Source organism: Maylandia zebra, linkage group LG6 (assembly GCF_041146795.1).
Source record: "Maylandia zebra isolate NMK-2024a linkage group LG6, Mzebra_GT3a, whole genome shotgun sequence".
Classification (NCBI taxonomy): Eukaryota; Metazoa; Chordata; class Actinopteri; order Cichliformes; family Cichlidae; genus Maylandia; species Maylandia zebra.
In genome coordinates this window covers 36,392,068-36,453,188 of record NC_135172.1, presented here as the reverse complement: position 1 = coordinate 36,453,188, position 61,121 = coordinate 36,392,068, and the positions used below count along the sequence as shown (strand labels likewise).

At 39.5% G+C, this 61,121-nt stretch overlaps 2 protein-coding genes across 3 annotated transcripts; one reads left to right on the top strand and one right to left on the bottom strand.

The window, feature by feature from the left end:
* Nucleotides 1–5,826: 5,826 nt before the first annotated feature.
* Nucleotides 5,827–15,249, bottom strand: sec23b (SEC23 homolog B, coat complex II component). The gene is made up of 19 exons (XM_004538937.2): nt 15,081–15,249; nt 13,297–13,524; nt 12,841–12,898; nt 12,577–12,663; nt 11,828–12,064; nt 11,599–11,681; nt 11,344–11,488; nt 9,867–10,025; nt 9,667–9,782; nt 9,436–9,559; nt 9,219–9,299; nt 9,037–9,126; nt 8,672–8,778; nt 8,173–8,326; nt 7,925–8,002; nt 7,630–7,791; nt 7,402–7,488; nt 7,060–7,281; nt 5,827–6,439 (listed from the first exon to the last, which is right to left on the bottom strand). Exons 2-19 carry the CDS (start codon nt 13,515–13,517, stop codon nt 6,350–6,352), a joined length of 2,301 nt encoding a protein of 766 aa, XP_004538994.1. The 5' UTR covers nt 13,518–13,524; nt 15,081–15,249; the 3' UTR covers nt 5,827–6,349.
* A 1,008-nt stretch (nt 15,250–16,257) lies between these two features.
* ccdc85al (coiled-coil domain containing 85A, like) lies at nt 16,258–39,445 on the top strand. Of its 2 annotated transcripts, none has more exons than XM_076885168.1 (4): nt 16,258–17,052; nt 18,339–19,437; nt 34,681–34,782; nt 34,886–35,730. In XM_076885168.1, exons 1-3 carry the CDS (start codon nt 16,807–16,809, stop codon nt 34,752–34,754), a joined length of 1,419 nt encoding a protein of 472 aa, XP_076741283.1. In that variant the 5' UTR covers nt 16,258–16,806; the 3' UTR covers nt 34,755–34,782; nt 34,886–35,730. The 2 variants fall into 2 exon arrangements, with proteins under 2 accessions (XP_076741283.1, XP_004538996.1); XM_004538939.3 differs by lacking the exons at nt 34,681–34,782; nt 34,886–35,730 and adding exons at nt 35,739–35,796; nt 38,332–39,445 and having other exon boundaries at nt 16,364–17,052.
* Nucleotides 39,446–61,121: the final 21,676 nt, after the last annotated feature.

Below are 61,121 nucleotides of genomic sequence, written 5' to 3'. Positions count from 1 at the left end.
GTAACACAACCAATTATTAGTTTTTTGGGGCAATTACTTTTTCCACATAGGTTTGGATAACTTTTCTCTCTTAATAGATGAAATCATCATTTAAAAATGGCATTTTGTATTCATTTGGGTTGTTTTTTTTCTGCACTACAGTTCTTCAATCTGAAACATATTGTTGCATATGTGAAAAATGTGCAACAAACTAAGAGCTCAGGAGTCAAATCATTTTTAAGGCCCTGCACTTGTCTACAGTATGGTAAACTGCTTATGACATCTCTGTGATGGTCATAGGCCGTCTCTTAAGCTCGTGACAAGAAGTTAATCCACGCTTTTAAGTTAACCAGTCTTTTCCTGTAATGTGGGAAATCCAATCACACATCCAACCAAGACTTTGAGCACAATAATTCAGTTCGTAAATGTGTCAGAGAGTTTTGCTATGCACACGTCATCCACCAACGGAAATTAAGACTGATTCAGTATTCATATCAACGTAGTATAAAGCTAAGCAAAATAGATGTTCTCTAGTTTTCTTGTACTTAAAGTCCAGCTTTTTTTTTTTAAAGTATACTCTTGGTTAGGAACTATAACTTTGGAACAGCCAGGGCTTTCAGTTTTTGGATGGTAGCTGAAGTTGTCAAAGCATGTAAAACAAAGCAGTGTTTTTTTTACTTGTGCACATTGGGAATGGCATTTCTCATTCTTTGTTAGCACTGGCAAATGTTTAGGGCATTAAGGCAAATGGCTAAGCACAATTGTTCAAGCACTTCAACTAATTACAAATTGTGATCAAAGTAGATACTATTTCAGATAGTTTTACTCTCCAAAATATATATTTTTTATTTGATTTGATTTTTTTTTTTATCTTGGGAGGCACTGCATGGACAGTAATCCATCTACAAGTCAAAATCTGCTTATGCCACAAGTGTAAATATGACTATTGTAAAACAAACCCCCTCACAGAAGAGAAAGAAAAGTAGCAAGGCAGTGTAGCAAGGAGGAGACCACAGAGTAGATCCAGAGTAGATCCAGAGAATGGATGTAGTGTACTCTCACTTTAGCCAAATTATCTGTGGCCAAACAGGAGTGACAGGATGTACAGTGGTTCATAGCAGTACTTCTGTGGTATAATACTGCACTTAGCAGACCTATGTAAGTATCTCATTGGTATGCAAAAACTGAAGACTTTCATCTTTAATCCAAGGGATTTAACAAAAGTATTGCACTGACTGTTTAGGAATAATGAACATTTTTATACTCATTTTTAGAGGCTCAAAGGAAATTAGACAGATGACTGACAAAAATACTAGTTCCCTCATTACTTTATGACAGATTAGACATATAAAAGATCTGGAGTTAATTCCAAGTGTTGTACTTGTAGTTGCATTGTTTAATCCAGCTATTCCCTGGAACTCTCAAGATGAAATCCAAAAGAATGTCAGTGAGAATGAAGGAGGACATCATTACCCTGAAAAGTCAAAATCAGATAGATAGCAAAATATTTAGGGGTGCCCAAATCAATTATCTGGTACATTCTTAAAAAGAATGAATGCAGTGGTCAGCTCAGCAACACTAAAAAGCCTGGAAAAGCAGGAATGGGAGCCAAAAAGGATGATCACAATACTCTTTTCTTTGGTTACCGCTTCAAAATATCCTGCAAATTAAACGTCTGTGACCAAACAGGAGTGAGAGGATGTCACAAGGAGGTAGGTATATTATTTTCAGAGTCTACAATCAAGAGACATACATGAATGGAAATGCAGAGATTTCATAATAAGTTGCAGACCAGTGATTACACTGAAGATCAGGAAGATTATATTTAGCCAGAAAACATCTAAAAGAGCATGTGCAGTACTGCAAAGAAAAAAATCTCTGGACAGATGAAACCAAGATTAACTTGAACTAGAATGATGAGAAGAGGAAAGTGTATAAAAGGAGAGAAACAGCTTATAATCCAAAGAATACCAAATTATCTATCAAACATGGTGGCAATGTTATGGAAGGGCCAATGGAACCGGGTCATTAGTGTTTACTGATAATGTGATTGCTGATAGAAGTAGCAGGATTAATTCTGCAGTGTCCATACTATCTGCTCAGAAGGGATTACAGTCCTAATGACTTAAAGAATACTGTTAAAGCAAACCAGGAGTTTCTTGAGGCATGGCCATACAGCAGCGGTCCCCGAGCCACGGTCGTGAGTCGTTTGGTACCAGGCCGCGAGAGTTGAGGCTCGGGTGTGAAATTTATGCTTTTCAGGAGTTTTATCATTTTTTTTAAGCGTTTTTATCGTTAACTCGGTTTCCCTGGGTCTTTTCCTGTGTGTTATGAATAATTCTTCTTAGGTACCGGTACTGGTTTTATTTTGTTGTATTTAAAGGCCGGTCCGTGAAAATATTGTCGGACATAAACTGTTCCGTGGCGCAAAAAAGGTTGGGGACCGCTGCCATATGGCATACTTTCAATCACTGAAGACAAAACTGAGTTGAGGAAGAGTCACAAACAATCAACACCTGAAGGCAGTAAAGGCCTGGCAGAGTATCTTAAGGGAAGGAAATACAGCATTTGCTCATGTCCATGGGTTCTTGGCTTTGACCTTGTGTCCACAGTTGTCGCCATACTCTTCACAGTCATAGTCAGGATGCTGTAAGAGATACTAAATGCAAAAAATCATCTTGCAGCTGAGGTAGTTCACACATTGTCACTGCTGTTCACTGGATGGCGTGGCATGTTGCTGCAGGATGCTGTGGTAGCCATGTTGGTTCAGTGTTCCTTCAATTTTCAATAAATCCCCAACAGTGTTAGAAGCAAAGCTCCCCCACACCATCACACCTCCTCCATGCTTCACAGTGGGAAACAGGAAAGTAGAGACCATGCATTCAACTTGTCAGAGTTGCACAAAGACACGGCGGGTGGAACCAAAGATCTCAAATTTGGACTCATCAGACCAAAGTACAAATTTCCACTGGTATCATGTCCACTCCGTGTGTTTCTTGGCCCAAACAAATCTCTTCTGCTTGTTGCTTTTCCTTAGTAATGGTTTCTTTGCAGCTATTTGACCATTAAGGCTTGATTCGTGAAGTCTCCTCTGAACAGTTGATGTAGAAATGCGTCTGCTGCTGGAACTCTGTGTGGCAGACAACTCTGTGTGGGGCTCTAATCTGTTAACTTGCGATTTCTGAGGCTGGTGACTCGGATGAATTATTTTTTTTTTTTTTACCCTTTTAGACCTTCAGTTCTTAAAGTAATGATGGACTGTCATTTCTCTTTACTTAGCTGATTGGTTCTTGCCATAATATGAATTCTAATAGTTGTCAAATAGGACTGTCTACTGTGCACCAACCTGACTTCTGCACAACACACCTGCTGGTCCCAACCCCATTAAGAAGGCAAAAAATTCCACAAATGAACCCTGAAAAGGCACACCGTGAAGTGAAAACCATTTCAGATGACTACATCATGAATCTCATCGAGAGAAGGCCAAGGGTTTGCAGGGCCGTCAACAAAGTGTAGGGTGGCTATTTCAAAAATATAATCTAAAATATAATTACTTGCTACGTAAATCCATATATCTTGCTTCATATATTTGATGTCTTCAGTTTGTATATACAATGTAGAAAGCAGTAAAAATAAAGAAAACCACGAGAGAAACCATGAGAAGGTGTGTCCAAACTTTCGACTGGTAGTGCATAGACATCTTAGCTTTCAGGCACAGAAGCCAGAATGGATTTCTCTAGTTGCTGGAATATAAAAATACAACTGAAATGTTAGGATTCGATAGGAGAAAAGAAGTTGGCACATTTCCTTACAGCTTTTCCTAAGCCTAGGGCACAAGCGTCATGAATTATCATTGATGGAAGAAGAGAAAAAAAAGGAAAAAAACTAAAGCATTAAAAGCAATTGTAATGTTCTTTTGTCCCTTGGAACATCTTTGGGTGACAGCTTTTGCACGAATCAAGATGACCAAGTATATAGACACACAGATTAACAGACACAAATTTTCCTTCAGGAGATTATTTCATATCTGTGTTCTATATGACCACAAAATACATGCAGCATAGCAATTTTTAACTGCAAAATGCATAGATTTACAAGGATATTTTGATAGTATGCACAGCTACCCATGTCAAAAGAGATTAAAAGTCATTGCACTTATGTTTTGATTTGGTCATGAATACCTTTAAAGCATATGCAGTCTCATAGCGCACATAGTAAGGGCTAAGCTCTTGACAGACACAGCATTCATTTGTATTTCCACAGCAACTTCCACTTAAAGCTGCTAAGAGTACAATGTGCCTCTAAACAGATAGCCCCTAAGGATTAGTCTTCATAATCTGCCGTTCACTGATCCTCGAAATCATACGGTCTGGGTGCTCTGAAATCAGCTTACAGTGATAGTAGATGGTGTGTGAGTGGTTTTATGATTGGGATTGTGTTCTATGTGGGCTTTTCATACAGTAGCAGTGAATGGAAAAAAAAAAAAGACAATTGTTTGGGTATTGGGTGTTGCGTCCAATCTGCACAGAGGATGTAGACTGTAGCAGCAGCACGGTTCATGCCATTCCAGTGCTCACACTTGCACGCAACCTTTCATATTTGCAGTGCTAGACAGTAAAGAGTATTCTTTATTCTGTTCAAGAACCTTGGTGTCTGCACTGAGCATGTTTGCCAAGAGAAAATCCAGAGCTGATGACAAAACATGATTTTACACCTAATATACAAGTGCAAGGAAAGACTATGCGGTTTCCCTGTTCTACAAAAAACAGCAACAGTGTTTTACACAGCTGTACAATATAATAAAGTTTGAGTTCAGGAGACACCTGACAGTGCACCTGGGTTGTGGAGAATGAGATAGTGAATAGGACAGGATTATAGTACACTCTAAAAAAGAATATCTAAATGTTTGTCATAGAGAACATACTCAGTCACAGCTGAGCTGAACTGATTAACTTCCTGTGGTGGGGCGTGGACTGCGGTTCCGTGTGGACGCACCTGCACGGAGGTAACTGGAGCTGCAAGTTGCATTGTGGTGTGATGCATGTGCGGCTGGCAGCCGCAGTCAATAAAGATGGCTCAAAACTATGATCTCTGGACCCGCCGTGTCTCATTCACACCCCACTTCCATTACTCAGAACTATTCAGGGAGAGAAAATCCACAGAAAACATTTAAGATCTTCCTGATGGATGCTCAATCATCCAGGTAAGTAAATCTCCAAAAGTTGATTCTGTTCATCTGGACGTAGCGTTTTGAGGGAGAAATGTTTCGTCACTCATCCAAGTGACTTCTTCAGTCTCAGCTGACTGCAGGTTTCCCCAAATCGCATAAACAGTACATTTGCATAATGAGTGAAACCAGCCCACTGAAGGAACAATGGGCTGGGAGGTCAGTTCCTTAATCTTAATTATGCAAATTCTCATGACCACTGATCAACAACGACTGATCAATGGCCATGAGTACCATTCACAGAGAGTTGGGGAATGGCTGCAATCACAGCATTGTAAGATGGCGATAGACGTACCCTTAGGCCCCTCCTCGATTCAGAGATGGTCTTTTCCTTTTCACGTAAATGGGCTCCTTGACTCCGCGCTCAAACCAGCGTTCCTCCCTGTCCAAGATGTGTACTGGCCAGGACTCTGCAGTCTATTTACACCTACAGGCCAGTGGACACTCTTTCAAGGATGAGGATGTACACATCTTGGACAGGGAGGAACACTGTTTTGAGCGAACTCAGTTTTTCACTGGAAAGCACTTTGGTCAACCACGTTGTTTTTAAAGTGCTGTATAAATAAAGTTGGATTGGATCGGGACAAGAAATCAGCACCAAGACGGTACAGCATTGCGGATATTTTTTAAACAAGTGGTACCATTATAATTTATTAATGAAAACATTTCTAGACATGTCAAATTTAGCTATAGACAAAAGCAGACACAAATAATCATCTTATTAAACCTTATACACAGTCTGATGCAGTAGATACATATTTTATAAAAAAAAAAGATGAAAGTATTAGTATAATCATTCTGCATTTCATAGGTAATACCAAATATTAAACAGAAGTAGGGATATTATTGATATGAGGACAGTTTGGTTGAGGAGAACTCTAAACATTTCTCATAAATAAGCTGTTTATTGAAAATGAGTAGACATGTTATTACTATCTTTTTTTTTTTAATATACCAATGTGCCATCACCCTTTTTTGTGTCGTATAAACATCACATTGGCCTCCAAACAGCAAACTGAAACAAGCACAAACAGTAGACTGTCTCGGTTTGGCTCCTTTACAAAACTGCAGAAATGTTAATGGATCCCGATGGAAGAAAAATGCTGTATCAATTCTTTTCTCTTTGAGGTGGAATAGCGAGTTCTATGCTGAGCTGGAAACAGCCAGTTTCTTCAAGTGGTCCATGAAGACCTGCAGGCTCACGTCATCAGTAAGGATTGGGGCTCCTGTCTCCTATTGGAACAAGGGAGGAGCAAAATGGTGATTTACTCACTTTGCAAACACATCTCATCACAACATAACTCTGACCACTTTAATGAGCAAAATGCCCCGCTTTGAAGATTGGCTTATGCAAGACCACGCTCTGGTGATAATCCTATTCTCAGACTTCCGTAGATTTTCTCCTTTTCTTGCAGTATTTGTACAAAGCACTTCCTTGACTTGGGAAATAAGAGATTAGTGCTATTTTCAGCTTGCAATCTTCTACAGGTTAGCTTATCCAAGACCTGTATTTACTGACAGTTTGCCTGTCCTGTGGGTGAAAAACAATCAGGATGGATGTCTCAGAAGACTTAAAGTCAATCCTGGGATTTTAGTCTATACTTGTACAAATAGATGAAATGGAAACTTTATGGAAAATAAAAAAAAAATGTATGCATGAGGCAGGAGACAAATCCACTACATTTGAGAATTTTACATTTACATATTTGAATGTAGCGCAAAAGATATAACTATAGTAAAACTGCAAATTTGGTGCCTTTCATTAAACTAAAAACAAAACAGGCTAGTTGAGAATTTCAGTCCAAACGTTTCAAATACAAATGCAAATAAAACAGTATATTTTAATACTGTACCTGTCCCCAGGCATAGAGGTTGTTGTGGGTCTGCGATGGGTTGACCTTGGAGAGCAGGAAGCGAGCCTGGGAGCCTCCGTGCTCAGTGTCAATGTAGCGTGGCATGGGGAAGCGTGTCTGTAGGATCTCTTGAGCGTCATCCAGTGGAGCCTGCAGCAGCTGTTTGAAGTTCTCATACTCTGCCATTTCTTGGTAGCCTGCTTTTCGCCATTGAGCAATGGTCTGGAACAAAAAGAGAAAAAAATCCAAATGCATCACAACATACAGAGTTTTGTGTAAATAGTTTAAGCATATAAAATAACATTTTTAATGGATAATTTGTTGAAAAATCTGCTGCCTTACCTCTCCATGGTAGATAACCAGCTGGAAGAAGGTGTCCATCAGCAGGATTCGATCTGGCAGGATACTGCTACTGTCCAGGAGCACAGGCTGTAACACATCCATGACACAATGCACAACAATTTAGCACCAAAAATATAAACACTTTTGCTAGGAGCTGGCTGTTCAGCTGCCAGTGAGTAACACAAAACATTGATGATAGGATGATAGTGTTGAGCGTATGAGGCTGACCTCTGGTGGTCCGTGGAAGGAGTACGAGTAGAGGATGGGCTGGATCATGATCAGGGACTGGGTCAGGTCTTGCCTGACAAAGTGATGCCTGTAGTAGGAAGACTCATCTGGGCTGTTGTTGAAAACTTGCAGGAATGGTGACCGTCGCAAGTGGAACATAAACTGTAGGTGTAGGAGAGAAAAATGTTCACACAATGTTCACATTGTTTTTCCTAGCAGAGTATTCCAGCATAACTGAATTAAATTAGGGGGGAGTATGATAATCATAATAATGGCTACATTTGAAAGAAATTACCTGTGGATAGAGGGACAGAGACTCTGACAGTCTAAAAGATGTCGGATCATCTTTGTTGAACTGGCCAAATTTCTGACACTGAAACAAAGGAACAAGATAACGTGGTTTAAATACGTACCATGCATGACGTTCACATCAGGAGTCACAATAGATAAATATCAACACTATTCACAACACGGGTATCGGAAGTATTCCAACTATGTATTGTTAACATGTTGCAAACTCTGCTACGTAGGAGTGTCACTTACCAGGCGGATGAGCTGCCTGTCAAGCCAACGCAACACATCAGGACCCTCTTCAGACTCTGCCCTAAAGACGCCCAAGCGGGCCATGAGCACTGCAGCTGCTTCTTGGTCGAAGGATGATTCGATGTGCTGAATCTGAGATTGGGCATCTGCCCAGCTGGAGTAGTTTAAGAAAGAAAGAGAAGCGAGAAAGAGAATGGGAGGGATAGAGATAAGAAGAATAGAAGAAACCAGAGAAGCAGAGGTCAGAATAGGTGTGGTGTACATGACGCACATGCAAACAGGTCTCAAAGGCGTTGGTCTAAATTGCAGGAATGCAAACATCCTTTCTAGAGAGGAAAATATTTATGCAGTTGTCATTCTCTTGGCCTCATTAAACCAACATTTTACACTCCCAGCAATTACTTTATTGAGAACATACCAAATTTAAGTACATTTTAGGTGCAGTCTAGTTAATCATGTTTCATATCAATTTAGATGAACAATAAAACAGGAGTCTTACTTCCTGGCGATGGTGGTGACCCGTATCCTTCTTTGTGTGTTTGAGTGCTGGTACTGGGTTACAAACTGGACTGCCCCACGTCCACCCTGAGGGACTGGTGCATTGTGCTGCAAACACAAAACAGTAGAAACAGTAAGAATGCAGTCGACAATCATTTCTATTTTACTGGGAAAGGGGGGAAAAAAAGAAGAAAAGAAAAACCCATACAGAGACACAAAAAGCCTTTGTCTGAAGAATCTTTTACTAAACAAAGCCACAATTCTTCATTACAACTATTCATTGTTTGGCCTCCTAACATTTCCACTCTTATCAGCTTATTGTAATTCTATCTAGCTAAAATGCTGAGGTTCAAGTTCTTATTTTACCTGATTCACAACTTCAAAATAGATGCCCAAAGTAGTGGAGGGGTTGAGACCGCACACCTTCCATTGGCTGGTGCCACCAATGCCCAATTCCTGCACAAAACAGAGAGTGCAATTTGATAAATATCCCAGATTACTCAACATGACAGTAAAGAATCCAAATCATATCTGGCTCAGTCACTCACATTCTCTGATACACAGGGAGACTTTGAGTTGAGTGAAACACACGGTCCAATTGCACCGGAAACCTTCAGCTCTCTCGAGGTCTATAAAGCCAGACAGAGAAAGAAATACAGTTAACGTTTTCAACAGCTAATATATGTTACCTTTGTTCTGTCATTACAAATCCCAATATAGAAAGTAATCACACGTATAACTCAAAGGACTAAATCAAGCCTTTACCTTGACTTCCAGGACACCTCCAAAGGCCATGCGGAAGTCACCATTGTAGTCCTTACTAAAGACTCTCTGGAAGGTTTGTTTGAACAATGAGGTATTGAAGGAGTCGCCCATCACAATGTGCCCCCTGAAACACAGCACAATAAATTGTCAAGATTCTTAATTATTTTTTTAAAAGGGCATACTAATGCAATTACACACCTTCAATGAATGTAATAAATAGTGCTTACTTACCCAGTGAGATTAGATAAGCACTTCATTTCAAGCAGTCCAGTCTGGTCTAGGGCGCAGGCATAGATATCAATACTGTGGCCATTTGTTGCTGAACGATTGGCCAAGGCTTCATAATACTGTGAAAAACAAACAAACACGTTAAATTTATGTAATATGCAAGGAAAGGTTTCAATCAAATACAAGTACTACTGCATGCTTACCTTGGTGGCCTTTTTCAGATGGCGAGCATTGTCTTTCTGGATGTCATGCCAGGAACGAATTGGAGTTTTCAGCTCATCTCCCACCACCATTCCAGGGCCCTGGGTGGGTGGTCCTCCAATAAAAAGCATCACACGAGCCCCTGTGTTGGGGAATGTACCCTGAGGAGACAGGAAATGGACTTCAGTTAGTGCAAGTATCATTATACCCCAAGTTAACATTCAGCAATTCTGTGATCTCGTGTAAAATATATCGTCAAAACTTTTTTGCTTTTATAACAACCAATATGTGCAAGTGGAATTTACATCACAAAATAAAACATCATTAACCAGTCCATTTGAAAATGAACCATAAAAGCATAAATGTTGAATTAAGGGAACGAGTTAGAATAAATGGTTCAAGGAACACGTGTAAGCAAAGGGCAGACGTCATAACCAACTCTTCCAACAGTGAGGTCCAGAGTCCAAGAGTCTGGGAAGGTCTGAGATAGTGAAATATTTGGAACTCAACCAAGTAGCCACCAAGCAGCAGGAATTTGCTTTAAATATGATGTCTGTATTTGATAACACATTCTATATAAAGGCTGATTCATTTACCAAAGGGACAAAGAGTTATCGTGGCTCAAGAGTTGGGAGTTCGCCTTGTAATCGGAAGGTTGCCGGTTCGAGCCCCGGCTTGGACAGTCTTGGTCGTTGTGTCCTTGGGCAAGACACTTCACCCGTTGCCTACTGGTGGTGGTCAGAGGGCCTGGTGCCGCCAGTGTCCGGCAGCCTCGCCTCTGTCAGTGCGCCCCAGGGTGGCTGTGGCTACATTGTAGCTTGCCATCACCAGTGTGTGAATGGGTGGATGACAGGTTGTGTAAAGCGCTTTGGGGTCCTTAGGGACTAGAAAAGCGCTATACAAATACAGGCCATTTACCATTTACCATTCAAAGAGAACAAACAAATGAGCCAGCTGATACTTGATGCCAAAAGCTGTTTGCGGTTCTCCTTTACATGGAAAAAATAAATAAATAAAAGACTCATTCATTTAGTCATATCCCTTAAGACAAATCAGTGAATCTGAAGTCAGTGAAAGAGCAAAATGTATTCTAGTACAGCTGGGGAATGTTCTGTTGTACTATCAGTTATATAACCACACAGATTAGCAGTACAAAAAGGGTGGTTGACAGTGGAGGGAAAAAAAAAAGCACAAGGCAAATAGGTAACAGCCTTTGAACGGACAGAGAATATTTACTGTTTGTCTGATCATTATCAGACAGCGTGTGCTGTTCGGAAGAGGTACATGTGGCACAATTGTCTTTAAGAAGCTAAAGTTCAGGTTGCTATGAATTACTGTATTTGCTTTAGTTGTAGATAAACCTTGTAAATGACTGTTTCTGTGATCATAAATGGCTTTATGTGTTCCATTTCAGATTATTGACAGTACAGCATCACTTGTATGCACTTAATGTATGAGATAGTTTTTTGTCTTTCGTACCTCCAGCAGGCCGACAGCGACAGACAGCGCAACACCAGTGGATCGGAGTGGCCGTTTACCCTGAGGGACAGGCCACGGGTCTCTCTGAAGCTCTCCCAGCAAATCTGTCAGATTCATATCGACTCGATGCACAGGCTGAAGAAACCTGAATATAAGACACACACACACACGTTTTAGAAAAAAAAAAGTGCTTTGCTTTTTTTGTAAACAATAACCATCAACTGACAAACATGAATTGTTTGTGCTCCGACGTACTTGCAAGTGGCAGCAGCATCCTGAGGGGCCAAAGGACGACCTTGTTGTCCTGTTACAGCTGGCTTTGTTAAACCCAGCATCTCCTGAAATGAAAAGCAAAGGTTTTACACGTTTAACAATAGCTAACCTTGTTTTTTGTACTTTTTAATCTAAATGGACTTCCTGTTTTTTCCCCCCTAATAAGTGTGTCACTCACACCAGACTACCAAAGGCCTTTGGCTGGACTTGCCTGTATCTGTTTGGCGGTAAGATCCTTGGTGCCTCGGAACACATAGCTCTTAGCAATCCCCTCGCAGCTCAGCTCATGAACTTGAACCATGCGGCCAAATGTGATGAGGCCCACAAGAGCGTTGGGGGGCAGCAGACTGAGAGACATCTGGAGAGACTCCTTGAGAGCCTGGAGATCTTCTTCTTCCAAACATGTGTCCACCACATACAGGAAGATGAGAGGAGCTGCAGGACCACGCTGTAAAGAGGCAGGAGACTAAAGTCAAAAACTGATGAAATCACATTGTATCCAAACAGTCATAATCACATAGTGAAAAACAATTGAGACTATTGTTTATGTTTTCATGTGGTGCTGTGTGGTTTGCTGCTTGCTTCGTATATATTTCTATATTACCGGCACTAGCAGAGATGGCATGTGAACATCAGAAGCTCATAATCATACTTTCTGAATACACTACACATTATAAACTAGTAGTAGTATTGTTACAAATGCCAACCACAACAGACGTCAGGCTCAAAGTGGTTTTGCTTTTATAATTACCATTTAAAATGTTTATTACAGCTACCTGTATAATTTAACTTAGGTCTACTTTTCTGTTATTACATCTGTCACTGTCAAAAATAAGGCATCCCTAAAAAAAACATATGTGATACTACTGAAAACTGTTAATGTTGACCTTTATACCTTACATCTTCTGGACTTAATACAAATTGTTAAGGTCAGAGTGCAGACATGTATGCAGTATTTACCTGTACTATGTACTCAATTGTAGAAAACTGTGGCATAAGCTCAGCTGGCTGGTTCACGTCTGATATGCCTGCGTAAGAGGGAGGGAACTGCGCACACACACACACACACACACACACGCGCACACAGAAAGATATCAAGATTAACCAACCTAAAAAAGGAATGTAGCTCATCAGCATTAAGTTATGAATGCAGAGACACGTTTTGGCAGCGATACGTTTCAAATAGCAGCAAGACTAAACTATGCTCTCAGCCACAGTACTTACAGGGTTTCTCTGGAAGCAGAAGTTGCAGGCCCATATTTTTGCTCTGAAGTCAACTTGACTGTAAAAAATAAGAATAACAGTAAGAAAATAGAGGTTGTATCTAATTGTCATAAGTGTGGCTGTGACTGAAATATACACAAGGTGTATTTAGTGTTTGCAGTTCTCATGCACCACACCCAATACTAAGAACACCTCAGCATTTAGAAGTGCTGATGTGTTAGAAAAAAAAGTCAAATTCACATCCCTGCATCTCCTTTCACTCACATTTACATTTGCAAATATAACACTTTAGTAAATAAATGTCAGGAACAGACATCTGTGGCTTTAAATGATGAAACTAAAATACTAAAAGTCAAGGAAATTATATCACATACATATACCAAAACGCATGATTAAAATAAACATTCAAAAGGATACACTTTATAAGCTAGAGTACTGTTTTTCTGTGAAACTCACCATAGTGGGTTGAGCACTGCCTTACAGTTGGCCCGGCTGCAAAGAACTGGCTCATACTGGACCGGTGGCAAGTTGGGCCTCTCTTTGAGAGGTGTGAAGAGGCAGGAGACAGGGACTACCAGCCTGGTGGCTTCAAGGCGGCTCGAGGGCCAGAGGTTCCAGCTGAATCTCACCCCATCTCTGTCCTCATTTTGTTGAATGAACTCCTGGTAGGTTGTCATCACTGATCTTCAGAAGGAAAAGATCCCCCAAAATAACACAGTGAGGTTATCAGTCCCACTGAAGAATTAAAATAATAAGCGTGGAAGTGGTAATCCAAACGGTACCACTCCAAATCTTCCGATGTTCCCTCTCTGCTGTGTACCGGCTTTCTTCTGCTAGCTGCAGTCAGTGCCTACTCTTTATACCTGTGATCTTTTCTCTCGTGTGCTATAAAAAGGAACGGATTTTCGAAAGCATGACGCACAAATTTTAACATTAGAAAACCTGACCAGCAAGTTTTCAAAGAGTGCGGAGGAATCCTGCAGGTATTTTAAAGCTCTACCTTTGTTAGCGGACGTCACTGAAACATTGGTGACGCCTTTTGCAAATCATTGCCAAGCATGCTGTTGTAGCAACTGTATACTCTCATTCTTTCTCATGACTATGTGAAGCTGCATAGTCAAGAATAAACATCAAAGGACTGCAAAAACATGCAACGTGTTTAACGTGGATTAAATTATATAAGAGTTTTTATTATTCACACATTACATTATCTGTTGTAATTTTTTCCCAGTTCAGCCAACTAACTTATGTGTTACAACATACCCCAGAGCCAAGACTGACAGCACAGGGTCCAGAAATTCTCATCTCATAAAACAAACAGAAAAGGTAGTATAGATTCACACAACTAAGATGAACTTGTACAACTAATTTATATTCACAGGGAAATCTATTGGTTTTTTTTACTCATTTGTTGTATTGCTCTAAGCCACTTTGCAGTAGTTTAGGTATACAGGCTATTGTTATTCTTTGATTAACTAATCTATTGTTGTAAATTATTGAAAGCATGCACTTTCATTGTTTACAAAATGCGCTTAATACACAAACTTTCCTTACTGACTGTAATATTTGGGAATGACAACTAATTTCTGCAAATACTGTTTTTCTGTGTATTTTATTTTTATTAATGCTGTCACCAAATTAATGACTCGAATTTCTCTTCAACTCTATTACTACTACGCCTGACCGCTTAAGATTGCAATGCTTAAGGCAAAGAAACTAAAAAGCCCCCGCACAATCTAATGACATATTCAAGTTTGGAATGAGGAAAAGATTTTGTCCTTTTTTAAAAAAAAGTATATTTTTTTAAACAAAGTACAAGGAAATACGGAAAAAACAAAAGAAAAGTCAAAATTTTAAGCAACTTTTCGAATTTTATGAATCTGAATAGATTTCAACACAACACACAGGCCACGTATTATCAGCAACGAAGCCACCAGTGAGAGTTGGTCTTTATCAGAACTCGTACTCATTCAAATGCTTATTTACGCTTTGTATGCTGATAGCCAAAACACAACATAACAGCAGTGGCGTTTATAGAAGACAGACTAGTTTAACAGTTGGCCTTATTTTATTAATCTTCGCTGTAAAACCGTCTCTCTTTACTTCTCTGGCACTCATCTGCATGCTAACGACACCGGGTTAGCTAATGGAATGTAGCATTAACCTACTTCCTGTCCCTTCGTAAATGAAAGCTGAATTCGGGCGGTCTACTTTCGAAGAAATTTAAGGCGAGCTCTTACCTTTTATATTAAGTTGAGCTTAGGTATGGACAACAATAAAGAAACTGTTCGGTTCGAAACGAGTTACAGCATCTGGAGGTAAATGGAGACGGATACCCGAGAGGACACAGAGACGACGTTGACGAGATCACTCGCTATCAGCCGGGTATGCACTCCACTAGAATGACGTGTTACTCCAAGATCAGGCGTATCCTATTGGCTCGTATTTCCATGACGTTCGTACGTCATGCTTAGCGTATGCAGCGGAAGCGTACAACTATGGGAAAATGAGTTGTTTAGATCCGCTGCAGCAGTAACGTAAGCTCCGATAATCTCGGAGTTGTAGAAAGTGTTATGTCCACCGAAAATTTTGTACTGTGTGATAACGTGTTGTTCGACAGTTGTGCGGGACTTGTATTATCTCACTGTACTGACACATGTACATTGATGTACTAATGAGTATTTCAGCTGTATGCCACTTTTCTTCTACTTTACTAAATTTCAGAGAGAAATAATGAACCACATGCTTTGCCTTATATATATTTCGAAAGTTACTGTTAATTTCAAATATATGATTTTTTTTAAAAATTGTTTCCTACACACAGTCGTCAATATGTTCAAAAATGAACAAATGGTTAACGGTTACTACCCATTCTTGGTTTTTAGAGTTCATTACTATTTCTACTACTACTACTCACTTCTATTAACGTGGTGTAGTTGGGGTGTATAAAAGAAGAAAACAAATAGATGAACATCAACAAAAGCATTATTACTATTATTATTATTTATTTTTTGTGCTCAAATATGGGGACTTTTGGTCCAAACCACTTAATATAGCTACACCATACCTACCTATTTCCCACAGAGGAAAGTTCCGGTATCTAAAATATCAGCGGCTTACAATTTGAAAATCACAGACAGTAATTTAAACTTAAAGGACTACACGGTGCAACATGAGGCAGTCGAGTGAGGTTACGGACATCAGTGGATAGCCTGTTGTTAAGTTTTAGAGTATAACCTGTAAACCTGATTATTAATTCATTTATTATTATTATATTTTGGCGCTTATACAGCCTATGTTTTCTCCTAAATCGTCACACTTGCAGAAATTATGTCGTTTGGAGAAAGTACCAGAATCTTAACTTCAGAGTACCCCCTGTAATTTCAAGCGAATCCGAGAGGTAATTAACGAAGCATTTCAGAACAGTTTGCAATAATTTTGAACGTTAGGTGGCGCTGCAACCAAACTATGATTTCGGTGAGGCTCAAGCCCCCGGAGGGAGAGACCTGGAGAGAGAGAGGGAGGGGGAGAGAAAGGGGAGAGCTGTTTCCTCTCCCTGTGTTTCTGCTGTGCACAGCGGACTATCTCCTCTTTCTCACAGTGTGCTGAGCCTAGATGCGGCAGGTGTGTGTGTAAACCGAAGCTTTTCTCACTTTGACCACCTGACCGACAGAATCTGGATTCTAATGCATATCGGCTGCGCACAGAGTCCATTTCGGCTGTGAGGATGTTGCAGTGATAGTAGAGCATCTTCTCCGCTGTATCGCGCCCAGCCGGCATCGTCAGCTGTTGCTCTAGGAAGAGAGTGGAAGAGTGGGGAGCAACAGAAAAGGCCAAACTATGCGACTGATTTACAATCCGTAACCGTTTCCACCCTAAGTCGACCGGGGAGCGGATGCGAGCAGAGGTTGCCAGCGAGCCTCTAAGTATTTTCTGCTCTTTGTCGGTACCGGAGGAGCTGTGCCAATGGAGAAAGCGACTCCACCGCCCCAGCCTGGGCTTCAGCTCTCGATAGCGAAGACTGAAAGTCCAGCAGAGGACATCTCCGGTCTGACTGACGAGGAACTGCTCAAGTGGACCAAGGAGGATCTGGTGCGCCGACTCAGGCGGTCTGAGGCCGACAAGATGAGCGTGATTCTGGACCACGGGAATCTCATCCGGGAGGTCAATCGTAGCCTCCAGCTGCACTTAAACGAAATCAGGGGGCTGAAGGTGAGGGGGCGCGCATCGGTGAAGGATGAGATCATAGGCTTGGAGCACACCTGAGAACGCGCATAGCAGGAGCAATGCTCTGGTGTTTAGAGAGCGCCTCTGCAAACATGGTGTGAGAATAGATGGTATATCTGAAGTTCAGTGTGCCATTTCATGGGTCATATGCGATCATTTGGGTTTAGATCGATGTAAAGTATATGTGCAGTTTTGCACATGCAGGAGCTAATAAAAGCCTCTAGTTTCCATTTTAACTTTTTTGAGGTGGGAAATACGGGCTTTTAAAGTGAACTAAAAAGGGAAGGGATGTTTGTGCTTGTTAGCAAAATCAATACCAAGCTGTGCCCTTTCCACTCAGATAGAGCAATGACGAGTAGGTTTCACTTAAAAATGCTTTCTTCTAACAGTAATGTCCGTCAATAAATCAGTGGATTTGTTCATGCAGTGCTCAAATCTGATCTTGTCTTCGCATACTTTAGATTCCTAAAAAAATTCCTTCACATAAATCTACAGCAAGTGGAACACAGAATCGAGTGGCAGATGCTCTGAAACTGTATGCAGGCTTTCTCCATTTCAGTAACCTTTACCCAGTGCCTTCATTTTCTAATAAAATAATTATTGCACAGTGTCCACAGTGTTTACAGTTAAATTCTGAGAATCAGCCTGGGGTTGTCTCAGCTGAAGCACATCGGGATCATTTGCTTTTCTTGGAGACCTCGTCACCTCTCCACCCATCCAAGCAGCCTAATTACACAGGAAAGAGCTGGAGGGTACAAAAGGGGGAGTAAGTAGGAGATGGAGGATAGTGGAGAGTTAAGTTGTTACAGAAGAGGAGAAAAGAAGGAGGTCTCTTGGAGGTGAAGAAAGAATCCTTAAGTAAATGTTGCTTAGTATGAAATGTTTATGACCTTGCCTCATTTCTGTGTGGCCTTTTCCTGTCCTCCAGATGATTCTAATTTACATTATGTATTTCACATGGTACACAGTGAGTCACTGCATTTATGGGAAAGGACGTAGGATTAGGATTTAATTTCATTATGATTGCATACACCATTTGATTGCTATCTGAAAGAGCAGTGAAATGTATTCAAATTGCACAATGGCTTGAGTGATTTAGTCGAAGTTAAGTAACCCATGAAAAATGACTTTGTTTTGCAACATTTCAAAAACTAATTTGTGTTCCTTAAGGAGCATTTTTTTTCCTCAGGCTTTCTGGTTCATACACGTAAACTGTGTGTCGCTCTTTTCTAATTTCTAAATTTCTATTATTTCTCTTCTTGCTTTCACAGGACATTAACCAGAAGCTGCAGGAGGACAATCGTGAGCTGCGGGACTTGTGCTGCTTCTTAGATGATGATCGTCAAAAAGGAAAGCGTGTGTCCAGAGAGTGGCAGCGTCTCGGACGTTACAGTGCCAGCATAATGCGTAAAGAGGTGACCCTCTACCTCCAGAAACTCAAGGAGCTAGAGCTTCGACAAGAAGAGGTAATCCGGGAGAACCTGGAGCTGAAGGAGCTCTGTCTTCTACTGGATGAAGAAAAGGGGGTAGTAGGTGGTGGAGGTGGCATTGGAGGAAGTGGAGGTGGAGGCAGTGTGGGAATGGGAGGGTGCCGTAACTCCATAGACAGCCAGAATAGCTTGCTGCTAGTGCCTGGCCAGGGGTTGCTAATGAGAGACGTAGGGGATGGAAGCAGCACTTCCAGTGCAGGGAGTGCTGACAGCTCTGATCACCTTCACCATAAACAGCCTCACCTGGCTGCAGGAGTGGGTGGGGTTGGCAGTGGTGGGGAAAAAGGAAGCCCTGAGCTTCTACATAAACCCAGGTGTAGCAGCATCAGTGGAATAGGAGGTGTAATTGGAGGAGACAGGGAGGTGTCCAGTCCTGATCACCCAGCTGGGCGCCATCGGAGTACAAGCCTGGAGTACCCATACACCCTCCCTCAGCTCTGCCGGCCCCGCTGCGGCTCTATATCTGTGCCTGACCATAGTCGGGTCATGCGGGGCCTTAGTCCCGAAAAATATGGAAGGAACGTGGGCCACCGAAGTCCGGAGCAGCACCCCAAGCACCACAGCTCTGACCTCGTCCTGGGCCAGAGGCAGCACTTCCTAGGTCAGGGAGGCACCGGGGAGCTCTATCAGCGGCACAACAGGAGCAGCATAAGTAGTACAGGATGCGGAAGCCCAGAGCCCCGGCAGGCACATTTGGGGACTGGAGAGCACCATGAAAAGGGCTGTTTCATCCAGGGGGGCAGCCCGGAAACTCACAGGCACCAGTACAGCATGAGCCCTGACCATGTGAAGTTTGGCAGCCCAGTGAGAGAAGGGCAGAGGAGGCCGGCTGGAGACGAGCTGTCACCACATCATCGGAGCATCTATAATGGCATGAATGGTAGGTTTATTTGTGCCTTGTGATGTGATCATATATACTGACCTTCTATTTAACACCTAGTTTTTCCATGCACACACCCCCTTAAAGTCACGTGGATGATGTTGCCCTTGCTTGTCTTTTAAACATAAAACATATAGCAAGCTGAAATAAACTGAATTATACACCTGAATGAGTGGCAGGTTCATCAGAAGGAGACACTATATCAAAATAAGTTGAACTGCCAAACATACCGTCTTACTTATTGCACTTATTATGAGCATATATAAAGGCTAATATATATTCAAGTGTTTACATGTTTTCTACACCTTAGTCACTAAGTTACTAAATCAATGTTCATACTCTGAAGACTCTGGAGCTCCAAAACCCCATACTTTTATTCTCTCTAATTGCTTTGCATGATTTAACATTGAAAATAATACCTATTTACCTCATACTGGGCCTTGATGCTTCTCTCTACTCCATATGAAATTAGCTGTTTTTTGTCATTGTCTTCCCTTAAGGTCAACTTAGCTTTTTTTTTGCCTCTCATAAAGAGAAAGTTTGGATAACAAACTCATCTCTTCACAGCTGAGTGCCCAGGATGGCCATATTAAGGATATTCCCTCTCAAGCATTTAAAACAGCCTGAAGCCTGAAGCTTTTAGCTCACAGGGATTACTTGTACATAGAGTGACCTAATTATTTGAAACTTCGGCCAAGCTACGTATAAGTCAAAAAGGAATTTAGGCTAAATACAGTCAAAACTCTTAATTTTTTCTGTATCAGACTATTTGTTGATATTGCAGAAAATTTGTTTTAATATTTACCAGTTTCTTCTGTTTTATACTTAAGATTTATTACCATTAAATTTATATACTATCAGTGCTACTTTTGGGGGGCATATTGAGATGCTTCCTATACAGATGGTGAAGGTTGAATAGTGTGAAATATTGTAATCAAATAAATATCTCAACATATATAGATATACAAATATACAGCCATGTGCCCAGACATACTTAAGGATGAAAAGTGTAGCATTTCAGGGTTTAGTGTTACAGTTTGTTATAGCATAGAGGTGTTTTTTTCTCTGTAAACGCAGACATTTTCAAAAATGAGATTTACAGGTTAGTTTGGAATTGGAATGCACTTGTTTGATTGAGAAAACTGAGATACTCATGCTTATTCTGACTGCTGCAAAATTTACAGCATTATTGATTTTTTTTTTTTCATTTCAAGAGAAATGTGGGCTGACTCAGGACAAACTGAGAAAAAACACAGGCGTTATATGAATCTTTCCAGCTCGAATGATCCACGCACAAATTTGAGTTGTAGCATTGCAACTGTTGCCACACAATGATGAATAAACCTATTAAATGATGAATTACCTTTAAATCTTTGCTCCATTTGCATCCATCTCTGAGAGATCGTGGGGAGCTAAGGATGATGAGGAGGACGAAAAATCAAAGTACCAACTTGGCTGCTGTTTAAATACCCCACAGTGGCTGATAATGATTTCTGGAGTCCGGGGGAAAAAGTGCTGAGTGGCACAGAGCTCTCAGATGCTAAAGGACAAATTCCTCAAGGTGAAATATCTACCTGACTTTGCAATATAAGCTTGAAATTACAAGAGAAACAGAAACAATTTGCACAGAGCAAACTCAACTTTTATAGCGAGGATTTTAACTGTTTTTGTTACCAAATGATGAGTCATTTATGCCAATTGGATTATTATATGTTTACCTAACAATATGCACTTAAAAACTTTACAACTTCAAAGAGGTAGTACACAGATCTTTACATATGAACCTCAGTTTACAAGTCACAACATTTGGTTGCTTTTGAGCAGTTTTGTGGGCAGGGATAGCTTAGTAAGTAGAGTGGTGATCGGAAGGTCGGGGGTTTAAATCCACTACCCTGAGGTACCCCTGAGCAAGGTACCATCCCTACACACTGCTCCCCTGGTGCCCAGTGGCTGCCCACTGCTTCACAGAGTGAATGGGTTAAATCCAGAGAGGAATTTCCCCACGGGGATCAATAAAGTATACATAAAATAAAATCTGACAAGTGACCTATTGGTGTCATGAGGGCAGCATGGTGGCACGGTGGTTAGCACTGTTGCCCCACAGCAAGAAGGTCCTGAGTTCGACGTAATCTGGCCGAGGCTTTCCTGTGTGCAGTTTGCATGTGGCTTTTAACTTTTTGTGGCACTGATTATTTGATAATACTAACAATGTCTGCCTCCAGAGACACCTGAAATTAAAGCACTAAATGGCCAGTGAATGCATTTTAAGATCCACAGTAGAGCCATGGTGACCTCAGAAACTACTGTACAGTATCAAGCATGCTCTCTTTAGCCATTTTGCAATCTCTATGGATTGCGCTGGATTATTATAAAGACACACACAACTTTGATTTGGATCATAATTCTGTTTCTATTTTAAGGCTCAGCGCAAACTGTAGCTCTATGAGAGATTTCAATCTTGATGTAACCTGAAACCCATATGATGTCTGCAAAAGCCACGCCACATTAATGCCTCACAAATCCTTAACTGGAAAATGTTGTGAGTGCACAGGGCCTGGTAGTTTGCCAACTGTGGCATAACTGTTGTGAACTTAGCTCGGAGTGAAATACATGCACCAAATAGCCGTTAACCAGGGCCGTAAAGACTTCATTAGGCCTGTGTATGACAGCGGTTGAGTATGTGTGTGCCTTGTGTGAAGTCATATTGGTATATCATAGTTTGTCATCTGTCGCAATTGATGTTTATCTCCATCATGAACTTGTCGCTACAGGGCCTCCATGCCTCCACTAACCTGACAAGGGAACTAACTTTAAGTGTCACTATAGGATATTTACACTTAGATAGAGACATGCAATCAACACGTTGCCACAGGATGATGCTTTTTCTGAAGTTAACACAAAAATATCACCCATCTGATGCTGGCGGATTAGGATACACTAAAATGCCACTTAAACTAATACAACTGAAGGAGAATGAAAAAGACAAGAAAGATGAGTAGATACAGAAAAAAAGATGTGTGGGGTAGGAAACGTAAAGAGAGCAGATTTGTTGTGATATCCCTTTGTGTCATACACTGACCTAACCTTGCTGCCATGTCCTTTTTTGGATGAAGAGGAAATTTAATTCCTGTTACGATGTAGTACACTCCACTCGCTTGGATTATCCTCTAAGCCCTTTGCACAGCATTATTTCATTTTTTATGATCTTGCATGTATGCTTGTGTGTGTGTGTGTGTGTATGTTTGTGTGATTTGGGTGGATGTGCTAAAGTGTCCCAGGGTCAGTGTAGCGATGAGGGTTTATTTTCTGACAAATGAATGACTCATATTGATGTAAAACTCAACAGTAGCGAAGCTCAGGCCATTTAAATTCCTGACAAAATCCACAAAGAAAGCAAAACAACACTCTGACCTCTGTAGCCTTTTAATACAATCTGCTGCAACATCTTTCAGGAAGCTTATCACACATAGCTTATTCTCTCATTGTTACAGTCAGGAGGAAGGAATACCAACAAAATGAAAGTACTCGTGCTTTTACTTTGGTTCAACTCCGAGTTTCTGCTTGAAGAAAATAACCATTATCTTATTTTCTCATCTTGATGACATATATCCAAAAGTATATTGACTCATTTATATATAAAAAGGGCATTACAAGAAATTACAAATAAAATCAGTGCATGGCACTATAAGCTTTAACCTCCTAAGACCCGAACTCTTCCATAGCATGCATTTTTAATTTCTCTTTGATATTTGGTCACACTGGGGCCCGATGAATGTAAAAACAAAGAATTACCAGATTTTTGTTAACCTTATTTTTGTTTTTAAGAAAAGTAAGAACCACATATGAGCATATTCGTTTAACATTTTGATAGAACAGTAGCAGTATAATGTCCTCATAAGTGGATATCAGGCCTTTGTAGAGCAAAATTCAGTATTTTGGTCTAAATAACCCAAAATGTGATGTCCACATATGTGGACGCCAGGTCCCACGAGGTTAAAGCAGCAGTAATTATTGGCTTGCAAATATTAAATTGCAGTAAAAATTAAAGGCCGTTTTGACTTTGTATGCGATGAGGAGCTTTATAAATAATCAGTAACAGCAAAAGATCAATTTGACTCATAGCACAAATATCTGCCTCGTGATAAAATCCCTCTCTGATACTAATCAGCCATGAACACTACAGTCTCCTGACCCAGACAGCAGGGATGAATGTTCACTAAGCCTACAGGATCTCTGCACTGCAGAGGGTCTTCTTCAAAAAAAGAGGAGAGACTTAATCATGTTTTCTGCTTTAGCAATCACATGTTCTGCATATTAGCTTAAGCTGCTCAGATGATCAGGAGGAGAAAAATAGGCTGCATGAGAAAAGAAAAGATGGTGCAGTGTGTGGGGAAACCTTTGCTCTATTTTCTTACAGTACATACAGTACTGCAGATGTGTGGCACTCTGTGTACTGTATTTGTAGTTTGCTTGAAAAGTGTGTGTTTGTGATAAAGACAAAGCCATGCTTTTTTTAGCCAGTGACTGCTACTTTATTCTTAGTTCTTTTAATGAAATAGCTCAGTTTGATGTGATACACGCGTTGCCTTCTCAGGTGACAGATCAAAATAAAGATACAGTATAATGTCTAGCATTGTAATGCAAGCTAGTGCTACATAATGGCTAAACCACAGATATATGAGGCTCTCATGTAATATTTGATATCAGTTTAGACAGAATATTAGTAAACCCATATTAGCCTTCCAAATATCAATAAAGCTTCATTTTTTTTGCTAGGCTATAGCGTTATAGTGCATGCATTTAATTTGAATGTCAGCAAAATATAATTCCTGTTTGGATGATTTGCTTACACTCGAATAAGAAACAGCATATAGGTGTAATATTTTGGTGTTTTATTGTTTATATATAATAGAAAGTCTAACCCATTAGTCTGACAAATCTAATGTTATGGCAGGTAATGGGTTTGGTGGAGCATAAAATTTGTACTAAAGAGCCGCTAAAGTTAGCTGAAACTCTAATATAGTAACATCCACCCCCCACACAGTGGGGAAAAATAATACACAGTAGAAATGCTGAAGAAAGCATTTTCTAATAAAACCCCATGAAACAACCATAAAATAATAAACAGCAACTTATTCATTCTCTCAAAGAAAATGGAAAGAGCTCAGATAATATCTTTTAAAGTCTTGGATTTAGCTAATTAGCAAGACATCAGCTCAACATTACCCTAAGTTAGAGTACATACACAGTTTATTCCAGCACCTATAGTTTAGTGTTGTAATTTTTTTTAATTGAAGAAACATAGAACAGATTTATGGCACACAACTACATACCTTTACATGTTTTCCTATTTAGGTATCAAATAATGTTCCATTTAGGATTTCTCTTGGGTACTCCCAGCCCGTTCACACTCCCGAGGCGTAATATAATGATGATTTGTCAAGTCCCGCGGTGTTCCTGAGGAACGTGAAAGGTGACCGCCTGCGTTCTTATGCTACGCGCCGGGTTATGGACGAAATCCAGTAGAATAAGGCTCCTGTGGTAATACACATTCCAGCCATGTATTCCATCCCTAACCTTAACCAGCACTTTAATGATGTTAGATAGTGTTTTCCAAAGCGATTTAAGTAAAACAAACATACATGTGTAGATTCATTCCAAACGGTTTTCTCATTTGTCCGATCTTGTAATCTAGGGACGTGTTGGGTACCCGGAAGCGTAACATATTGACGATTTGTCACCTAGCGTAAAATGTTACGCTTTGGGAGTGAGAACGTGTTGGTACTCCACATTTCTAGTGAGAATTACTATCCGGGAACCACATGACCATCCAATGGCATACAAATTGACCAATGAGGTCTATAATATTTTTTTTTACAAATAACTTGATGAATGCCACAAACTGAAATAATTCAGTCAAACCCTAAAGTTGTTTTGTATTCTGCAAGTGCTGCTCAAACCTTTACCTTGTGATTACATTTAAAAAAGAAATAGTTTTCAAAATACTCTCAACTAAACACATTTTTCTATCCTACTTCAGGCTTGTGGCTATTTTATAAAATCTCTCGCTATAAACCTCTCTTATTTTTCTTTTTTATATACTCAAGAGGAACTGACACGCTCTGGTCTTCCATTCTCGAGCATGTGATCGAATTAGCAAAGACCAATCCACTCTTTCATTCCATCTGTTAATCTCTATAATTGTGGCATTAGTTCAGACTGTCCAGCTCCTCTGGCTGCTGCTTAGAAGTGCTGCTGCCTGTCAGTGCAACAGGAAATCATCACTGAAGCTGTGGTCTCAGATAATGTTCTCCCTCGCCAGTGTCGTTGAAAAGCTAGTCTCTCTCTCTCTCTTTCTCACTCTCACTCTCCCTCTCTCACCATCCTAATTGGCTGCCAGTGTGAACAACCAGCTGTCGCAAAGAGAGAAAACTCTGATTACAAAGCCCTGTTTCGGGAGGATGTGGTGTTTGCCAGACTGAGCTAAGGAAAGAGGGTTGAGGAAGTATTTGAGTGGATTACTGGCTGTTTTCTTCCCCTCCTTCTCTCCCTCGTTCTGTCTTCCTCTCTATAATACATCTTTTTTTGTTCCTCTTGCTCCACTCTATCCTCTTCTTCCTTGCTTGTCTGCCAAGGCGATGGATGGAAAGCATCCCTTGAAAATTTGTCAAGTCTCGCAGTCTAAGCGGCCTGGGGAAACTCAAATGTTTGTCACAGCTGCTTGGTATGAAAGGATTTAGGGGAGCATTAGGCTGGTGTAAGTCAAATGGAATAATATTATAACCAGACAGTCTCATCTGCCCTGCCATTCCAGCGTTACCTTTCAGGACTTCTTGAACTTGCTTACACGACAAATGCCGCGAAGACCAACTAATTCTTATTCTAGCAGTTTTTTGTTTTACATTCTATAACTCATTTTAAAATCCCATGGCATTGGATCTTTCTGCAAATAAGAGATGAATGTTTAATTTACAAGTTGAGTAGGCATCCCCTTATTGATGTCTTCTATCATTAAAAAATTGGTTAAAATTTCAAAGATGCTTTAGAGTTAAGGCCATCAGAGACATTCAATTCTCAAGGTGGATGACTTCATCTGCAGAGGGGAAAATGTTACTTTTAAATGTTATCATGGCCTTTGAATTTGTAATCACATCTGAGACCAATTATCCCAAACACCCTTGCCTATAGGCCATCAGAGCAGCTATTAACCCAGGAGTGCATGATTAGGCATTTTGTTTATCTTCCACTGGTGCATATCATTGTCATTTTTAATCAAGCTGCTCTAAGCTTTGTCAGTTTAAAGCCTCCTCCTCCTGGATGCAGCAAAAAGCCGTATATTGCCTCTGCAACTCTCAGACAATGCCAGATCCACACAAATACTCATGACAGTGGTAATGTCAATGGGAAATGGGGTGTAAAATGTGTCTAACATAAAAACAAAAATTGTTTTCAGCAGACTAAATTATAAATTAGAGAAAGGAAAGGAGGATGATTTTGTGCTGCAGATTTAGAAGAGAAGAGCACATAATCAAACGTCTTTCCATGCATAGAATCACATTGTCATACACTGTGGCGTGACTGATGTTATGATTATGGGTTCATAAAGAAAAAACCCATAAGAAGATAACTCAGAATTTTTGATTATGTCGGGCATTTAACTATTCGAGGATTCTCCTAAACATTTCCCCCGCAGCAGCTCGTAAGTGGCTCTTTGAGTTATGAAGGAGGCTGCTTGGCGCATACTAGCGTTGCTCCGGCTCAAACCCCAGAGGTATGTGACAAATGTTGCACAGTAGCCCCACTCATCCGGTAGACATGCAAACCCAGTGGAATGGAGAGCAGTCTTTGTCCTCTTACGCCATGCCAGTGGGGAACAGCCCACTGAGCTGAGAGGAAATTAGCTTGCTAGGCCAGGTAATTAACTGAAAGTTGAGTGGCTGCCATGTATGAGGGCAAGAGTGGGCCTGAGGGAATTTCTCACAGTCCCAGAGTCACCAGCAGTAACCACATTTTGCTACTGTTACATTTACTTCAGTTCTAGCTGTGTGCCATTCTGAGAGCTGTCAGTCTGAGGGTATCAGGCAATGAGGTGCGAGACAAGGAGGAAAGTGAAGCTGGACAGATAGACCTAAGTGAAGCATGGGAAGTATGCAGGTGAGGCTGCAAGAAGAGGGCTTGGTACATTTGCATACATTTTGTGAGCATTAGCTTAGTGATCACATAAATTACATATTAAATTAAGGTTAATTTACCTTCATGTTCGCTGGCAGCAAATCTGTGGTTTTTGCAAAACTGTGGCTAATGTGGTCACATATTTCTGGACAATGTTAAAAGTATAGCAGTGTAATATTAATCAGCAAGTCAGGGGTGCAAAGTCAGACAAAATGCTTTTACTTTCTTTCTGAAAGTAACATGTGACAATTTCACATTTCTATTAAAAATATCTGTCATGTTGCTTATTAATTATTTGTTTTAAATGATTTGAACCTGTCTTCAATTGTTTTAGCCTGCTTTTAAATGCTCATTCGATCAGTTAAATAGATTTTTTAACTTCTTCTCCCCCAAAAAAAACACGAACAAAAGTTCCATTTTTTTACTTTAAACAAAATTGGCTGCCTTAAAAACTACAAGTAGTTAAATCAAATTAAAATTCTTTGGTCCCCCCTTTAAAACACAGAAATATTCTGAGATGATTTAACAGCATCTCAGAATCAAGCTGTAACAGCACGTAGTAAGTAGTGAGGAATCCTGTCTTCATTGCAAAAAGCCACATTTATGTTGGTTGTTGCGTAATCAAAATATAAACCTCTGTTTTGGTTCATCTGTCATTATCACTGGTCATGCCCGACAAAGTATGCCTCCGTTTTTAAAGCCCCTGATTGTGTTCCATTACACAACTTAAATTTTATGTTTGTGAATTCAACTTTTAATCTTCAAGAGAAACAACGTATTATTAATTCTTTATAAGGGCTCAAAGTCTTGTGTAGGGCTCATATAGCTTGTCTGTGGTTTATGTCAGTTGTTGTGCATTGTCATTGGTCATAGCACGCTGCTGCTCCTATCGGAGTGATGGCTTTTATAGCTCAGCTGTCTGTTAAAAATGAGATAACTTATCAGGAATATAGCATGTTGAAAGGATGCAGTTATCTACTTCCTGGGGCATAAATTATCTAATGCCCATTTTGTGTGTTTGAGGTAATGGTTTTCCTGATTTACAATAAGGCACGTGTGGAGCTTCCATTACTTTACATTATGTTAGACCATGAAATGATTGGCACCACTGTCATTATATTTATGCCGTTATCTCTTACTAGTTCTCTTTCAGCGATGTCTTTTGGTCTGTGAGATTTCCTCTCCGAGATATTTAAATCAATTTTATTACCCCGACCCCCCACTGCTCCAGACTGACTGGCTCATTTCCTTTACAGTTATACTAAAAGGTACATTTAATCATTTAATTACCTGGCTTTGTGAGAACTTGAGCTGCAAATAAAGCATCTAGTACACAGAATTTCTCTGGTTGCTTTAAATGACAATTGATGGTCAATAGTGACCTGAAATGATAACACAATGATGAGTTTCCCAGTAGAAACATCCTTATTTCGATCTCTTAATATTCCGCTAAGCCCATCTTTTTATCCTTTATTAATAAGTGCTAACAAAATCTTATTTTCACTTTTTCATGTGAGAAGAGCTATGTGAGAATATGGGGGGGGGGGGGGGGGGGGTGTAAGAGCAGAATGTAAAATCACATCCACACGTCGATGTTAAAGTAGACTTAATACTGGCTCATCCTTAACACTCAAATTGACAGATGGTTACCTGTGCTCTATATTGCATTATATTGTTTTGAAGAAAATGCACAAATTGTTACAGTGCATTGCATTATTTTCAGCTAAATCTAAAGGGCTTTTAATATGACACAAATGCAAAAAAAGCATTATTGTTGTTTTTAATAGCAAAGGAAGGGACAGCCTGAAAATGTGTAAACAAGTTTCAGCCCCAGGGCATGGGTCATCGATGTCCCAAGGCTTTTGGAAGATGAAAAGCAAGACCCTTTAAATGCAGACCCTTTGTGTCACGCAAAACCGCAAAGAATTCTGGGATATTTGAATATCTAATTCAGAGCTGATGAAATTACCAGTATTGTTTCCCATCCCCACCCCTCTAACTGGCACACGCATCGCAATCCTCTATACGCTGCTCTGTGCCCGGTCTGTTATATTATTCATCAGCACTGTGGTGTGATGGGTGGTGACATGTTAAAATAGAGCAACAGCAGTTTATCTTGTGAATGTCTGCTTAAATATTTAATTTGCCTTTTGAGGATCATAGCAAAACACTACGGCAGTGCATGGAACAACAACCAGCTCTTGTAGAACTCGAGGAGACGATGTGGAGCTTCAACACAGAAGACAAAAGAGGCAGAAGAAAAATTAGAGGCTACAGTTTCTATCTATAAACCATCATGAAAGAAGTCTCCTTCGTTCATAAAGTTAATGTCTTCAATTTAACTACATTTTGCCATAATTTAAGCACTGCTCTGTCAACGTAACTGAACAGGCTTGTGATTCAAGAAGCGATGTCTTTGCACGTGTTTGCACGTTGTTTCGTGAGTATGCACCGTCTATTTGATGTATGTATTTCTTTCTGAAAGCACACACAAATGCAAACACACACACAGACATCCCTCGTAGGCTCGATCAGCCAAAGGGGCGCCAATTATTCACCTCTATTCCAGCGAGTTTCATGCTCTCGTGTCTCTGTGGTCTATTTCAGCTGAACGGTGAGCCATGCAGCAGACACATAGGCTTCAAGTTATTTGCTGTTTCTCCCTGCTGCCATCACTTACTCTGTTACAGGTCTCATGCCTCAGTTGGCCATTGCAGATTTATCATAGCAACGCGGTAAAAAAAGGCAGCTTAAATTAGGGAGGTATTGCTAAAAGCCAGAAGTAGATAAATGTATATGTTAAAAAAGAAGAATAGAGAAGAACAATCTCAACCAATAACACTAGACTGAAAAATCTTCTCTTAAAAGTAGTGAGTGACTGATTTGTAGGTTACTGACTTACTACTGGGTTTAGTGTCACCTAAAATTGAAAGAAATACTTTATGTTGAAAGTAAGTATTTTTTTAATATAGCATTAAATTGATCAGGAATGTTGTCAGTGACAGTTAATAATTATTGATATCACTAATTACATGTTCTCTTTGATTAGTGACATTTCAGGCCAAGTTGCAAAGAAGGCAGTCATATCAAGGCACAGGCATTGGCCAGTCTCAGGTATTATCTTTTATGTGAAACTCTACCTAAAAAGCCTGGAATCACTTCTTTACTGTTCATGCTGAGACCGGAGTTTGTCGGTACCATTACTGAGAACCTGTGTGGCCTCTGTTTTCCAAAGTGCACACTGTGATGTTTATGCCCTCTTGCTCAGTTGTGCACCATGTCCTCCCAATTCTCTTGCTATTCTGGTTAGAGCCAGTTTGTACCGTTCTGTGATGCGTGTAGTGCACACTGTTTTTAGCAATATCTCTCATGGCTTTATTGCTTAGAACAAAGATGCTGTGTTGATTTTCAGAAGTTCTCCTTCTTCCATTTTAGGAGTGCAATCAAACCTGCAAAGGCAGCTTCTCCAGGTGCTCAAAGAGCTGAATTTATTGCTGTGATAGAATGATTGAATTCATGATTTAACTAGCATTAGGCCTACATTGTGTGCTGAAAAACAGGGGCAATATTTGCTGTGTAAGGTGTTGATATGCCATTAAAAATCACGTATGATACGTATATGTTATTGTATTAAACATGCTTTGTCGTAGATAAAAACAAATGTCCTTTTATTGAAAAAGACAAAAAGAAACAAAACAATTACAATTTCTTGGTGAATCAAGCTTTTTGGTGTACACTGTCACACCACGAGCTCAGTTGTTGTTTGTGAAATCTAGTAAGCAGATTTTTTTTTTCTAATAAAGCTAATTTATCTTCTCATCTAATGCTAATCTTTTTTGTGTGAATTCTAATAACATAATTCATTATTTTCAGGCAGTAATATTCAGATATTTAAAGCAAAGTTCAAAACTATGTTGCATCCATCCATTTTTTTAATTGGTAATCAAGCTGGAGGCTGTGGAGTGGCTGGAGCTGTTATAGGGCCAAAGGTGGGGAACATTTTGGACAGGCTGCTAGTCTGTCACAGGGTAAGCACAAGGACGGGGAACCACACACTCACATCTAAACCTGTGGCAAATTTGCAATCACCTATTCACCTAACAAGCAAGCCTTTGAACTGTGGGAATACCTTGGAAAGAATCCACACAGGCGCAGGGAGAACATGCAAACTCCAAACAGAATGGTCCCAGCTCGGCACCAGAACCTTTCCTTTACTGTGAGACTAGCCACTGCACCACTATTTAAAACACAGTCTTTAAGCGTGACAAAACAGTCCTGCAAAACAACAAAATTCAGTGTTGTTCTCTCGTTGTGTAATTTTACTGATTTAAAAGATAAGAACAGGCTGTGATAGCCTGGTGAAACCAAGTGTAACCAATTAGCATGTTGTTGCTGCTATATAGTGCTGCAGGGATGACCAAGCAGAACTGAAGTGGTACGAGCTTGAAGTCTGGTCTCACAAGACTGGGCATGGCCAAGCACAGACTTGACTCCACAAATACCCTGCATGTTCCTCTTTTCATTTGGTGTATGTATTATGGCCATGCATAATGTTATGCATTCTGAGCTTGCCATCACGCTCCAAAGTCGCACATAACAGCACAGACTTCAGCTGCCTGAGGGACATTAAAACAAGCTGCTCTCCTGCCAGATAGCTTCACTGACTGACTGACTGACTCTAGTTGTCTGTCTGACTGCCAGCTAAACGGAAGGTCACTGATCTACCATGCATCTCAACGGGCTTTCCTGCCCAGCCAGCCTGAATAATTTATATGGCAGATTTTTAGAAGATCTGAGGGAATGGCCACGTGAAATTACCTTGCATTGATTCTGTAAATTGAGAGAAGGAGAGAGAGAGATGAATAGAAAGCAACAGATCAAGGAGGACTGCGAGATGAGTAGTCCTGGGAGCAGGTTCATGTGTTTATTGGCTTGATTCACATGTCAATAAAAACTTGATTACCGGTTTTGATAAATTATACAGATACCGTCATTCTGATTTGTTTTTGCAGCTCCTTTATTGTTATTGCTCAAAGCCAGCCTTCTTGAATAATTTTCAAGCAATTTTCATCAAAAAAGAGTCTTTATTTTGTTAACAAAGTGTTAAAAGGTTTTGCAGCTTCTTTATGAAGTGCAGGATTATGAGTTATATAAAGTTAATAATTTGGTGTCTGGTTGCTAAGGGAAAAGGGCTATATTCAGTATGGGAGCAGCTTCTCCCAAGTCAATCTTGCAGATCTCTTTGAGGGGAAATTTGGAGGTTTTCACTTGAGCTTTGGTGTACAGAAGCAAAATTTATGAGAGCTTACCCCCCCCCCCCCAATATTATTCTAGACTAATCATATTATCTATATACTTGACCCACTGTAACCCCCTTCCCTCTACACGTCTCTCGCATGCGGTTAAATCCAATTTTGGTTTTAACATCAGGCTTCCCCACAACAGAAACAAACACCGCCTAAGTTTATTACATGTTTTCTCACATCGTAACTTTCCTTGAAAAGGTCACAGGTGCTGGTTAGAATTCAGGAGGAGCAAGTTTAATTAGACGCTAATCAAGTTCTTTTAAAGGGATTCTCTGAATTTTGGCACACAGCTGGTGTGTAAACTGACCTGCACCATCACAAGGCAGCAGTTTATAATCCTGTGACCTGTGTGTGTGAAAGCTGACCTTGAGACAGCAAATCCATTCAAGCCAATTGTTTCTGTGAGTTACGCAGCTTGAATCGAGTTACTTCAAGCTAACACGGTTGAATGGTTGAACGAAAAACTTTTGTTTCTCCTGTGTTTTTTCCAGGAATATTCTTCACTTCTAGTTGTCTTTATAGTGTGATGCAATTGAATTCAATTTTATTTATCTAGCCCCAAATAACAACCACAAACACCTCAAGGCATTATAGATTTATACAGTGACTATATATCATTTGCTAACATAACCAGCTTATAATGACAGCCTGAAAGAGTCATGTAAAGATGTGTATCGATACTGCCTTTTAATGCTTTTTCTTGCCACTCTTGATCCTGACTAGATAAAGAATAGTCAAATTGTTTACATTAAAAAAAACCTGAAAATTCGATTTTATAATTGTTCTATAGTAACAAAGCCATTCTGAGTGGGAACATGCCACATTGAAACTCATGAAACACATATCCTAGGCATCCTAAGCTCTTAGCTCAGGAACAGAGGTGGCTTGAATAGGGAACACATGAAACTAATCATATGTAGTATGTGTTTGTATGTAGAAGTAGTAATAAAGGGCATATTAAATTTTGGGCTGATACAAACAACAAAAATTCAAGGCTGACCTTTAATGACTTTCATCCTTAGATATATGCTAAAGTAAATTTTAGCATTAATACAAACCTGGATTCTGCAACTGCCCACAGACCATGTTCAGAGTAACATCTTTCAAGTGTAGAAAAAGTCTAAATACAGTAAATATTGGCTTCACCTGTGTTAGCTGTGTGAGTAGAGAACAGTGCATGTGATGATGTACTTTTTTTTAACCCTGTTTGTGAGCTTTAGCCGTGAAATCAGTCCCATTCCCCACATGCTGACCTCCAAGTGAAAATACCCCCCAGCCCACTGCTGCATCTACCCAACACTTTAAAGGAGTTTTCATATCTCTGTGTTATCCTGCCTTGTTCCCTGATGACCACACTAAGGGAAGGGGCAGGGAACATAGTGAAAGTGGCTACTGGAATCTTTTGCACAACTTGGCGGTCACAAGAGCATTATAAATCTTTAATGTGAGATGTTAGAGCGCCAAGGAGAGGAAATGTGCTGAAAACATGATTATGGACTCATGGGGAGGAAGAAACCGCTGGCTAGGAGAGAAAGAGATAGAGATATCAAGCAAGGGAGCAAGGATAAAAGAATTTTGAAGGGCAAAAGAGGTAAAGAGGGATAACATTTTTTTTTTTTTGCAAAGTTTGGTCTGCTTATAGCAAAAACATTATTGCACTGCTTTACCGAGTTGTGATCAGAACTTCTCACAGAGCCATTTAAGTATGACAGGAAACCCAGGAAAAGGATTTCAAAATGACGTCAAGAGCTTTCCTTGTGTTTAGGAAGAGCAAAGTTGATTGCAATGGCGTGTTCTCCTTTGAAGGTGCAACAGTTTCACTTGCAGAGAGTGAAGTGAGCTACAACCCGCATAATCTGACAGTGGGGTAAGCAAAAATATGCTAAACTAGCACATCTATCTAACCATTACAAAGAAAAAATAATCAGCCATAAAAAGGCTTAAACCTCTGTTTGGAATTTGCCTTCCAGGTCACCTCAGTCTAGATGTTATCTTATAGGAGAGAAACTACCCTGAGGTACCCCTGAGCAAGGTACCCTCCCTACACACTGCTCCCTTGGGTTTGGATTGGTAGCTGCCCACTGCTTCACTGAGTGAATGGGTTAAATGCAGAGCGTAATTTCAGTACAGGAAATTAATAAAGTATACAAAAAGTAAGTGACCGTCTGATTCATATTTGTTTAGTTTACGAAATAAAACCTAAGAAAAGATATTATTTCAAAAGGCGCTGTCTCCATGCTGCTTCTGCTTTAAATAGGTCACAGCAACAAATAATACTTCATTTGGATCTTGTCTTATGTGGTCTAATCAGAGACGTCAAGCGTGCACTGTGCGCCTCCGTTGTGAAGTACAATCCACCAGTCAAACCTGTTTCGTGTGAACTTGAGCTGGAAATTGATTGACTGCCTCACTAATCCAAATCATGCCTGCTCACCTTGAAACAAGTCTAATAACGCAGGTGCATTTTGTCTTCTGAACTTGCAGCAAAAAGGTGATTGTGTTTTTTCTCTAAAATGCCAAATTTTCCAGAGTCTCTCATTCTGCTCAGTCACTATGCAGGGTGGGCATGTGCTGATTGGCGCCACTGTTCTAATAACAAACTTGCTGCATTCCCAGTTTGATTTCCGACATATAATTTAGCTAATAACAGAAGCTGCTACTCCATTAACATGTTTTATTTATTAGTCATGTTTCCTTGTTTTTGCAGTCTAACCAGACAGACATCAACTCTAAATCATTAGACTAATGAGACAATCCAGTCTTGTCAAAACAACACATTCAAGTCTCTTCCTCTGTCTCGTTCCTCTTCCTTTTTTGTCACAGCTTTGATATCAGCCGGCTGCTGCACCAACAACTGTAGAAATGTCAAGCTATGGGACAGGTAAGAATCCCTCTCCACCTTGTTTCTTTTTCATAAACTTTTTTTGTGTGCGTTAATTAGAATCTCTGAAAGAAGAAGAACAGCTAATGAAGGTCATTGTCTCTTCTTTCCACAAGGGCCCATAATCCTGTAATTAGCTCCTATTATTCTATTTTGCCATACAGTGTGCTGCTTCCTTTAGCTTGCGTCTTGAAACCTATTTAGTTGGATGGAGGGATTTACATTAGAAGGATTTACATGAATAAATAATGGACTCTTTCAGTCAGGAGTGTTTGAAATACATACAAAACTATTTGGACTTTATTCTCTTGCTAATCAGTAGGTAATCTGGATCTGAACCTGATCACAACAGATCCTGTGTCATTGCAGGGTCATTCCGTGACTTAGTCTGGTGCACTCCCTCCAGATGAGTAATGTGTTGGCATGCTTGATCTAGCCCAGGTGTAATCACAGTGGGTTTGCTGTGGGACTACAGAGTTAGAGGTGACCTTCTTCTGTCCCCGTATGCCATCCTACATCTTCAATCAGGCCCAGCGGGAGGCCGAGATGGTTGTGTTAATATTTAATGACCGCGAGACAAGACGTACCTCCCCCTAGAGGACAGTTGGGGCCCCCCTTGGCCACCCTTGTCGTTGTTTAGTACACCAACACACACAAACTGTAACTACAAGCCACATGCGTGCTTATTCCCCCACACATGAACTTCTCTAACATGCATATTAAGGACTGTTTGTCCTTTTTCTTTGCATTCGTTTTTTTCAATCCATCACCTTCTACAAAAACATCCGTGACTCAAGTGAAGAAAAGAATAAAGTGTACTTTTTGTCAGAAGATGATTTGCAAGCTCAGAAAAGGCAACAAGGATGTGCTAAGAATGCAGACTGCAGTCAGGCCTTCTGGTCGTCCCTTGGCTCTCCACTGAGGTGGAGACAGACGCAGGCAGGAACAAAGGAATCTGTCACTGATAAGTAACACAAAAACCTGCAGAGATGAACATCTTACTCGCTCAAACTCTCTCTCTTGCTTGCTCTCTGTCCCCCTCTCTCTCTTTCAGTCGGTCCCCTCAACAGACTAACAGCTAATAGCTATTTATTTATGCATCTTTTTTTGAGAACATGCAAAGAATAAATGGCTTTGAGAATCAGGGCTCAAATTTCTTTGTTGAAAGCTCACTCACATTTACAACTGTCGACATTGCAAACTATTGTAAGAAAAGACTGCCTTCAAGGTTAAACAGGGGAAATAAGAAGCTGGTGACCTGTACTTGTCCAGCAACAAAATACAGGCAATCGGGCCTTTTTCCACACAACAAATATTGACAGGAAACAAGACTGTGCGTAAAATGTGTGACGATTTTATTCCATTTAACTCTGTCATGTTCATTCTTGCTCACTGTCATGCTGTCATGGCTTACTGGGACTCTTAGATAGAACTGAACCAGCATTATCATTGTTAGAAACATCTGTTTTTCCTAACATAACAAGGAAAACTGCAAATATAGAAATAATTAACATAGCAATATATCTGTTACAGCTCCTATTTATCATTTAAAGCCGTATATATATTTTTAATTAATGTCCTGTTCCGTCACCTGCACACTGAATAGGATTTTGAATTACACATGCTGTAACGCCCAAGCTTGAGATTAGTGAAACACTATCCCATACCACTTGAAAAATTCCTTCTTCTCAGGCAAATGAATGTGTTGCAGTACAGTGAATAAGAAGGATGTTATGTTTGCTGTTTGTTTTTTTTTTGTTTTTTTTTTAATTTTTGTGGATTTATATATTAAAGTCAATGTAAAAAAAACAACTTTATTTATCCCCAAGGGGCAATTAAGATAGATGATACCTTGCCGACCATACATACAATACACAAACATCACATTGGGGAGACAGGTCAGGCTATGTAGCACTGGCTGGTTGACCACATGAGCAGTGACCCGAACTGAAACCACAGAAAATGCACAACATGAGGAAAGACGAGGAGAAAAAAAGAACTCCCCCCAAAATAAACTACAAGATTTTGAGAACTTCCAAAATATAAGATACCAAACAGCTAGGACAAGCTACAAAAACACTGCAGACACTTCTGCCCAAACAAACTGGTATACAGTGCGTATATATACTTAGCCCTTAGCTCTCAGGTTTATCAGATCGGTCTGGGATGAAAAATGCCTTCCAAAATCAATCCGGTTGGTTTTTGACATTTGCTTAGGTGTTTCTGTTATTGTGTTTGAGATTTAAAAAGTTTAAAAAGATTTAAAAAGTTAAGATATTCAATACTAAGCTATTACAAACAAAGAACTCTTGAAATGAAGAGTCTCACAACCTAAGCATACCCCAGTCACAGCGAGCACAGTCACCCCTGTGACCTCACACTCACTGATTTCAGATATTTTCCCAAACACACATCATTGTTTCAGTTCGTTTTTATTTGTTCTAAAATGTCGCTCAGTTTGATAAAATGTATGTTTTCAGACCTGCTTTTAGTTTTTAGTTAACTGCAATGGCATGTCTGTCTTTTCCTGTGCAGCTTTGACGCTTCCTCTTGACCCCAACTTGGCGACCCACGCCTCTCAAAGGGAGGACGGGTTGCAGTGAGACAGCCCTCCTGCATCTCAGGCCTTGATGGACACAAGCGCCCCTGGATGCCACCTTCCACAGCTCCGGATGGTCTGTAGTCCACGGCCTCATCCATTTGCTACAGCCGTTAAACAGCCTGCCTCCATGTTTTCATTTCTACATATCGAGAGTTTGAGCAGACAGGGGTGGGAGTTTTTTCTTTTTTTTCTTGAATGATATCAGTTTAGTTGGTAAAAACTTGTGATGACTGCTACACCTAAATGGAAATCTCTCCCGGCCAACCGAGACATGGCTACCTCCTGGAGAGCACCCAGAGAGAAAGTGAGAGAGGCTGTGGATTGGTGTGAGTAGATGAAAAGGATTTTGCACTGTATGTGCTGCTACTCTCTGTTTACAAATGCAGATCACTGGTGGAGAAGCACATAAACCTTTCTATATCCTGCTGTTAAAAAACTTATTTTCCTACACTCTCCCATTTTTTTCTGCTCCCGCCTCCCCCCGCTGTCATCGTTAGAAGTGATCTTCAGTATGTGTAATGAGACTGGTGTAATCTAATGCTCTGTCTCTCAATCTACAAATCCAGATGATCACATGATTGCCATCGTCTCCTCTCTCATTCATACTAAAAATTCAGAACTCTTTCAGCCATTTCAACTGACGGTAAAAATAAGACAAAATTGTATATGTCAAAGATGTTCTAGCAAAGAAAAAAAAACACATCCTCTTCCTGTGTCTTAAACCAAGATGGTCAACATTACTAGCTGCTGACAGATGTTCTTATTCTATGAGATGCAATGTTCAGGTGTAATTTTTCTTTTTGTATTATCTTCTTTGCTCCCTCAAAGCGCCTATATTTAAGCTGGGGAGAAGATTATACATTTCTCCATGTTGTTTTTTTTTACAAGTCCAAGTAAAAAGTAGATTATTGGATTAGTTTTCTATATATCTATATATATAAATACTATATGACTATTATTTTTGACTTACTGGTATTAGAACTATTATATGAAAATGCATATGATACAGTATATCAAATAATAAATAGACTTCTTTATCTAAAAGTGGATTGTTGGTTCGATTTTTATTTGTGTGCTGATTGCGTGAGTGAGCTTTGCAGTTAAACGTCAGGTTGGAGTATAAGTTGTTTCACAGCTGCTGTAAATCAAAAGTTAACCCTTTAAACCCTAACCCGTCACCGGTGACGGTTAACATTTTTAGTAAGGGTGGGCAACTCCAGGCCTCGAGGGCCGGTGTCCTGCAGGTTTTAGATCTCACCCTGGGTCAACACACCTGAATCAAATGATTAGTTCATTACCAGGCCTCTGGAGAACTTCAAGACATGTTGAGGAGGCAATTTAGCCATTTAAATCAGCTGTGTTGGATCAAGGACACATCTAAAACCTGCAGGACACCGGCCCTCGAGGCCTGGAGTTGCCTTCCCCTGGTTTAAAGGGTAAATTAGGTCAGGTTTTAAAGGGTTAAATGGAAAAAATCATTCATCAACATAAATATAAGTTTAAATTAATCAGTCGCTTGCAATACTATGAGCAGCTGCAAGAAATCACATGTTAAACATGATAACCCGAAATGTAGCCACATCTCATTCAGTCAGATGGTAGACAATAGTGTAAAAATGGAAACAATTTCCTATTGAATCACAGTTGCAGTTTGCTCTTCCTTCCTCTGCAGCTATAACCTTTCCTCATATCCTGCAACATCTGCTACACTGCTAAGAATTTCTGTTATAGCTGTGTGCTGGTCAGTGTTTACAGTAAGGGTATGAGTGACACACCGGTGTCCGTGACACTCAGGTAAAAAAAACCTTGGTTTTAAATAATTATGTAAGTATTTAATACTGAGTTGCAAATAAATTGTCTAAAAGACAGCTGGGCATTTTCGCGAACGTCAGCTTAACAGAAGAAAGCAATGTGCTCGTTAGGTGCTACACTCAATAGTGCACTGTTCCATATTTGGGGACAGTATGAGAACAAGACAGTATGGGCAAAAGACAGAATGACTGGGATTATCACAGAAAAAATAGATGGTCTGTGTTCATTGTAATAAAGGAAAATGTCAGCATTTGCAGCACTGTCGTTCACTGTTTTAATGTATCCGTGATAGAGTAAGGACAAGAAGGCTCTTAGGCACAGGGGAATAACTTCTTCCGTCTCTGGCTACACAGACAAAGTATTACCAGACTTCTTATTTGATATTAGTCTTGGAGTTATGTATCCAAGTCAAGGTCAAAAAAGGTCAGGTACGGGTATAAATACAGTTGTATTAGACTCTCACTGGGTTGAGCTATTAACAACACTAATAGTGAAAATAATTGACGTTGATCTGGTTTGATATGATTGCTCAGAGTCATTAGGGTTTACTAATATGTCCCAGAAAATCTCTTTAATGAGGGTCTGTCTTTAAATCACATATCTTTACACTGCACATATGGGAAGTCCTGCTAAGGAGATGGAAGGATCTATAACCTCTGATGGAACTGAGTGATTGCCTTATGTAGTAAGTGTTAAAGTGAAAAGGAAAAACATACGATGCAAACAAACAAATACATCAACGTGTGCACATCCTGTCTTGGTATGTTGTGTGTGTCTGTGTTAATTTATAAAGGGAAGTGTGTATGTGTGTGTGTGTGTGTGTGTGTGTTGTTCCAAATACAGTCATCTATGAGGTGTGTGCATTTCAGCCAGCCAGTCAGCAGCAGGTTGATTAGGACACACCCATGCCTGTTCGTCCAGTGTGCGAGCTTTTATTGATTTGTGTGCATCTGTGTATGTGTTCCTATTTCATGATATAAAGCTGCAGGTTATGTGTTTGCGTAAGTGTGTGGGTGAGAGCATGCAGCGCCCTGATCTGCTCTGCTGCATTGCAGCACGTCCTGCCCAACCCGAGGTCGCCGTCGTCCTCCGCCAGGGCATTCTTCCAAGGTCGCAGCAGGTCAATCCTCCCCATCTGCATACCCAGCCACTGCAAGGGTAAATCTATAAACACCACACCAAATCTGTCAGCTGTTAGAGCAATGAGACACCAGTAAGAACTAACACAGAGATCAGACATGTAATCTACCCAGACGACCAGTCAATCAACCAGGAAAAGCTATCAACACAAAATGAACTACTGACACAAACATTTTTATATGCAAACACATGCAGCTGGAGTCAGATACAGTGACACTTTAACTGGGAAGGTGTTAGCCTAGAGGAATTTAAACAGGGGAGTGCTTGGTTTCTACAGTGCTACTGTATGTGTGTATTCTGCTTTAGACTTGGCAGAATTTAACAAAATTACTTGCAGAGATAATATGACTTCTACATGACTAGATACTAGATTATATAAGGTTGAAACTCTGTTTAAAATTTTCTGGGAAGTGTACAGAATTTATTATTTATAAGTCAAATGAAAAAATTAGATTGTTCATTTGTTACTGACAGAGATCTGGCAGAGTAAGATTCATAGCTGTGTTTTGACCCTACAAACCTTTCTACTCACTGTAAAAAGTACATTTATTACTATGTCTTGTATTGGGCAAATTTCCCCCGTGCTCCACATTAAGCTCTTTTACATTAAAAGACTGGTATTACTGAGAGCCAGAAGTAGGTTGTCTGGATGAGGATTCAGTAAAGAGTTTTAGGATAGACAAAAAGCTTTTGCAGCCATGCTTAGAACTTTGGGAAATCCATCCATGCGACTTATGCTGTCATTACTGACTTAACACTAATAGTAACACATATCACAACCATGCATGCTTATTTAAGCCATCTGGGCAAAAAGTAGAAAAAAAAAACTTTAATCGGAAAATGTCATAGCAGCCTATATGCCATTTAATTGTTTATATTCTAATGTTTTGTGTACATAAAGGCAGTTTGGGGTTGTGTTTAGTTTCATATCATCCCTGTACTCGCAAAACTTAGCCCAACTTTAACTTCAATACCATAAATTATTTTGGTAACAGATAAATAAAGAGCGTGAATTCACTAGAACTGAGAATGTTATATGTACCAGTGGTATTTATCCTCAAAACATTCATTAAATTGGCCTAATAATTTTTAATTTACAAGTATGCATCTTTATGTTTAGCTAGGTAAATGTGAAATGAGTTTAGCGATTTGCAGAAATGTGAAAGCATACAGGGAAATACAGTATTTAAGGAAAAACAGAATCTTATCCATTTCAACCTTGAAAGTCAATATTTAGTATGACCACATTTATTTTTCAAGGCAGCCAGAACTTTGGTGACCTTGTAATGTTTTAAGTAGTGTTGAGAAAAAGTTCTCCAGGCTTCTTAAAGGACACTGCAAAGCTCTTCTTTGGATGTTGGCTGCCTTTTGTTTTATTTTCAGTTAATATGAATCCACATACTGATAACAGGCTAAACCAAAACTTTTCAACTTGGATTCATTCATAACTTCATAAAACCTGTTGCCACTGAAACACAGATAGCTCAAACAAACTAATTTGGTATGTAGAAATGTGTTGAGATGGGTGGGCTATAACTATCTGACGCTCAAACACAGTATGACAGTATCCTGTGAGTCAACTGGTAAAAAAGATAATTAAATGGAGAACAATAACAGAAATTAACCAGCATGCTAACATATTAGCAATATGTTAGCATGCTGATGGGCAAATTTGTAGGTTGTAGCTAAAAAAAAAAAGCTTGCCAAAAAATGCTTTTTGAGATTGCATTTCAGCAACTGTAATATGTCTTTTCCTCCCTACAAGTACAACCAAAACCCACTTCAATGTGACTGATATCTAGAACTGTTTATAGCGATAAAGCAAGCAAACGGGAAAAGTGTAAGTTCTGCTTTTCTGAGGAAGACTAATCAGACATAAAACAAATCTTGTGCTCAGCCCCTTGTTCACCTCACCACGGTTGAATGATCAGATTTCTTCTCTGAAGTATTTTTCTACAACCTCCTAAACAATGTTTATATAAGCCCTTGCCTATCAATTAAAAACACACCAACAAAGGATTCTGGCTGAAATATATGACATCAAGTCCTTTTCTGCTGTTTTTTTTTCTATTAATGCATTGAAAGCAAAAAGTATCACACGATGAAGAGTGAGAGACAAGATTCTTCAGGTGACAGCAAACGAACCCTCATTTGGACCATGCATCTCACCAAGTGTGACTTTGGGGAGCTGTTTGACAAGGAGTGGCTTGTTGTACAAATACTCAGCCTCAGCTCATATGCCAGGATGTTTGGGGTTTTATTACATTTTTGCAGCAGAAGGATTTCAATATCAGGATATCAATGATTTATCATCTAGATACAGCAGAAACAAACAAATAGATGGCTTCTATGATTTAGTGTAACACGGCAAACTGTCAAATTTCTCCTGCATGAAAGAAACTTGTTTGCTTATGTAGGTGGTTGGTGTCCCAGCGAGCACCTTAGTATAAAATGTAAAATCTGTCAATAATAATAATGCATGCTCTGCACACTCAAAGAAACATCCTCACTGATATGATTAAGTACACAAATGTTATTTTCATTTCATCACCATATCTGTGATTCACAAAATTACCATGTTCTGTCAGCATAAACACTTCTTGAATATTTGTGCCTGTGTTTGCATATTAAGTGCGGAAATAAAGTGCTTTGTCTGCATTTTTAAGGCGATCATAAAAAGAGAAATGCTTCACAGTGAATGCAGCTTTACGAAAAAGCTTGTTTAACTTCCCACTCCTTGTAGGTCACCATCATAAGCAAGACAATGAAGTCGATGCTACATACGTCTTAGACTCGTTTGCTAACGATCCATCTCTAGGACAATGGAGCTTAATTACGTCCTCTAATGACTTCACACACAAAGGCTAATGGACAACATAGATAACAGATCTGTCATTACCACTGCATATATCTTGGTTGGAAGCTTCATTGTAAGGACACTCGCCAAATTTATCTGGGTCCTAAAGCGAGAATGACTAATAGGTGTGTTTAAAATCCACTTTTTACCAAATTTAATTATTGACAAACTGAGAGTCAGCAAAAATATTTTAAATTCAAGACAATAATCTGTGACATTTTTTTCTTAGAAGAGTCTAAAATGAGCAAATCTTGAAATAATCAAATATTAAATGTTTGTTTAAATGTCCACAAAATGCAGCAGCTGTTACTGCTATCTGTCAGTGTATGTGGTGAGAGGCTGTCATGCGGCCATGTAGAGAAAATGTGTATTAGAGAGAGAGAGAGTGACAGCCAGAGAAAGTGTGGTCAGGTCTGCTTTTTATAAACTAAGCAATCAGACCCTGATAAAAACCAGCTGGCTGGGTCATGTGACCTACCAAGACTGAAAGTAAAGTCATCACATGAGAAACTGTTGAAAACATGAACAAATAATGCTTAAGCGTCATATTTCAGGGGTTATAAGCAAGACTGCAGAAAGCTTGGTAAAAAAACTAGAGCTAGGCGTTATCTGTAACAGCATATAAACCACACAACCACACTTTTTAAAATAATGTCATTTTGACAAACAACCACAAATGGACTAAAGTGCTTCCCTGCAGCAAGAATAGGAGAAGAATGAAGTATACAGTGAAGAAGAGCACAGGGTCACCTAACTTGCTTTATTTTAAAACTATTCTGACTACAGTTGAGACACGCAATGGCCTTGCTCAAAAATAATAATGTTTCAATTGCATGTGTATGTTTTTTCTAGTTACACAAATATCCCTGATCATCCATGAGCTCTAGCTAAGCCTCAGTGCTGTTATTTTTACACGCAGCCTGCTGATACCTTAATTTATATAGCATCAGTCAAACCTTTGCACCTTTGACTGGTACAGCAAGTGCAATTTTGTAAAAGGTGTTCACTTTAACTGTCTGGTTAGTAAATATTTATTCAACCTTCGAGCCAATCGCACTTTCGAATTCTCTGTGACCATTGTCTGTAGTTGCATAACTCTAACCCTCAGGCAAAAAAGAAAAAGCCTGTAATCCTTGATGTCCTACATTAAGTGCACAGAGTGTTTTCTTCTATTGAGAGCACTGAGGCAGAAAAATAAAAGCAATTTACTCCTTCACTCAGCTGTAATCATGCCTCAAGGTTGTGTGCCTTAACCAGCCAGTCAAAACTGCTCATCTCAAATCAGCATCTTATCAAATGTAACCTTTTCTATTGATGTCTGGGTGAAATTTTGTCATATTACAATAGGAAGTATCAACTTATGGCCCAATGTATTTAATTTTTCGAGGTCATGGTTATCTTTGACGATCAAAGTCTAATCAGTTCATAGTGTTTGGCTAAACTGGAGGAACCCCCGCCATCAACTCTACACCAGAAATGCCAGCACATGAATACTATCACTTCAAAGCCTGCATTCACAAGAATAAAAGATAGGAAAGCATTGGACATACATCATAAGGTGGTATACGTACTCGTGTTATGGGCGCTTGGTAACTTGCTCACGCAGACTGAGGGGTGGGTGCACTGATTGATGGATGTGCAAGACTCATACCAGGAAGCATTCAATCTGTTTGCAGTAGCAATCTGTGCGTAATTAGCATCTGATTTATTAAAGGCAGCAGATAATTAACCAATCAGTGGACTGAGCTGCCTTTTTTAAATTCACTCTGTAAATCAAGGAACCTGAAAAGGTGCAATTCTGCTTTGAGAATTATGTGAGAACTTCTGTTATGATCCAAGTTATCTAATGACTTTTTGTAATCTATTTACTGTTTGATTTTTATTCTCACTTTTCACACCAATTAGAACAACTTGACAACTATACCTGATTTTTTCATTTTTTTAAAATGTTGATATTTTTTTCTTTATTTACGGCATGTTAATATTTAATATAAAATATTATATTCAATATAGAATATTTCATATATATAATAATATAATTTGATTATGAAAGATGGATATTATGATGTATTATCTTAATATTTACCTGGAAACTATTGGGGTTTCTGGCGCTGAAGTCCCTATCCATCTTTCTTTGTTTTCCTTTCTTTCTCTCTTTTTTCTCCATAGTGGTTGAGCAAAATCAAGAATGGTGAAGAGACATTTTAGTATTAACACAAAGCTGATATGCAGTGACAGCAGTAGAGGCAAGCAGAGCACAGGGTTGAACACAGAAGGAGACCCGTGGCTGACTCATTGAGACAGGGTTGAGAATCTGAGACTGACCCTTATGCAGAGCTCCCAAATGAATCTGCCTCGATTTCTGTGACCTCTTGCCCATGTGCTGTTTTTCTGTTTTCAGTGCTATTTTCTCTTTCTCTTTGTTTTTAGAGGTAGGAACCACTATTGCAATGGCAAGGTATAGTGAGAGTGACACCAACACTGGGCTGACGTTCGGTACTGTTCTCCAGATACTGATGAGCCTGATTTATATGGTTAATGATTTTATTTTATTTAACTTTGTTGTTGTCTTTTTTCAAATTTGCTGCAAGCTGGCTATAAAGCCAGCTTAATAAACTCATATAAAAACAACAGACACAACATTATGGTCAGATAGATGAGTGAACAGTAGAGTGATAAAATGCTGAGTGGCACCACGATAGCGACACTGTGTGAAGTGTGTTATTTTTTTCTAACTCGTTTATTTTGATACTGTGACGGTTTAAAATGAGGGGGTGAAAAGTTTGTCAAATGAGGCAACTGTAACTGATTGCTGTCAGCTAAGCTTCACCTGAGCTAATTCCAGTCTCTAAACTGTAGACCATACAGGTGGTGTTGCACATGGATCATTTTTAATGGAATTATTATGCGCTGCATGGTACAGATCATTCAAGAAGTCTGCATCCAGTTTTGGTGAGTGACATTCTAGTGTTTTCTCAGTCTAACATGATAGCTGTCCACTACAGTGTCTGTTTATTGCACCTGTGCAAACCAAATTTCTCCAGGAATTAATGTGTGAAACCTTCTGTGTATGTCCATCTTTTACAGTAGACAGAATCTGTGCACTGGACATTTATGTTCCTAGAATGTGACAGAAAATGAACTACTAAAGAAAATCCACAGATGAAAATCCACAAAGTCAAGAAGCTAACTAGGACAGCCTCAGCTGGATTCGGCTATAGAAGGAAGTCGATTTGAATTCACTGCACTGCTGGAAGGCTTGCCATGTATTAGATGCACAAACAGCACCTGGTACAGTGACAAATTCTCAGATGAAAGAACGAAGTCTGCTTTTGGATGATCATATGCTGCTTGTTATCTCTCAGATAGTGTTGAAAAACACATCAGGTTTGCAAATGTGAATTTCTAATGTCCAACATTAGGACTTTCAATCTATCTCTGTCAAAGATCAAATTAATACAAGACCAATATCACAGCAGTGATGCCAGTAATAAGCCCTCCAACACACACACATGCATCCACACAATGTAATTATCATTTGACCCCTTACAAAAAGAACATTGGCCAGCCGAGCTGGATGGGTTTAGCGTCACCAACTTCAAAGAGTTGACAGATGTTGATCGCTGTAAGCTTTTGATGATATTAAAGTCCCGTCTCTCTTGTCCTTGCTATTTTTTATGCCTCTTCCTTCATTTCTATTTTGTCTTTTTTCTAAAGCTGAAAAAGCTAAACTATATAACAATAATTAACCACATCATTTTGTTAGAAATGTAGTAGTACAGTACCTGACAATGCTTCCAGTGTCTGCTTTTGTACGAGGCTAGCAAAGTTTAATCTCGTGCTGAAAGCGAGTTTTTTAAACTAGAGGTAAGAAAACAAATTAGACAGCATTTCACTTCCTCTTCTCACAATGATCAGGCACAAGGGTATATTCGTATGCATGCATGCACACACAGGACATGTATGCATTCACCCAGAATATGAGGTGAGAAATACAGGGCCGTCTTAGATCACTTCACTATATCAGTTTAGCTACAGGGCTTGAAAATAAAGGATGAGACGACTCCTTGGAGATATTCTTGATGACTTGTCCCCTCCTGCTCTTTACCAGATTGACATTTAGAGTCCCCCTTTTTTTCCTCTAGTTTTATTATCACTTTAAAAATAGCCCCATCAGCCATCGGCAGAAGCAGACTGCTGGAAAACTGTCGAATAAAAAAGATGTATGTGCAAACATAAGTACAATAAACAAAAAGGGATTACACATCTCTTTGTATAAATGTATAATGCATGATAAATACCTGTACATGAGCAAAACAATAAATAATTAAACTATGGTCTAATGTCTGTGAATTGCTGTTTTCTGTTGCTTTCAGTTCACATTGGCAAAAAGGTTTAATAAAGTTTTAACAAGATATACGTCACTTACTGACTTCATGTCTATGAATGCTAGTTTATCCCCAGGGGTGGGTTTTGATTATCGATTTTTCGATTAAAATCAATTCTAGAAATCAGCGACGATACCCAGCCCTATTTATCACCAACGGCAAAAGGGCAAGAAGAGAATCACCGAATGACCTAAAATCCTAAAGGAGGGTAAAAAAGTTGGATTAAAATAGACTGATGATGCACACTCACCACCCAGCATACACACATGCAAACACAAATACAATAATCTGTTAATCTGCCTGCATGTCAATATGCCATTAGTGTCATTCGAAATAAGAAGAAATAGGTATCGTTCTATGAGACCATCAGCCCATCAAAGGCTTTAAGCAGATTTGTTTGGGCTTATCCTTCCTGGTAATGGAGAGACGGAGAAGCAATGAGACAGAGTCAGTGAATCATGGTTAAGGAGACTTGTGGGTGCAAACCATCACTGAAAAAGGAAATTTTGTTTTAGAATTATCTAATACTTTTGTTTTGGTTCACTTAGTTCAAGCATTGTCTCTTCTTACTAAGTAAAAGTAAATACTCTTCTTTGAATATTTTGAAACTATCTGGGTTGCTAAAATATAAAATAGCAAGACAAAGAGCCCAGAAAAGATGAGTCTCACTTTGGCACAATGGTATTATGTAGTAATATGTGGTAATATCCATGCTTTCATCTTACACATGTTGGAAACATTTCCTCATTACCTTAAAATGTACTTGTTACAAAAATAAATAAATAACATGTTGAAATTATGGTGGCTTTATTGATTTGTAGTATTTGAGCAACCAAAATGGTAAATGGCCTGTACTTGTATAGCACTTTACTTAGTCCCTAAGGACCCCAAAGTGCTTTACACTACATTCAGTCATCCACCCATTCACACACAGATTCACACACTGGTGACGGCAAGCGACATTGTAGCCACAGCTGCCCTGGGGCGCACTGACAGAGGCGAAGCTGCCAGACACTGGCGCCACCGGGCCCTCTGACCCTCTGTTTTGATTACATTCTGTGCCTCGACACAGCATGGTACTAACAAAAGTAAAGCTCCTACAAATTTAAATAAATCAGATTTTAAAAAGGGCTCAAGGAGACAAAATTGCACAAAAGACAGCAAAAAGATTAAATGGGGTGTGAGGCTGTTTCGTTAAAAAGATACATTGTTTCTAATTCATCTGAAGAATTAGAAACAAATTCTTTATGCATAAAGGTGAAAAACCTTCCAGGTAGGTTGCAACACAGAGAGATTTCCACTCCTCTTACATTTTAATGCATTTTACAGAGGCAGTATCAGACAGAAGGTAGCTATGCACCATCCAAAATCAATGCATTTCTTAAAAATAAAGAACAGAGGGTTTAGCCCAAGATAACAATCACAGGTAGTACTCCAGAACAATATAAAAGAGGGTGGAAAAAGAAAAAGAAGGGTTTATGATCTAGAAAGTTGCATCTGGCGAATATGTTGGAGCAGAATTATTACATAGGAATATATGGCTACTAGTTTAGCCATATATTTACAATATAATACAATACAACAGAGATAATATAATATTTACTGTAGAAATTTACAACCCCAATTCCAAAAACATTGGAAAAAAGTAAACAGAAACAGAGTGCAATGATGTGTAAAGCTCATAAACCCTAATTTTATTCACAACAGAAAATATATCAAACATATAAATTGTGAAATTTTCCTATTTCATGAAAAATATTAGCTGATTTTGAATTAAATTGCAGCAACATAAGTTGGAATTGGGCAACCAAATCTTCATAGAACACCCTGCAGGTGCTGAAATGGCCCGTCTTTTATCAACTGAAAACAATTTCACATTATGAAGCAAAAAGTAGAGCAATGAAGACCCAGGACATTTGAGCAGCAATAATTCTATATCAGACAAGATTGCTCCTCTCCCAAAAGACCATTAACTGGTTTCCAGACCATTGTTAAAAGACGAGACGTTAAACTGTAGTAAACATGGCTCTGTCTCAAGTTTTGAAATATGTTGCTGCCATCAAATTCAAAACTGCCTTAATTTGTGTTCTTAAATGCTACATTTTTCATTTTTGTGGTACATTTGGTAACTTCTGCGCATAATGTGTAATGCATTACAGTTTGTTGAGTATTTCTGTAATTCTAGCCTTTCGATGCGAGAATACTCTGCAGAGTCATTGGTAGAAAGCTGTCAAGAATAAAACAGTGTGGATAGTGTGAAACAGTGGATGACGCGTGAGGAGCTTTGGGATGAGAATCAGAGAGCAAGAGACAAGCTGCAGCAGCCGTTCTGCTGCCCAGCAGGCCTCAGCCTCATTAGATTCAGCAGCAGTTTGGTTTCAGAGTGAGTGTGTGTGTATGTGTGTGCGAGTGTCAGTGTTTGCTTGCACTAGCTGGGAGGCCCAGTGGGCAGGAGCAGATGCTCCATCCTCACACTCAAAACTCCCCCAACAGAGTGTGTTAGCTTTCTCTGAGTAAGGCTTTTCTGTGCTTTGTCTCTTGCTCTGTCACCGCTCACTTGACCTTTCAGCTTCTGATACGTGATAAATGTACACCTGAAAACGTCACAGTGCAAAGCTTTCACTTTAGCTGCTGACCCAATAATAGCGCATTGCACTAAAAACTAGAAATCAGTCCATCTATCTTCTGTCCCAGATCCTGGTTTAGGGGGCAGCAGTCTAAGACCTCTCACTCTCCTGCTCCTGCTTCTGTTGGGTCACCAAGGCCACCACGTTCCCAATCAAGACTTGACACTCTCTCAGTGTGTCGTGGGTCTGCACTGAGGTCTTTGACTGGATGAGACACTCCAGAATGACTGAGCTCCTCAGCCTATCTGTAAGGGAATGCCCAAACACCCTTTGGAGGAAGCACACTGCCTGTATCCACTGTGTCATTCTGTCACTACCCACAGCTCATGACTATAGAGCGTGGAAACATAAATCAACCATAATCAACCATAATCAACCATAAATCAATCATAAATCAATCATAAATCAACCTGTAAATCAACAGACCTGCTTTTAACTTTGTCACTGGCCTTCTCTTGTCAGATGTTAGCATGCTAACACACTGATGCATGGTAAAAGTGATGCCACAAAACACAGAGCTATTCAGACAACAACAATGCCCAAAGCGAGCCATGTGCTTGAACATAAAAAATGCCTGGAGATTATTCTAAGGGTTTATTTTGAAGCATAAATTTCAATTCCTGTGGGGATCATTTGATTGACACCAACCACAGAGAAAAAAAAAAGACTCAGTCACGTATGCAGTATGAAAATATAAAGAAGCTTTTTTAAAGTTGTGGAAAGACCATGAAGCAACTATTAACGTATCTTTTGAACATAGGAAGCAAGTCCTTATGGTCAAGGATATTTATGATTACAACAACCTTGAATATCAGCCTTATCATGAGAAAATAATTTTCAACAAGGAGGATTTTGATTTTTTTACCTGCATATTATTATTTTTTTTCTGGAAGAATGACTCATCCTCATCCGAAGGAGACTCATCGGTGCCTTTGAAAAGTTGAAAAACCAGGCAGGCTTTAATGGGACACAGGTGGCAGACAAGCACACACTTTACAGCATACATGCACTATGTAGTCCTTGCCCTAGATCATCCATGACATCTGGTCTCGTATGCTTTTCTCTACTATCCACTCTCCTGGCCCACCAGCTTCTTTCTATCTCCCACAAGAAGCTTTATCATTTTGTCTCAGCAGCAGTGTCAAGAACCCAGGCTAAATGGCCTTTTCCAGGACCCGTTTGGCTCCACATCGATTAAAACTCTGCCGGCCCAATGGGTGATATCAGCAGGAGTAGGAGGGGAATATGTCAGCCTTGTGATGGAGCGACTCAGCTGGGTAGAAACTCGGGTGTGGTAGATAGAGGACCGCTGAATCTCAGCGCCAACACTAGGAAGAGACTGTTTAGTAACCTGTCAGTGAGCAACAATGATTTCCCATAGTATGCAGAGAGGTGTACAGAGGTAAACAAGAGAACAGGAGATGTGCAGCGTAATGCTTATAAGGCTATGAATTCATGAAAAGTATAATATACCTTCAGCTTGAAATAAATACTACTAATACTAAATAATAAGAACTCTAACTAGCTATCTATCCATGGACGATCTAGGGCAAAGACTCCATAATGCATGTGATTGCTAACAAGAAAGACTTTAGAGCCAATATAAAGATTGCGTTTGAATATACTGTGTAGTTTAAGCCTAAGAATATACCGAGTACATCTCCTACAGGACTGTGCCAATCTTTATCTCCTCAGAGAGCCAAGTCTGGAAGGTCTGTAAAATCAGGCCAAGCTGCTCTTAAAATGGCCACCGGGTGTGGAGATTTATCACACCACCTGCACACTAGTAAAAAGAGATCATTTGCTGCCCTTCCTTCATACATAAACTGGTATGCCATGCTGGGGGGGGATAACATTTATCATGACACTCTTTTCTGCCAGTTCTGTAGTCTGACATGGTGTTGTTGTGCAGTCATAAGGAAATTTATTGCTCAGTTTTATGCATGCAATCGTATAAAGTCAGTTACAATTATCATCAGATTTGCATAATGTGCACAGGTCAGGTTTGTATTGACTTGTGGGCAAAAACAGAAGTTAGGTAAATCAGAAAACGGTCTTTACTTGGGAGGCTCATGCTATCCCAAGCAAGAAAAGCAAATCGCAACAGACAGGCTGTCCTAAAAGAACACGCAGCATATCACAATACCAATCCTGAAAAATCAGCTGTCTGTTTATATTTGCCCATATGGACCCCTCAGTGTTTATGGCATGAGGGTGGATTTTGTAAACGAGGCCTTTGCTGTAGTGTTTTGCAGTGATACTCATGTTCAGCAAAGGTTGGGTTTAAGCATGTCAGCCTGAGTTTAACTCATGCAGTAACCCGGAGGACTTTGCTCAAGGGTACAACAATCACTGTGCGGCTGCAGCACAAAAGGCAGGAGAGCTCTCCAGCTGCAGCCTCATGAGCTTCTGAAACTCCTTTAAATAGAAATTGCGGTTGTTTTTGACAAAAGTGGGCCTTGACATGGTGTGGAGTGTGAAGATGCACACACAGTTCCCTTCCATTTTCAAATACACCCCCAAATCAATAGCCTGATTGAATCTGGTTCTTCCCTTCTTGCTCCCCAGGGGTCCTGTTGATTGGACTTGGCAAATTCCGTGTGTGTGTGTGTGTGTAAGACAGCAAATATAAACTTCTGTTTTCTTCACTGTACACGCAGCAAAGTTGTGACTCTGATCTGTATTCTGAGAAGACGTCTAGCCCCTAGAGCAACATCTAGCCAAACACTCTCCACCCATCTTGACGGATTGCTTTTCATGAGGTCGAAAACCCGTCCGAAAGCCACGACTGTCAGCAGATGAAATCGCCTTCAGCTGATGTATCTAATTAATCTGGTAAGTCAGTGCTATTCGAAATGACTGTGAGTCAATGGATCGCGAGTTGGCTGTGCACTGACCTATCCAAAGCCTGGCCTTTGAGTGAAATTCTCTGCTACAGTGTTTTTAAGATTCTCTTGAAGCAAGTGAAATAGGGTCAGTGTGCTTATTTAATTTGTCAGGACTTGTGTTATATTGTCTGTAAATAAGTGAAATGATATGTGTGGTTTAGTTTGATGAGTGCAATGACAATCATTTTATCCAAAGGCAAATTTTACAGAACCAAATTGTTTTAGACTTCAGTTGTTTGCTGTCTTTTCAAATAAGTCTCCATTTTTTCATTCTTGGACTCTACAGTAGCTTTGCATTATTCAAAGCATCAAATAATCCTTATTTATTTTACAGTAGGCCAGTGAAGTTTCTGCCTGAAACAAGCTGTTTCACTTTCTGTTCCTAGTGTTTAATAGCAGGTGGGTTGGACTGCTGTAATCAAAACCAGAGCCATGTGCCTAAGATGATCATATTTGGAATATCCTCTCTCATCAGCTGACATCATCCAGCCCCAAGAGCAAAAAAGATAAAACAAAATCGACTACAACAAAAATTAGTTGAAATATATGCATTTTTTAATCAAATCTCACTATCATTTATAATTCTTTTCTCCTTTTTTGGAAACAATCCATGATTGAAATTCAGATTAAAATACCACTACAGCTTTTCTGATGCTGATATGCATCCTATCAATCGTATAAGTGTAATGAACTGAATGAATCAATTGATAAAGTAGCTTTATTATAATGTGACAGCTACTTTTAAACATAGAACTAAAATATAACATTTTATTTATTTTTTTCCAATTTTTGGTTATTTCTCTTAAACAAACAGTAGCTAGCTTATTGTGTTAACCAGTTTTCTCAGCAGTTAGCTTCAGGGCCGTTGCTAGCCATTTGGGTGCCCTAAGCACAAATGCTTTATGGTGCCCCCCCCCCCCGCCACTGAAAAAAAAACAAAAAAAACATTAATACTTTTGAATTTCTCAGTGGAATTTGTTTAATTAAATAACAACAAACATGACAGTTAAACAAATAAATAAGGTTAAAGGAGGTTAAAAATACTGTTACAAATAAATACTGAAACAAAAATTGAACATTGGAACAAGAACAAAGAGCCTGGCAATAATGTGTAATTTTTTTTATAAAAAAATAATATATATAATATAATAGTATTATTATTAATATATTTACAAATAGTTTCACAATAGAATTTAAATAAGAAACTTAAATAAGAAAAATAAGAATTTGAACACAAAAGCCACATTCCTTAAGTAACTATGTTAAACATTTTTACAATTCGTTGTCAGAGTATGCCCTAGACTCTAGGGCATACTCTGACAACCAGAAAATGCAGGCGTGGTGTGACACGATCAGCATCTACAATGTGAGCTGGCCAAAGAGCAGGATCGGTTGAAGGGGGCACACATGTCTCCACAGTGTCACTTTCTGATAGTCTCTCAGTGACAGGACTCTCAGTGGTACTTGTGTATGGAACTGTACCTGAACTGGTGGTTGATGGTTCTTGTTCTTCTTGGCTAGGGATTGTTGCAGGGTCTACAATGGCTGGTGGTTGATGTCCAGGGATGGCACTACTACTGGATGGTTCATCCTGTCCTTGAGATCCTCCTTGAACATATTTAAGCATTGACCCTGCATACAAGAGAAAATATTCAGGGATTTTACAGAAATACAATTTTGAATCTACAGTAGGCCTACGAAAGATTGCATTATAAGACTAATAAATTAAGTAAGTCACTGGTACATTTAAAAATTACTAACTATATTTTACATGTATAGATTTTCATAATGGCAAATGGCAATATAAACATGCTGTACATAATTTGATATAAATGCGCAAGTAGGAAATCTATATTACTGGAAGATATAGGTTTCATATTACAGTTTCACCAACAGATGTCGCCCTTGATCTATGAACCTAAAGAAAAACGAGAACTATTTATGTGTTCAGACATCAATGGCATAAATAAGATATGCGTCTTTATAGATATCCTGAAATGCAGCAACATACAAAGTAATCTTGTCTAATCTGATAATAATACTTGACTGCATCACTGACCTATCCCAAAGTTAAGGTTAATCAGTAGCATGCATGACGTTAGCCAGCTAGCAACCTGAGGAGGGAAATGCTAGTCTCACGAATCACGATAACGTTAGCAATCGTGACTCACGATTGCTAACGTTATCTGAAAACCGTCAATTGAGTGACCATGATGAGTTGCTTTTAGTAGTCCATTCTATATTCATATCCACAACGTAAACAAACTACCCAACATCAATCATTTGCAACATTTGTTAACACAGTATGAACACTGCTAACAGGAGCTATCACAGAGTTGACGGACATGAGCGTGCAAGCAAGGGCTACAATAATGAACTTTTTTTATTATTATTATTTAAACATTGCCTTACCGGCAAGCGACGCCTGAGTTTCATCACGCTTCCTCTTCTTTCTTTTCTCCGCTCCCGACTCCTGTTGCCGTTTCGAGGCCATGTTCAAACAGGTGTTTACCAATTATAGAACAGACCACTGGGAGTGGGGGGGCACCAGGAGGAGACTGGAGACAGGGCACAAAGCAGATTCACCCCTTTTCTCGGGAAAATTGTTTTATGTTGCTTTTGTATTGTTTAACCATATTAATGCATATGATATTTATAGTATTAATATGGTTTACTTTTTTTTTTTACGACCCTGATTTTTTTGGTGCCCTACCGGCCATTTGGTGCCCTACGCAGTGTGCGTTATGTGCGTTTGCGGAGCTACGGCACTGGTTAGCTTGTTGAAGCAGCTTTGGAGCAGAAATTGTAAACAGCTAGATCTCAGACTCTGCAGGCTCCGGTTAGCATGTTAAATGTTAAAAGTTCTTGACGGTATAAAATGAAAAAGACAGAACAAGCATGGTTTGTTTGGAAGTGTCACCAAGACAAAGTGTCTTTTCTCTAAAAAGAACATGGCAGCACATCTTAGGTTAGCAAAATTGTATCTGTAAAACTTACAGCAGTTCTGCAACAATATCTTTTGGACAGACAAGACCAAAAAACAAGACCGTTTGTGGTGAAAATCAAACACAGCATGTCAGCACAAGCATCTGATATCCCATCATCCCTCCACAGCGGTGGAGGATGATGATTTTGGCTTATTTTGCAAGGACGGGATCTGGGCAGCTTGCAGTCAGTGAGTCAACCATGAACTCCTCTATATACCGAAGTATTCTGGAGTCAGATCAGACCAGATCAAATCATGCAAAATGGCTGAGAAAGAAAACAATCAAGATGTTGCAAAGACCCAGTCAAAGTCAAGACCTCAATTTGCTTGAAATGCTTTGGTGGGATCCTAAAAGAGCTGCGCATTAACAAATGCAAGCAAACATCAGTGAAGCGTGAGCCAAAACTTTCTTTTTCACACCATTATGTATAAATTATGCTCTATAGTACAGAGAAACATTTTTTCTGTGGTTTTATCTTAAAGTTATTATCCAAAGAAGATAAATAGCCTTTACTTCTGTCCTGCTCCTGAAAGACTGCAAAGCTATGAAGATAATCTGCAAACATGTGAAGTGAGTATAACTCTTCCAAAGGCGGAGCTACTCATCATGAGCTTAATTTTTAATAACGTCAGCCAACATAATTAGAATTATAACTTCACGTTAGAGATTTGCAAGTGGCAAAACTTCATTAATTATTCAGAACTATCATTTAGTTATAAATCAGGCAAGATCGATCAGATGCTCCGCAGAGCTGTCACTCAGAGTCACAGTTTTACAGTTAAATTATTTGGTAGGCAGATGCTAACTGAGCAGTCAGAATATTGTTATTTTTAAAGTGTGATTGATTAACTAAATATATTTCTATTTGTGTGTTTATTATTTTATAGTTTTTAAAGAGTGTGTCGTTTTTAGATAGATAGATAGATAGATAGATAGATAGATAGATAGATAGATAGATAGATAGATAGATAGATAGATAGATAGATAGATAGATAGATAGATAGATAGATGACAGAAACAGCAAGGATCTGTGTTGTGCTCCCTCTCCTCTTCTCTGTGACTTTGCAGTTTTCTCCTTATTAGGGAGGGAAGGAAAGGCAGACCTGCCAGTGTCCTGTTGGGGACAGCAGCAGCAGTAACAACTGCAACCTAAAAGTGTGGGCAGAATCTCTAATGAGAGGTCTAGAAAGATAATTGATGGCAATTTTGAATTTGCTGGCCATTATACGGGCCTTGAACACTTTGGTTTAATGAGAATTAAAGATTCAAAAGCAATGCATTTTATATCAATCAGGCAAACAACCCAAGGGAGGAGAACAGCAGAGAGGGGGCAGTTATGTGCCTGAAATTAGCAGTGAAGAATGAAAACAAGATTAGTCACAGTGGATAATTATTGCATGTATATTTTTTTTAACATACTCAATGTAATTTGTTTTTTAATGTTTCTTCAATGCATTATCAAATTGTATTGCTATGTTGTGATTCATTTTGTTTCTTTTGAAAACAGTAGTAATGGATTTTTTTAGTGATTTCTTTTCATATAGTCTATACTTCAGTATAATGTTAAAAAAAAGCTAATTTATATAATTTTTGTGATATGAAAATGATATCTAATATGAAATTTGAAGTAAAACCATCATAAAACTTGCACTTATGGTTCTTGTTGACCAAACTGAACAACGTCTGCACATACAGGTAGTGTCCCTCTTTATTAGCCCACCTGTTTGAAAAAGAAACACAATATCCTGCTTGCAGCCTTCAAGCAACCTGGGAATGCCAGCCAAACTGTCACTATAAGAAACCATATAGATGCGGGATGGTGCGGAGGAGGCACAGGGGAAGGCAGAAGGGGAGGACAAAGAGAAGGAGCAAGATGAGAAAAGGAGGATGCGACAGCAATCACTCTGTGGGAGAGTGGTGATGACTTCAGAGAAACAGCAGGAAAAGCCTGCTGAGTCTCACCATGCAGAGACAAGGTATTTTCACCTACTGATGAGGGCAGAGCATGGTTCCCTAACACACCAATACACATACACAAAACATTTAGGAGTGCCTGGGCAAATGACAAGTTTTTTTAGCCTCTCAAAAACATTGATAATGTTAATGAAAAATAACCAAACAGAATTGATGGCTGTGCAACCATTACTAAAGCTTCACACCAACTCGTTTTCCCTTCACGGACTTGTTGGGACTTGTCAGCATGTCAGTAAATGGCATGCGATGATGGCTGAAGACCACTGTAAATTTTTTGACTTTTCAAACCTTCACTTATCCTAAGCAACTGAGTGAGGCTCTGTAATTTGATGTAATTGATGCCTATAAAGCAGTTGAGGGCTATAAAGAGATATTAAAACATGTCTATGCCATAATTTAACGCGTGAAATGTCATTAACAAATGGCAGTTAAGGGGAACTGTGAATGGTAATAAACACTCTGGAAGACCAAGAAAGTTTTCTGATAAAACTGCATATCCGCTGGGCAAAAAAGGCATTTCTGCTTTCTGTGTGGCACATTGCATGGTTAGAAAGCAACAAATTCCCAAGCTGCAGATTTGTTACTTTGTAGCCATAAATAATTTTTTCTTTTTATAAAACTATTGATTAGGATGGATTTAATCTGTAAAGTAATTATAGATATTGATCTGAGAGATCGTGTGGGCTTACCATCTTTAAACTTTAGGTTTCTGTGATGTTCAGTGCAGCCTTTGTTTGAAGGGATAAGCTGGTCTCTGCTGTGTCCATGAAAAGCATTTCCAACTGAGATCCTGTACTAAAAGAACCCCAAATTACTCTTGTGACCTAACTGAGCCCACTTCGATAGATAATTCCCGTTATGTAACCATCTTAACATGATTAATAGACTGTGAGAGCCGTCTAAGAGGTGACTTTCGTTAACCTTTTATGGGTATTTCCCTCTAGAGGATCCATAAGAGGCTTGGTTATTGTCTGTTTCACCATCAGGGCCAACGCTGTTTGCCAGAGTTGACATACTTCTGTGACGTACTGCCCCTTTCAGTTGGAGGGGAAAATGAAGTCCATAAAGTCAAACATATTTTCCAGTAAGCACATGAAAAAAGCTGACGATGTTTGTTGCCCTCAAGTTTCTTACAGAGACGGGCTCACAAAAGACACACAGTAGCCACACACTGCAGAAGAGCATTCCAAAGATAGATGTATATTTGTGTACATAAAATGCTGCATACATCAATACAAACACAACACACCTCTATCTGCATGGGCACATGCATAAACATTCAGAGAGGCTCGTGACAGCAGTGGGTATCCAATAACACTGTAAGGCTGCACAGTAATTACTGCAAAGGCCATTTGAAACCTCCCCTTTGGAGATTCAGATGCGATGCTCTGACAGCACGGTGAGACACTAACTCAGGCTCCCTGAGTTCCATACTTTACATTATACCATTTGTTCTGAATGCCCTGCTCTAAAGGCTGACCTGTCATCATCTTTTTTTCTTTACTTTATGTGTGCCATTTCACTAAAAGCACTGGTGCAAGTGTGTGTGTGTTTTCTGCAACATTCACAGCTTGCCATATGACATCTGGAAAGGCATTAGGTCCACTAGCAGACAAGCTTAGGGTATTATAGAGCAGAGACTCTAATATGCCATTCTGTATCTTCCAATTACTGGCTATTTCATGTGCAAATTTTCACACTGAACCTTGCCAAGAACCTCAGACAAGAAATATAAATATTAAAACTTCAGGTTATTTTGTCAGAAAAGTAAACAGAAAGGCCAGATGGTTTTTTGGGGTTTTTTTTGCTTTGAAAGTAGCCAAGCATCGAATGAAACTACAATAAGAAGGCACAATGCAGTCACTAGAGGACTGTAAGACTGGTATTTTTTGGACCTACAAATATTTAACTGTAATGCAATCAGAAGGCAGGAATAGTCCACTAATTTAGCTTTATTTCTTTTGGACAATAAACTGTTTAAAAAGTTTATGAAAATATTTTACTCCACATGGTCATCCTCCTTCTCAAAACCTACAAACACACAATTAAA

Coding starts and splice junctions, on each gene's coding strand:
- sec23b (XM_004538937.2), bottom strand. CDS start 13,517: ATGACAACCTACCAGGAGTTCATTCAACAAAATGAGGACAGAGATGGG. Junction 8,003..8,172: donor ACAGGCAGCTCATCCGCCTG/GTAAGTGACACT, acceptor CCTTTGTTTCAG/TGTCAGAAATTTGGCCAGTT. Junction 7,792..7,924: donor CTCTGTCCCTCTATCCACAG/GTAATTTCTTTC, acceptor CTACACCTACAG/TTTATGTTCCACTTGCGACG.
- ccdc85al (XM_004538939.3), top strand. CDS start 16,807: ATGGAGAAAGCGACTCCACCGCCCCAGCCTGGGCTTCAGCTCTCGATA. Junction 17,053..18,338: donor ACGAAATCAGGGGGCTGAAG/GTGAGGGGGCGC, acceptor TTGCTTTCACAG/GACATTAACCAGAAGCTGCA. Junction 19,438..35,738: donor CATCTATAATGGCATGAATG/GTAGGTTTATTT, acceptor TTTTTGTCACAG/CTTTGATATCAGCCGGCTGC.